Raw genomic sequence first — 72,089 nt, 5'->3', positions numbered from 1 at the left:
AGGCAGGAAAATAGGCTGAGCAAACGATGGGGCCCGACTAACTAGAAAGGACAGGAAAGGAAAGCCACTGTCTGCAATCTGCCAAAAAACCCTACCAAAATAATGTCCAACACCTCTGATAGCAAAATTAACCCTGAAGTCACTAGACTTCTCACACTATATCAACACTCTGAAATATTCTGAAACAGAGCAAAAAGAGGCCAATCTAATAAGGGACAAAAAGGCAAATTGGCAAACACAGATAAATAGGAGTGGAAGTTCAGCATAGCCCCAGCAGGGGCAAGCTGACCACACAAGAAACTGAATTGACCAACAAGCGCAAGTGTGAAAATTAGCAAAAAACAAACTTAACTTGAAAAGACTGGAAGAGAGCTGAAGTCCAAGACCTGAGAAGCAGACTGAATCACCAGCACCAGGATAGGGCGTCGGCTGTCTTATATCCAGTCTGATACTCCAGAGAGCCAGTCGTTATCCTCCTCATCAGGTGGCAGATCACTACCACTTAAACCAGCCTCACTACCTCCTGTCACCACTAGAGGGAGAGCGGAAGGAGAACTCTCAACTGGTGGAGCAGAAAATGAGCTCATAACAGCATGCCTACAATGCCCTAGACGCCTCAGCACAGCCTGAGAACTAACTAAGCTTAAAGCAAGAAAGGTGAAATCTAAACTTCCCCGGAGTGGAACCCCAAAGAAATAGATAGCCCCCAAACATATATTGTCGGTGAGACAAGATGAGGCACAAACACAGACAGAAAATAGACTGAGCAAATGATGGGGCCCAAACTGTCTAGATAGGATAGGAAAGGAAAGACACTGTCTGCAATCAAGCAAAAACCCTAAAAAATCCAACACGTCTGATGTACAAAAAACACTGAGGTCTCACAACCTCTCCCCCACCATATCAGCATTCTGGTGTGAACTGGCAGCAAAGCAAAATAGACTAATATAACAAGGGACTGAACAAACTGACACAAGCTGTAACATATGGAGCGGGGTCCAGCACTGCCCCAGCAGGGAGCACCCTGAACCCTAACAGCAAAGTAGAAAGAGGCAAAACCAGATCAGATGCAAAGGATTAGCAAATGAACAACTTAACTGAAAAATGCAGGATCAGGCAGGAGACAGCAGACCTCAAAATACACAGGAAGAAAGCAATCACCAGCAGCAACTGAGGGAAGCCTGCTCACTTATATCCTCCCAGTCAGTAACCCCTGACTTCCAATCATCGTCGTCAGGTGGCAGACTTCTGTCAACCCGGCCAGCTCTACTACCCGCAGTAACCACCAGAGGGAGCCCCGACTCCGAAGTCAGATCAAGAGAATTCACAACACATTTGTTTGTGTAAATATGTAAATAAAAAGAACAATAAAAGTACACATATTTGGTATTGCCACGTCTGTAACAACCTGCTCTATAAAACTGTCTCACTAGTTAACACCTTCAGTGCACACCATTAAAAAAAATAAATAACACACGAGGCAAAAAACAATGCTTTATCATCATACTGCTGAACAAAAAGTGAAATAAAACGTGATCAAAAAGATGGATGTAAATGAAAATAGTACCCTGAAAATGTCATCTTATACCACAAAAAAGCCACTATACAGCTCCATCAGCAGAAAAATAAAAAAGTCATAGCTCTCAATATAAGGTGATGCAAAATATTTTTTCCTATAAAATAGTTTTTATGTTGTAAAAGTGCCAAAACAAAAAATTATATAGACGAGGTATCGCTGTAACCGTACTGACCGGAAGAATAAAATTGTCTTACCAATTTTACCACACGTGGAATGGTATAAGAAGCAAAAAGCAATTCCTGAATTTATGATTTTTGTTCATTCTGTCTCCCAAAGCTCAGAATAGAAAGTGATCAAAAAATGTCATGTGGCCAAAAGTGGTACCAATAAAAACTTCAGCTTGTCCTGCAAAAACCAAGGCTTCACATGACTCTGTGGGCCAAAATATGGAAAAATTGTAGCTCTCAAAATATGGTGATGCAAAAACTAGTTTTCACAATAAAAAAGTGTCTTTTAGTGTGTGACAGCTGGCAAACATAAGAACCCGATATAAATCTGGTATCGCTGTAATAGCACTGACCCGAAGAATAAAGTCGCCTAATCACTTATACTGCATGAGTAACGGCGTAAAAAATAAATAAAACCAATTCCTCACATGCTGTTGATTTTTTTTCACTCCGCCTCCCACAGGATACAGTAAGACTTGGCACACATTTATCCTGTGCTCTGCACTGAGCACTTACATCGGGAGTTCCATGTAAATATCTGAAGTACGTGATTCAAACAGAATCCCCAGGAGAAAATTCACTATAATGAGGCAGATGGAGGCACTGTGGACGCCATAGAACCTGTGATCCGGCAGTGTCCGTCTTTTTAAGATTGCAAAAAAATGTGTTGTCGGCTGAACAGAGGCCAGATGGAGTCCAGAGTAACTCTGCTGCCTCATTATAGTGAATGGATCCCTCGGGGGTTTCATCTGTCACGTCACTCAGAGATTTAGATGGAAACCTCAAAGTAAGTGGTCACTGTAGAGCACCAGATAAATGTGATACCAAATATTATGTAAAATGTTCCCAATAAAGGCTTCAACTCAATCCACAAAAAAAGCAAGTCCCCATTCAGGTCTGTCATCTGTTAATGGAAATATAGGGGGTTTCCATGTTACTGGTAGTGCAAAGGCTCTGGAAAAGCTAAATGGCTCCTCGCTCCTCAAAAGAAATTCAGCAAATTCTCTGCTCGCAAATCTAAATGCCACTCTCCCTTCTGAGCCCCAGTGTGCCTAAAGAACATTTAGCGCCCATATTTTTGGCATTTCTGTAGTGATGAGAGCCCGCCTAATTTACAGGAGCATATCTCCAGAAGCATGAGCTGGGCATAATGTACGACATACCAGTCACTACAATGGCAGTTTGCAATTTTCACTCAGCAACATCCACTGCTGCTTGTTTCTGGAAAACACCCATGGAGTCAAAACCGTCACTACATCTGTAGATAAATTCCCATAGGTTATAATTTCCAAAATGTCATCACTTGAGGGGGATTCTCCTTTTCTAGCACTCAAGGGCTCTTTATATGGAATCCACAAACTAGTGTAGGAAATTCTGCGCTCCAGGAGGCAAATAGCGCTCCGTCCCTCCCAAGTCTCTCCGTATAGCAAAGTAGTACTGTAAAGCCACATATGGGGTATTTCTACATTCAGCAGAAATTGTGGGACAAATTCTGGTGCCGTTTTTACCCATTTCCCATTGTGAAAATGTAAAACTTTGGGCTAACACACAATCTTGGTGGTAAAAATGTAAATTATTTTTTCTTCCCTGCCCAATGGTATAAAAGTCTGTGACACACCTGTGGTGTCAATACAGTGAAGGAAATAATTATTTGATTCCTTGCTGATTTTGTAAGTTTGCCCACTGACAATGATATGAACAGTCTATAATTTTAAGGGTATGTTAATTTTAACAGTGAGAGAAAGAATATCAATAATAAAATCCAGAAAATCACATTTTATTAATTATACTGTATAAATTTATTTGCATTTTGCAGTGAGAAATAAGTATTTCATCCCTCTGGCAAACAAGACTTAATACTTGGTGGCAAAACCCTTGTTGGCAAACACAGCAGTCAGACTTTTTTTGTAGTTGATGATGAGGTTAGCGCACGTCAAGCGTCATCTCTAAATCATTAAGATTTTGAGGCTGTCACTTAGCAACTCGGAGCCTCAACTCCCTCTTTAATAATAATAATAATAATAATAATAATAATAATAATAATAATAAAACTCCCCCCATAAGTTTTCTATGGGATTAAGGGCTGGAGACTGGCTAGGCCACAAGTCATAATTAACCATAGGATTCTATTTTTCACACGACCACATGCACCAATTCCAAACATTGCAAACACGCCAATCAATAAAACTCACACCCGCTAACTCCTTACATAACCCACCTACACACTTCCACACACTGCACGCGTAATCACAGTCCCACATAGTATGCCACACAGTCTCACATCCACCACATCCTTCCCTCGGGCACACATACGTTCTGGTCAGACCTCATCTCTTCTGAACCTGTCGCACAGGCAAAATATTGTGCAAGGACATCCATACAATATCCTTTTGTCTATTAGACATCCCGTGCATTCCCAAACTCTTCCATGCAACCGAAACTTCATTCACTCTCAACCCAACAATATTACATTCCACATCATTCTTACGTATTATTTTCATCACATTCTTAGCCATTCTAAAATCATTCATCGGCACACTCAGTAAATCATGCTTCCTCACAAACTTCTCAATCACCTCATACCAGACCGGACACTGGAAAGCAACAGGCACTCTAGCATCCCTCTTTCTCCAACATAAGCCATATAACATCCAACCAGCAGAATAACTTGCCATATACGCTCCCTTATTTCCTTTATTCAGCAAAATAACAACAGTTTTGATATACTGAAGCCCCAGAAAAATCTCAATGTTTGGAAAGGCCATGCCACCATGGTGACACGCCTTGAAAAGACTCTCTCTCTTAAGTTTCTCTATTTTACTGCTCCAGAAAAAAGTAAAAACTAACTTTTCCACTCTTTATTTTCCTACATGATGGTGGAAACACTGTTGCAATAAAAAGCAAAATCGGAAGAATCACCGCTTTTATGACCAAAATCTTACCACTCAAGGTCAAGTCTCTCAGTCGCCAAAAATTTAACTTACGCTCTATGCACAATCCACACTCCTCCCAGCTCTCCTTACCTTCCAAGTCCTTATTAAATAATACTCCCAGCACTTTGATAGCACCCTCCTCACACTTTACCCCCTCCATTTTAACCCTGTCATCCCCAAAACATTTAAAACTGCATTTATTCCAATTCACTCTAAAGCCAGATGCACCACAGAAAAACTCCAGAAGCAACTTAACCCTACTCATAGATGCAACACTTTCACTCACAGCCACAACATCATCCATATATCCAAGAACTTTCACATGCTTCCCACCACTCCCAGGTACCAGCAAACCTCGCATCATTTTATCACGTCTCACCAAGCACAACAGAGGTTCAATCACACATACAAACAAGACAGGGGACATGGGACACCCCTGCCTTACACCAGACTTAATATTCACTTTCTCACACAACCACCCATTAACAAGAAACTCACTTGACACACAATCATACAAAGACATTATCCCATTCACAAATTTTTGAGGAAAACCCATTCTCTCCAGAACTTTAAACAAAAACACATGCGAGACCCTATCAAACGCTTTCTCAAAATCAATTGACAGAACCATACACTTCCGTTTCCTTCTCATGCAGTCTCCAATCAAATCCCTTAATAACAATAAGTTATCACTCATACTTCTTCCAGGCACAGCACACACTTGATCCTCATCCACAACACTACCAATCACCTCACGCATACGATTCGCCAACAATTTGCTATAGATTTTGTAATCTGCGTTCAGCAATGTTATAGGTCTCCAATTCTCTAAACACTTTCTCTTACCTTTCTTATGCACAAGCACAACCACCCCCTCTTTCATTGATTCACACAACTTACCACTCTCCCACATATACTTACATATCTCAGTCAAATCAGCACCCAGAAAATCCCACGCCTTCACATAGAATTCTACCGGCAATCCGTCTTTACCCAGAGTCTTATTCTTTTTAGCACTCTTCATCACATTTTCTACTTCTTCCATAATTATGTCCTCATTCAAAATATCACATTCTCCACTATCCAACTTGTTCTCTAACCCATTCAGCACTTCTGAAACAAGACCAGAATCAATCCATTTTTTATCATATAACTTACTATAGAACCTATTCACCTCTTTTACCACATTCTCACCTGACACACACAAACCGTTCCTATCCAGGATTTTATCGATATCAACCTTTCTCCCATTCATTTTCTTAAAAAAGAACCGCGTGCACTTTTCATCTTTCTCAAGATGTTCTATTTTGGTGCAATAGATTATTTCTTTCCCTTTTTCATCCATAACACGCTTTAATTCACTCTTTGTCTCAGCCAGCAGATCAGACACATCCATCCCACTTTCTCCACACTTCCTTAACCAGTCTAAGCGCCTGTTTAAATCATTAAATCTACTCCGATAAATAGCAGCTTTTTTATAGCCCCACTTTTTGAAGAATTTTTTGCAACACACCTTAACCCAATCCCACCACTCCAGTACACACGCAGAATCTCTCTTACATACTCTCCACTCTTTATACTTTATTTTTAATTCATTCATCACATCCTCATCTTCTAACAATCTTACATTCAGCTTCCAAACCCCACCCCCATACACACGGTCATCAATCGCACTAAACACACCTCTCAAACACTCATGATCAGAAAAAGGTCCAGCATTTTGTTAAAAATTCATACACAACATATTTTTGGAAAACAACGTTTTATCTATCCTGGATGCAATACCACCCCTATCAGCATGGTACGTTGGCGGTGGTGGGATGCCAAATTTCAGAGTAGCAGCATCTAGAAGGGAAAAATCAGAAATAAGATTGGATAACTTTTTACCAGTTATGTTACAATTCCCTTCTGTGGTGCAATTAAAGTCTCCAACTAAAACTGCAGGCATTTTGCCCAGAAGAAACAAACTTAATTTTTCCAAAAGAGCCAGACTCTCCTTTTTCCTGTCGTGTCCTGATGGACAGTACACATTAATAATTCTAGCCCGCCACCCCCTATAACTAACATGTGCAATTATACATCTACCCACCTCTACCACCGTGTAGCTATCTAAACTAATCTCCCTGTTACCCATTAATATCCCTACACCATCATTCCTAGTAACACATGAACCAGACCATACATGCTGCCCGTAAGGCCAGTCCTTATCGCTTGGCGCCTCCACAATCCCACATTCCTGAAGACAAAAGATGTGAGCATTCATCTGTTTAATATAATCTAGAACGATTGCCCTCCTGAATTTGGATCTAATTTGCCTGACATTCAGGTTCGCAATGTCCCAACCAGCTTGGGGAGCCATAACATGACTGTGTTATTTACATGACGACAAACACGCCACTTCCTCTTCAGCCGTTTTCGTCTTCCATTTGGAACTGCAACTCCTTGAATCTGTTTACGTCTGCGGGAATGCCTAAAAAAGCATTGGTGTCAGGAGAGAAGACATTCTGAGGGTAACTACGTTCACTTACCGGACTTAAACTAACTTCACCGGGGTCTGCCCAATCCGTTCTGGGCTTCTTACAGGAAGTTCCAGACTCCTCGCCCTCAGAGGACCTCACAAGAGTGAAGTCACCTTGATCTCCACAACTGGCCAACTCCTCCTCAGTAGTAAACCAAGATACACTGGGGGTATTGCCAAGAGTACCTTCCAACTCCACCTCCCCACAGACATCAGACTGATGAGGGAGCTCACATTCAACATCAGTAGCTTCCAAAACTGCCACCTCTGGGCTGGGAGACTCCGTTTGGGGCAGGGCCTCCTCATGTGCATCCATGATTTCAGGTTCCTCAATAAGTTCCGGGTCTGAAACCTGTGGAATGTCAACAACAGCAGCAGGGGGTGCAGCTGCCCCACCTGAGACCTCAGCGTAAGACCTAGGACTGATCCTGGCCTTACAGTCCCGATACTTATGGCCCTCCTCACCACAAGCATTACACATAACAGGATTTGTGCAGTCTTTTGCCATATGGCCAGAAGCATTGCAATTCCTGCAAGTTGGCATCTCCTTGCAACTATCCTGGGTATGCCCGAAATTTTTACACCTCCTGCAATACATCAGTGCATCTGAAAAGAACAAAAAAACAGTATTTTTCCCAATTGAAAAATTAAGAGGGGGTAATGGATGTCTCCCGGGCCTTGGGGATCCATCCGAAATCTCACAAAAAATTTGTACTTCCCGGTCCAGAGCCCTTCTCCATTCAAGACCCTGTGGAAGTACTGAACATAAATGCAATGTCTTTTCAAAAATAAAGCAATGTCCTCCAGGGAAACAAAAGGGTTGTGCATGAAAACTACATGTGGGATATCTCCCTTAGAGTACAGCACAGTAAAGGTAAGACCTTCCAGCAAAGGATTTGCCACTCCATTTTTCAGGGCAGTAAACAAATTCTGGCAAGCTGCCATAGAAGATAGCACCAGTACATACCTGCCTTCTCTCCTAAACTCCTGCAGGCATATTATATCGGACTTCCGAATCTTCAGGATGTCATAAAACACCATGTTGACCAAATATCCCAGGGAAAAATGTAACTTCTTATCTTCAGCGATGTCAATCCTGAATCCATTTTTGACCCGGCTATCACCGGTCCCAGAGAACTGAAGTCAGACTCCCATCGTCCACAACTCCAAGGATTTCCTCCCCGAAACCTCCTGGCTATCTCCCAAAAGCAGCAACCGGCTTAAGCCACCGAAGTGGCGATCCCGGAAGGCCAAGAGACAGCACTCAAGGTATTCAGGAAACTCCGCACTTCATCAGTGTGGAGTAGGATTCTGGCTAGGTGGGAGCAATGCCTAGTAGACCAACATCACAAAACAATCACTGACCTCAGGGAGACCAGTCAAAGAAAACACTGCGGCAGCCGGCAAAGGCGCTCAATTAGTGAAATCCTAATAAATAAAGTCCGTGGAGCCTCATTTAAGAGTCTCAAACCTGGGACTTCCCTGGAGGAAGATCTAGCTAGTCCCGTGTTTGAGACTCTTAAATGAAGCTCCATGGACTTTATTTGCATATTCGTATTTCCCAGGGAGCATTGCACCTAGGATTTCACTGATTGAGCGCCTTTGCCCTGAGGTCAGTGATTGTTTCGTGATGTTGGTCTACTAGGCATTGCTCCCACCTAGCCAGAAGACTACTCCACACTGATGAGGGGCAACACCCCGAAACAGCTGTCTGTGGATGGATACCTGGCCTTGGTATTTCCCTTGTCATATCTGTAAACTCGAAAAGAGCTGGATATTGACTTAAAGGGCCACTTAATATGGTGGTAATGGTGGTTTCCGAAAGGAGACACCCCTTGGCTGGGTCCTTCCCTGGAGGAAGATCTGGCTAGTCCCATGTTTGAGACTCTTAAATGAGGCTCCACGGACTTTATTTGCATATTCGTATTTCCCAGGGAGCATTGCACCTAGGATTTCACTGATTGAGCGCTTTTGCCGGCTGCCGCAGTGTTTTCTTTGAGTGGTCTCCCTGAGGTCAGTGATTGTTTCGTGATGTTGGCCTCCTCATGATCAAGGATACCCCACGAGGTGAGATTTTGCATGGTGCCCCAGATCGATGTCAACTGACAGTCATTTTGTATTTCTTCCATTTTCTTACTATTGCACCAACAGTTGTCTCCTTATCACCCAGCATCTTACGTAAGGTTTTGTAGCCCATTCCAGCTTTGTGAAGGTCTATGGTGTTGTCCCTGACATTCTTAGAAGGTTCTTTGGTCTTGCCCATGTTGTAGAGGTTAGATTCTGACTGATTAATTGAGTCTGTGGACAGGAGTCTTTTATAAAGGTGACTATGAAAGAAAGCTGTCTTTAATGCAGGTATTGAGTTGATTAAGAGCATCTAACTGGTCTGTAGGAGCCAGAACTCTTAATGGTTGGTAGGGGATCAAATACTTATTTCTCACTGCAAAATGCACATAAATTTATATAATTTATACAATGTGATTTTCTAGATTTTATTTTTCATATTCTATCTCTCAATGTTAAAATTAACCTACCCTAAAAATTATAGACTATTAGGCTATGTTCAGACGTAGTGGAACTCTCGCGGAAATTACCGCGAGAATTCCGAATTCCATTCCGCGGGAAAATCGCATTTTAAATTCCCGCGATTTTCCTGCGGAAAAACTAGCATTTTGCAAGCGTTATTAGCTTGCAGAATTGCTAGCGTTTTCCAAGCGATCTGTAGCATCGCTTGGAGAACTGATTGACAGGTTGGTCACACTCGTCATACATAGTGTTTGACGAGTGTGACCAACTTTTTACTATTGAGGCTGCCTATGCGGCATCAATAGTAAAAGATAGGATGTAAAAAATAATAATAAAAAAAAATATTGTTATTCTTACATTCCAGCGTCCCGCGCAGCCTTCCCGCCTCTCTCCACGCTCCCGGTCCCAGTAATCCTTTGCGAGAATTACTGCGATGACGTCCGTTCTCGCGGGATCGCGACGTCTCGTGGTCATTCGCGATGACGTCGCACGAATGACCGCGAGACTTCGCGATCCCGCAAGAATGGACGTCATCGCTCGCAAAGGATTACTGGGACCGGGAGCGTGGAGAGAGGCGGGAAGGCAGCGCGGGACGTCGGAAGGTGAGAATAACAATATTTTTTATTTTAAATTCTATTTTTTACAGGGACATGGTACCCAAAGCCCGGAGGACAGTCTCCTCTCCTCCGGACTGTGGGTACCATCCGCAAATGTTCTGCTTACTTTTCGCGTGGCGCGTACAGCCACATGTGGAAAGTAAGCAGAACAATGGATTCCTATGGGTGCGGGATTGCCGCGATTCCGCTAAATTAATGAGCATGCTGCGTTTTTTACTGCAAAGCGATTCCGCCGCGGTAAAAACTGCAGCATTAGCACAGCATTGCGGAATCCCATAGGAATGCATGGGATGCTTATTTTTCACGTTTTCACAGCAAAATCGCGCAGTTAAAACCGCCGCGAAAACGTGAAAAAAACGCCACGTGTGAACATAGCCTTATATGTGTTTGTCAGTGGGCAAACTTACAAAATCAGCAAGGGATCAAATAATTACTTCCTTCACTGTATAATCACTGCACCCCTAGATAGAATTATAGAATCTTAGAGTTGGAAGGGACCTCCTGGGCCATCTGGTCCAACCCCCTGCTCAAAAGCAGGATTCGCTAAATCATCCCAGACAGATGTCTGTCCAGCCTTTGTTTGAAGACTTCTATTGAAGGAGAACTCACCACCTCTCGTGGCAGCCTGTTCCAATCATTGATCACTCTAGCTGTCAAAAAGTTTTTTCTAATATCTAATCTGTGTCTCCTCCCATTCAGTTTCATCCCATTGCTTCTAGTCTTTCCTTGTGCAAATGAGAATAAAGATGATCCTTCTACAATGTGCCAGCCCTTGAGATATTTGTAGACAGCTATTATGTCTCCTCTCAGTCTCCTCTTCTGCAAGCTATACATTCCCAAATCCTGCAACCTTTCCTCATAAGACAGGGTTTGCAGAACGGTCACCATTCTGGTCGCTCTTTTCTGAACTTGCTCCAGTTTGTTGATGTCTTTTTTAAAATGTGGTAGTATTCCAGATGAGGTCTGACCAAAGAGGTGTAGAGGGGAATAATGACTTCACGTGATCTAGACTGTATGTTTCTGTTAATACATCCTAGAATTGCATTTGCCTTTTTTGCTGCTGCATCACACTGTTGACTCATATTCAGTCTGTGATCTATTAGTATACCCAAGTCTTTTTCACATGTGCTGTTCCTTAGCCTTATTCCTTCCATTCTGTATATGCTTTTTTTTCCTGCCCAGATGTAGAACTTTTCATTTTTCCCTGTTAAAAACCATTCTGTTAGTTGCTGCCCACTGCTCCAGTTTATTTATATATTTTTGAATCCTCTCTCTTCTCTAGCATTAGCTATCTCTCCTAGCTTTGTGTCATCAGCAAATTTAATCAGTTTATCCTCAATTCCTTCATCCAAATTGTTGATAAAGATGTTGAACAATGCAGGGCCAAGGACAGAGCCCTGTGGTACCCCACTTGAGACATTCTTCCAACTGGATGTGCAGCCATTTACGACCACTCTTTGGGTCCGATCACTAAGCCAGTTATGAATCCACCTAACAGTTGCCTTGTCCATTCCATAAATTGAGAAAATAGATATCCGGCACCGTTGTGTGGAAAAATACCCTGAATGTCTGCACATATATTTTTCACATTAATAAAAAAACACCTTAATCCCACTTGGAACGGGTGCTCAATCCCATGTTGAAAAAACAGAACATTTCATTGTGAAGAGAAAGAAAAAATAGGATGGCACTCACCGTTCATGTGAATCAAATCACTTTATTTCACATACACAAGGCATCGGCATAGGCACGGGAGCAATGTGCTGGAAGACGGACAACAGCAGTTTCGCACTAAATATTCTTCAACAGTTCCTGTTGAAGCGTATTGAGCACGAAACGGCTGTTGTCCGTCTTCCGGCACATTGCTCCCGTGCCTATGCCGATGCCTTGTGTATGTGAAATAAAGTGATTTGATTCACATGAACGGTGAGTGCCATCCTATTTGTCCATTCCATACTTAGCCATTTTTTCAATAAGGATTGTGTGAGATACTTTGTCAAATGCTTTGCTGAAGTCAAGATATACTATATCTACAGCATTCCCCTGATCCACCCAATCAGTGATTCTGTCATAGAAGGAAATTAAGTTAGTCTGACATGACTTATTAGTTACAAACCCATGCTGACTCTGTTTAATCACTTCATTCTTATCCAGGTACTTACATACATGTTGTTTAATAATTTGTTCAAAGATCTTTCCTGGTATAGAAGTCAGACTCACTGGCCTATAGTTGCCTGGGTCCACATTCTTCCCCTTTTTGAAGATAGGAACAACATTTGCTCTTCTCCAGTCTTCTGGGACTTCTCCTGTTCTCCAAGAATTTTCAAAGATTATGGAGAGGGGTTCAAAAATTTCTTCTGCTATCTCCTTCAGTACTCTGGGGTGTAATTCATCTGGACCTGGAGTCTTGAATTCATTTAGGTTAGCTAAGTGTTTCCTCACTATATTTCTGTTTATAGATATCCTGGATTCTTCTATTCCCTTAATAGGACAGTGAAGAACAGTTGATGTTACATTTCCTTTCTGAGAGAAAACAGATGCAAAATAGGAATTTAAAAGTTCTGCTGTCTCAACATCCTGTCTTACCATTTCATCATTTTCATCCTGTAAAAATCCTATAGCATCTTTGACTTTTCTTTTACTTTTGACATATCCCCAAAATCCTTTATTATTGCTTTTGACGTCTCTTGCAAGCCTCAATTCGTTGTCAGCTTTAGATAATCTGAGTTGTGACCTGCAAGTTCTGCAGACAGCATTATATTCTTCTTTAGATATGCCTCCCTCTTTCCATTTCATAAACATTTCTTTCTTCCTTTTTAGTATGTGCTTAAGTTCTGTGTTCATCCATCCTGGTTTCCTTAAATGCTTCCTATTCTTCCCTCTTTTTGGAATTGTTAACAATTGTGCTTTGAGAATTTCATTTTGCCAGATTTCCCATCCTTCCTGGACATTCTTGTCCTTAAGGATATCAAGCCTTTGGATCCCTACAATTCTCTTTCTGAATCCCTTAAAATCTGCCTTTCTGAAATCAAACCTTTACATCTGAGTCTTCACAGCTCTTCCTCCTCTAGTTATCCAAAATTCTAAAATAGCATGGTCGATACCTCCTAGGGTCCCAGCCACTTTTACCTCCTCAACCATTTCCTCCCTGTTTATAAGGATTAGATCCAAGGTAGCAGTTCCCCTTGTTTTCTCCCCTACCTTTTGGAAGATAAAGTTGTCAGCAAGAAAGGATAAGAATTTCCTTGACCTGTTAGTTTTTCCTGAGAGAGATTCCCAACAAATGTCAGGATAGTTGAAATCTCCCATTACAACTATGTCATATTTTTTGGAGAACTTGGCTATTTGATGCATAAAGAGTTCATCCATATCTGCAGCTTGTACAGGCGGCCTGTAGTAAATGCCTGCAATGGTATCCTTTCCATTGTTCTGTCCTTGTATTCTTACCCAAACAGTTTCCACAGAACTCCCAGTCTCTGAAGCTTCAATCTCTGTGCAGATAAACGCGTTTCTAACATACAATGCGACACCTCCTCCTCGTTTATCAAGTCTGTTTCTAGAAAACAAGTTGTATCCTTCTAGCCTTGTATTCCAATCATGTGTATTGTCCCAACAAGTTTCAGTGATTCCAATGACATCATATTTCTTTTCCTGCGTTAGTAGTTCCAAATCTTCTTGTTTGTTGCCCATGTTGTTGCCCTTGCTGTTGCCCATGTTGTTGCCCTTGTTTGTTGCCCATGTTGCCCGTGCATTAGTATAGAAACATTTTAGTTTGTGATTGGTTTCTCTTTCTCCAATATTTTTGTTATTTAGATTCTTTTGTCTTTGTTCTTCCTTTCCACTTCTAATAGCAGAGTTCTCAATAGCATTTGTCAGGTGTATGGCTTTTTCTGGCCTTTTGCTTCCCTTCACACATTGTTCTAGTTTAAAGCTCTCCTGATGAGTGTAGCAAGGCGACTTCCAAATACATGTTTTCCAGTCTTCGTAAGGTGTACCCCATCTCTAGCAAGTAGTCCATCATATAGGTAATTCACTCCGTGATCCAGAAATCCAAATCCTTGCTGACGGCACCATCGATGTAGCCAGTTGTTCATCTGCAGAATCTTACTCCACCTCCTTGTTTCATGGCTATCCACTGGGAGGATGGAAGAGAAGACCACCTGCGCTCCCAGTTCTTTCACTTTCTTACCTAAGTTTTCAAAGTCACTGCAGATGGTTTCCAGGTCGTTTCTTGCTGTGTCATTTGTCCCCACATGTATTAGCTGGAATGGGTAGTCATCTGTAGGTCTGAAGAGTCCTGATATCCTGTCAGACACATCTTTAATTTTTGCACCTGGAAGACAGCACATTTCTCTTGAGGTTATATCCGGTCTGCAGATAGGGCCTCTGTTCCTCTCAACAGGGAATCCCCCATGACCACAACTCTCCATTTCTTCTTCACAACATTTTTCTTTCTCCATCTAGGAGGACTCTAAGTCCATACAAGGTTGTTCTTTGTGGGTAAAGTCTAATCTTGATGTATTTCTTCATCATTCTCCTGTGTAGGAGCCTGCTACTGGTTCCTGAGCAGTATGGGTGCTGACTGCCTCCTGATCCTCCTGCTGCAACGGCCAAAATCCAGTGATCGTTGAGCTCGCGGAGACTCTTCACTTATCCCAGAAGGCACTGGGAATTTGCAAAATCTCTCCTCAGGACTCTTCCCCTGGTTTACCGATTTCCTCTTTTCAGCTGCAACGGCCAAAATCCAGTGATCGCTGAGCTCGCGGAGACTCTTCACTTATCTTAGAAGGCACTGGGAATATGCAAATTCTCTCCTCAGGACTCTTCCCCGGTTGAACTCAGAAGAAATTGCACAACAAACTTTGGGGTCCATTTTCTCTTTTTGTCTTTGTGAAAATACAAAATTTGTAGCTAAAAAAGATTTTTTGGGAAAAATGTGATTTTTTTTATTTTCACGGCTTAATGTTATAAACTTCTGTGAAGCACCTGGGGGTTCAAGGTGTTCAATACACATCTAGATAAGGTCCCAAAGGGGTTTAATTTCCAAAATGGTGTCATTTGATGGGGGGGGTTTCCACTGTTTAGGCACATCAGGGGCTCTTAAAATGCGACCTGGCATCCGCTAATTATTCCATCAAATTTTGCATTCAAAAAGTCAAATGGCGCGCCTTCCCTTCCAAGCCCTGCCGTGCTCCCAAACAGTAGTATTCCCCCACATATGGGTATCGGCATACTCAAGAAAAATGCACAAAAAAATGTATGGAGCAATTTCTTCTATTACCCTTATGAAAAAGCAAAATTTGGAGCTAAAAAAGATTTATCTGGGAAAAATGTGATTTTTTTTTCATGCCTCTACGTTATAAACTTCTGTGAATTACCTGTGGGTTCAAGGTGCTCAATACACATAAGATAAGTTCCCTAGTGGGTCTAGTTTTCAAAATCGTGTCACTTTTTGAGTCAGTCAAATATGCAGCAAAAATGCAGATGCAAAAATGTTTGCGGATTTGCTGAGTTTTTGCTTATGTTTTTATGGACTTGCTATGGTGTTTCCTATACTGTTATCTGTGTGACAGCGTGAGAAACACCAGTGTGGCAGTTCTGATTGGCATTAGATCGTTATTGTCAATCAGAGTGCTGCAGGGTCATGCTGTTATATCAGAAGCTAGCATGAACCAGCATATGTGCCTGTGACCCACAGTAAAAACCTTATCACAGGTCACTGACTTCAGCTGATGAACTACTCCCAATAGCCAACACCTGCTGTCACTGATTACATAGTGAGCAAACAGCGGCTGTTGAGTGTAGTCATCAGCTGGCGCCTGTGCTCAAATTAAAAAAAGAAATTAACCCCTTTGTGACATTTGACAAACGATACCATCCATGTGCCCTGGGACTTAATGCCCATGGACGGTATAGTACGTCATGTGCGATCATCCGTGTTCACGGGGGGGAGCGCAGATGATCGCAGCCGGATGTCAGCTGATTCTCACAGCTGAAACCTGGCACTAAGTGCCAGGAGTGGTCACGGACTGCTCCCGGAACTTTAACCCTCAGGACACTGTGAACAAGCATGATCGCAGCGTTCCTGCGCCGTCAGAGGGACTGACAGCCTCATGACGCGGGGTCCCGATCGCTGCCATGGAGACCCGATGTCGTCATGATGACATCCGGGTCTCCAGAGCTGAGAGACTTCCTGTCATGTGCAGTGCATGTCAGGAAGTCTCTCAGGTTAGTGTTATAGAAGCTGCAGCGCTGACCACTGAATTCAGAGAGGATGACAAAGAAGTGCTGCTTGAAAATTTATTATAATTTTAATGAGCCTGTGCATAATAGAACATTATACAGGCATAAGAAAATGTCAAATAAGCAAATTATGCTAGGCATGATGAGTAAATAAAGATATCTTGCTGGTTAGATTTAAGCGCCAAAATATATGACCCGATGCATATGGCCATGCATATTTCCACTGGGCCCGCAAAGCTCACAAAAGTATCGGAAAGAGAGGCCAAACCTGCCTTGGCCATGCACTACAAGTAAACCAGAGAAAATATGTATAAATAAAAAAGAAAAATAGTAAAAGATAAAGTCACTAATAAATGAACTTGTATGATGCAAGAGACAGAAGTCCACAGCAGGGTGAAATTCAATTATTGCAAAGGCAATAATTGCAATAATTTTGCAATAGTTTCTTAAGGTTGCCACCCCTGGCATTAAGGTGGATCCTCTGTAAACCAAAGAATCGAATATTAGTAATGGAACCACCGTGTCAGAAAATGGGAGGCCACCGGAGTTAAGGCCTTACCTTTCCTGGCATCAGAGGGTGCCAGGTGTATTGTGGACAGATGCCAACATAGACCCTATTACAAGGGCAAATAATAGCGTAAATGATGTTAGTTGTCTTACAGTTAATGTATGACATTAAACAATATGTTTTAGAGTCCAAGGGGTTGGTGAAAAAGTCTTTGGTTACAGGAGCATAAGGACATACACTACAGTCCCCACAGGGAAAAGACCCCCTCAAAACTATGCCCCGATTCAGTCTAATTGAGGGGTGTGTGAGTCAAGATATCCCCTAAATTAGGGGCCCTCTTAGCTGTCATAAGTGGACACAGGGTAATAAGAGGGGAAGTTTGGGTATCCAAGATTAGGATGTCCCAATGAGACAAAAGAATGTTTCTCACCTGATTCCATTGGACATTGTAGTCTGTGATAAACCAGACATTTTTATCCTTAGGACGATTGTTAGAGGAGAATAGTGAGACCTGGCTATGTCCCTTGGCTCTTTGGAAAGCAGACTAAATAAATTTCTTGGGATAGCCACGCTATGGGAACCTAGTAGAAAGGGCCCTAGATTGCAGAAATAAGTCCTCATCCAGAGTGCAATTACGGCAAGTTCTCAGAAATTGGCCGACAGGAATGCCCCTTTTAGTATGGAGAGAGTGAAAACTGTCGTACCTGAGTAAGCTGTTGGTCGCTGTAGATTTACGGAAGAGGTCCGTAGCAAGGTCATCTTCCCGGGTAGAAACCTTCAAATCCAAGAAGGTGACTGAAGTGAGGGAAAAAGTATGTGTCAGAACAATGTTAAGATTGTTATGATTCAATTCTTGGAGAAATTCAAGACACTCCTGCTCTGTACCGGTCCATGTGAAGAAAACATCGTCGATGAAACAATGCCAATGTTGGACATGTCTTTTGAAGTAGTCAGAGTTGTAGACGATGGTATCCTCCCACCAACCCAAAAAGATGTTGGCATAGGCTGGCGCGCATCGCCACTCCTGATGCCTGCCAGAAGAAAGATCGATCAAATAAAAAGTAATTATGGTGTAGAATAAACTTGAGAAAATCGATCAGAAAAGAATTATGTAGGAGGTCCAGAGTACTTTGTCTGCTTAAGTAATAACTAACTGCCTCTAAACCATCATGATGACTAATACTTGAATAGAGGGACTCGACATCGCAAGTGACTAGTAGGGTCTGCTCCCTAAAGGAAATGTTGCGGCAAACACGAATGAAATGAGCCGAGTACCTAATATAGGATTGCAAGGCAGTGGCAAGTGGCTGGAGAACGAAATCGATATAGATGTTAGCTTTATCGCAAAGACTGCCTATGCTAGAACCTATGGGACATCCAGGAGGCGTGGTCAGACTTTTATGGACTTTAAGAAGCAGATAAAAGGTGGGAATAACCAGGAAATCAACCCAAAGGTACTTTTTTATATTGTTGTTCATAATGCCATAATCAAAAGCTCAGCATATTAGGCAATCAAATTTGTCTGCAAAGACTTGCGTTGGATCAGAAGGTAATTTGGCATAGAATTTCTTGGTGTTTAACCCCTTCATGACCCAGCCTATTTTGACCTTAATGATCCTGGCGTTTTTTTATGCAGTTTTGACCAGTGTCCCTTTATGAGGTAATAACTCAGAAATGCTTCAACGGAACTTAGCGATTCTGAGATTGTTTTTTCGTGACATATTGGGCTTCATGTTAGTGGTAAATTTAGGTCAATAATTTTTGCTATTATTTGTGAAAAAAACGGATATTTGGAGAAAATTTTGAAAATTTCGCAATTTTCAAATTTTGAGTTTTTATTCTGTTAAACCAGAGTTATGTGACACAAATTAGTTAATAATTTTTTTGTTAGGAAGTTATAAGGATTAAAAGTTGACCAGCAATTTCTCATTTTTACTACAAAATTTACAAAACCATTGTTTTTAGGGACCACCTCACATTTGAAGTCAGTTTGAGGGGTCTATATGGCTGAAAATACCCAAAAGTGACACCATTCTAAAAACTGCACCCCTCATGCTGATCAAAACCACATTCAAGAAGTTTATTAACCCTTCAGGTGTTTCACAGCAGCAGAAGCAACATGGAAGGAAAAAATGAACATTTAACTTTTTAGCCACAAAAATGATCTTTTAGCAAAAATTTTTTTCCCAAGGGTAAAAGGAGAAAGTGGACCCCCAAAGCTGTTGTCCAATTTGTCCTGAGTACGCTGAAACCCCATATGTGGGGGGGAACCACTGTTTGGGCGCACGGCAGGACTCGGAATGAAAGGAGCATCATTTGACTTTTTGAATGGAAAATTAGCTTCAATCGTTAGCGGACACCATGTCGTGTTTGGAGAGCCCCTGTGTGCCTAAACTTTGGAGCTCCCCCACAACTGACCCCATTTTGGATACTAGACCCCCTAAGGAACTTATCTATCTGCATCGTGAGCACTTTGAACCCCCAGGTGCTTCACAAATTGATCCGTAAAAATGAAAAAGTACTTTTTTTTTCCCAAAAATTTTCTTTTAGCCTCAATTTTTTCATTTTCACATGGGCAACAGGATAAAATGGATCCTAAAATTTGTTGGGCAATTTCTCCTGAGTACAGCAATACCTCATATGTAGTAATAAACCACTGTTTGGGCGCCATTTGACTTTTTGAATGGAAAATTAGCTCCAATCGTTCGAGGACACCATGCCGCGTATGGAGAGCCCCTGTGTGCCTAAACATTGGAGCTCCCTCACAAGTGACCCCATTTTGGAAACTAGACCCCCCAAGGAACTTATTTAGATGTGTGCTGAGCACTCTGAATCCCCAAGTGCTTCACAGAAGTTTATAACGCAGAGCCGTGAAAATAAAAAATCATTTTTTTTCCTCAAAAGATGATATTTTAGCCCACAATTTTTTTATTTTCACAAGGGTAACAGAAGAAATTGCACCCCAAAAGTTGTTGTCCAGTTTGTCCTGAGTACGCTGGTACCCCATATGTGGGGGGGAACCACTGTTTGGGCACACATCGTGGTTCGGAAGGGAAGTAGTGACGTTTTGAAATGCTGACTTGATGGAGTGGTCTGCGGGCGTCATGTTACGTTTGCAGAGCCCCTGATGTGCCTAAATAGTAGAAACCCCCCACAAGTGACCCCATTTTGGAAACTAGACCCCCAAGGAGCTTATCTAGATGTGTGGTGAGCACTTTGAACCCCCAAGTGCTTCGCAGATGTTTATAACGCAGAGCCATGAAAATAAAAAATCTTTTTTTTCTCAAAAAATGATTATTTTAGCCTGCAATTTTTTATTTTCACAAGGGTAACAGGAGAAATTGGACCTCAAAAGTTGTTGTCCAGTTTGTCCTGAGTATGCTGGTACCCCATATGTTGGGGTGAACCACTGTTTGGGTGCACGGCAAGGATCAGAAGGGAAGGAGCGTCGTTTGACTTTTTGAACGCATAATTGACTGGAATCAATGGTGGCGCCATGTCACGTTTGGAGACCCCCTGATGTGCCTAAATAGTGGAAACCCCTCAATTCTAACTCAACCCTAACCCCAACACACCCCTAACTCTAACCACAACCCTAATTCCAACCCTAACCACAAGCCTAACCACAATGCCAACCCCAACACACCCCTAACCCTAATCTTAACCCTAATTCCAACCCTAAACCTAATTCCAACCCCAACCCTAATTCCAACCCTAACCCTAATTCCAACCCTAACCCTAACTCCAACCCCAACCCTAATTCTAACCCTAATTCTAACCCTAATTCTAACCCTAACCCTAATTCTAACCCTAACCCTAATGCCAACCCTAACCCTAGCCCTAATTCTAACCCTAACCCTAGCCCTACTGGAAAAAAAAAATCTTTATTTTATTATTTGTCCCTACCTAAGGGGGTGATAAACAGGGGATTAATTTACTTTTTTATTTTGATCACTATGATAGGGTCTATCATAGTGATCAAAATGTCCCTGAATGAAGGAATGAATGAATAATTGAATCTGCAGCCGGCAGATTCGACGGGCGCAATGCGCATGCGCCCGCCATTTTGGAAGATGGCGGAGCCCATGAAGGATCCAGCAGGGACACCGGGAGGGACGCCAGGACTCAGGAGATACCGGGAGGGTGGAGGGGGGATCAAAAGATGGGGTGGACGGAGGGAAGAGGAGGGGAAGAACATGCTGATGACGGCGACCAATTGCTGCCGTCAGTCGTGGGGGGGTCATCTCTCAGTCTCCAGCCATGGCCAATGATATTAGCAAACAAGATTTCAAGGGCAGTGAACATATAATTATAGGTGGCCCTGACCCATGGTGACCACCCCATAACATGCACTAGCTGTGGAAAAACTCCCAATACTTTGTATACAAAAACACATGGAGTAAAGACATCCACCAAGAAAAATATAAAAAAAAAAAAATAAAAAAAATTTATTTTATTCTGAAAAATAATACTATAGACAATGAAGTACATAAAGACGGGTCACATAATAAAAGAGCTCCATATGATAAGGAATTCAGGTACAGAAAAAACAAACATGTAGCAATACTAACAGCAATGGAATGTGTATAATGGATATGCAAAGATAAGTAAAGTGCCAGTGCTTAAAATCTTACTTTCAGATATCCAGAGAATCCCACAAAGTGACCCCCTCATAGTAATAAACCATCCCAGCATAATAGCTCAAAATCTTAGTCTGGAGGCCACCTAATGAAAAACCTATTCAAAACCGCTTACCCATAGCTAATTAGTATGCCACACGTGTAGCCCCTACGCGCGTTTCGCGTGGGCTTCATCAGGGGGCTGTGATGGCATGTTCTGTCCCACTCTCCCTTAAATCACCCCATCACAGCTGTGGAGAATCATCATAGATGGCGCATGTCATCACAACGGGACCCGGAGTTCGCGTCAACACACGGCGCCAAAATGGCGGTGCGGCTCACCCAGAACAACTGGTGACGTCACTGAACCGCACACGTCATCAAACGGCGCCGGAAGTGGCGCGCCGGTTATCTCAGTGTGTAGGACATGCGCACTGATGATCTCCCAAGGCTGAGCACCAGAACAAGAGATGAAGTCATCGGACCGCCCACACAATACAGCGGCACCCAAAGACGACGCATCCATCGTCTCAGGACATGCGCTCCACCCATCCAGCGGTACAATCTAGTAACTGGAATCCAAAAACGCATCTCCAACAACAGTAAAGGAGATCTATAGATTATGAATCAATGCAATATTATCTGCACCGCTGAACAAGATATAAAGGGTGACAGGACAAATGTGTACAAGATAATTGTGTACGGACTATTGTGTACAGACAATTGTGTACAGGCCAATTGTGTACAATGACAATTGTGTACAAGGCAATTGTGTACAAGGCGATTGCCCTGTACACAATTGTCCTTGTACACAATTGTCCTTGGACACAATTGGCCTGTACACAATTTTCTGTACACAATTGTCCGTACACAATTATCTTGTACACAATTGTCATGGAACCGATATAAAGTATAATATTCACAAGACAGTAACGCATCAGTGCACAATTAGCCCAAACCAGACCATTATAGACACAAAAGATACAAAATATATATGAAAAATAAAAAATAAAAAATATAAAATAATATGAAAGAATATAAAATATATAGAATGTAAGTGTTATATGCATAAGTGTATGATACCATATACACTAGAGACACGAGGTGAGATAAACCTCAATATCTATGAATACAGCTTTTTACAAAACTATCCCACAAGATTATACAATAACATTATATATATATAATGTAAAAAGAATTCATTTAAAGTATAAATAAACACCAAAAGTGAAGTGAAAACGTAAAAAGTGAAATACAAATATATATTCAGACCACTATAAAGTGGAAACTCTACCAAATAGTGAGGAAAAAAAAAACAAAAAAAAACAAAAAAAAAACAGTTGTGCATATATATATAGAAAGGTCGTGAATATATGGTCCAGGCGCTCCAACATGTATAAAAGACTTCTTCCCGAAACCGTTGCTCGATGTCAGGGGTCCAGGAGGGAGGATGCTCACAAATGCTCATTCTCATATGGCAATAAACTAAAAAAGATACAGAACATACAAAATAAAAATAAATCCAAAAACACAAATGTTATAAAAAGGAGGAAAAACTAATTTGCTCGTTTAAGCCTTTCGGTGTAACAGTGTCCAAAACTGCAATCCACTTGCATTCTCTCTGGGTAAGGAATCGCACCGCATCACCACCTCTAATACCCAATTGGATACAGTCAATCCCATATATCTGCAAGTCATTTGGATTACAGTTATGTCTCAGTTTGAAGTGCCGGGGAAGCGACTTAAGTCCACCAACATCATCCACATCACGGGCGGCCATAATGTCCCTAACATGTTCACGTGTCCTTACTCGTAACTCACGTGATGTCAATCCTACATATATTAGGTTACACTTGCACTTTGCGTAGTAAACAACATGTGTAGTTGTACATGTAATGAACATGTTGATGTTAAAGGTTTTAGAGCCGTCCGAAGATGTGAATGATGTGGCCCGTACATGGTTTTTACATGCCAGACAGTTTTTACATGGAAAAAACCCCTTCCTCCTATCTGTATTTCCAAATAAGGATGGGGACCTAGTCACATAGTGACTATTCACTAGCATGTCTTTGAGATTTCGACTACGACGGGCCGTCATTTGAGGCACCACTGATAAATTTTTACTGAGAGTTTGGTCTGTCATAAGTATCGGCCAATGCTTTTTAAGGATCATCCGCATTGTTTCCCACTGTTGGTTTAATGTAGAAATAAACCTTAACTCAGCATCACATTTCTTTTTCTTATTCCGTGGGACTAAAAGATTCCTTCTCTCAGATTTCCTCGCTCTAGTATAGCCTCTCTTGATACTCCGCCTGCTGTACCCACGCTCTTGAAATCTGTCTCCCAGGTCAATGGCCTGCCGTTCAAAAAGGCTGTCCGATGAACAAATCCTCCGGGCCCGGAGAAATTGGCCTACTGGGATAGCCTTAATAGTTGAGCCCAGGTGTGCAGACGAGGCATGTAGTAATGCATTAACTGCAGTTTCCTTACGAAACATGTCTGTATGAACAGAACCATCAGAATGCACCCTGAGCTCAATATCTAAAAAGGATATCTTCTCATGATGAAAATTATAGGTAAGCCTGATGTTGGAGTCGTTGCGATTCAGACCCCCCATAAATGAGTGTAGTTCATCAATGGTACCCTGCCAAATAAACAATATGTAGTCTATAAAGCGGAACCATCCAAGTATATTGGGAGAAGCATGTGCGCCATCGCACAACAAACCCCTCTCCCAGAAACCGAGAAAGAGGTTTGCATACGAGGGCGCACATGCCGCTCCCATTGCGGTACCACGCGTTTGTAAGTAATATCTATCCTTGAATGTGAAGAAATTATGGGTAAGAATGAACCGCAACAACTCCAACACCAGTCCCCTCAGATCAGCATCCAAATTACTTGCCTCAAGATAAAATTGAGCAGCTCGTATACCATCTTCATGAGAAATGCTCGTATACAGAGACTCTACATATGCTACCACAAATAGCATATCAGGTTCGAGAAACAATCCATCAACACGTTTCAGGACGTCCATAGTGTCTCTGACATAGGAGGGCAAAGTCTCCACCTGTGGTTTAAGATAATATTCAATAAATTTACATATTGGGTCACACAGCCCTCCTATGCCAGAGACAATAGGACGCCCAGGAGGTGAGATAGAGTCTTTGTGGACCTTGGGTAACAGATAGAACGTGGGCACAACAGGGAACCTTACAGACAGTCCATCAAGGATTTTCTTAGAGATGATTCCTCTCTCATATGCAATCTCCAAAATATTAAACAAAGCACCCTTAAAGGTGACAAGTGGATTTGTTGTGAGTTGGGCATATGTATCCCTATCTTTGAGCTGTCTGAATGCTTCCCTCTCATATTTCTCTACTGGCCAGACCACCACATTCCCCCCCTTGTCCGCTGGTTTAATGACCACATCAGACAGTTTTCTCAGGTCATTAAGAGCCTTTCTTTGTTGGTGAGATAAATTATCTCTAGCTCTATTGTATCTTTCCCACGCAGCAATGGCATAAAGTGAGACTAGGGACTTTTTTTTTTTTTTTTAAGTGGCGGAGGAATACAGTGCGGAAGGATACCTACCTTCCGTCATTGGATTCCTGCAGCCCGTAGAGAACGGCGGCATCAGCTGATGCTGCAGTTCTCTACCCAAGATCGTCGTGGGACACACTCGTGGACTGCTTCGGATCGTGGGTGAGTATTTTTGTGGTTTGTTATGTTAATATTTATTCCTTTAAAAGACAATGGCTTCGGGGAACAATGTGACAAGTATTGGTAAGTATGTTACTCTATGTTATATGTACTGTATGTCTATGTATGTATTGTATGAATGTATTGTATGTAGTATGTATGTAGTATATATGTGGTATGTATGTAGCATGTAGTATGTATGTAGTATGTATGTAGCATGCATGTAGCATGCAGTATGTATGTAGCATGCATGTAGTATATATGTAGTATGTATGTGGTATGTATGTAGCATGTAGTATGTATGTAGCATGCATGTAGTATGTATGTAGCATGCATGTAGTATGTATGTAGCATGTAGTATATATGTAGCATGTATGTAGCATGCATGTAGTATATATGTAGCATGTATGTAGCATGTATGTAGTATGTATGTAGCATGCATGTAGTATGTATGTAGCATGTAGTATATATGTAGCATGTAGTATATATGTAGCATGTAGTATGTATGTGGCATGCATGTAGTATATATGTAGTATGTATGTAGCATGTAGTATGTATGTAGCATGCATGTAGTATGTATGTAGTATGTATGTAGCATGCATGTAGTATATATGTAGTATGTATGTAGCATGCAGTATGTATGTAGCATGCATGTAGTATATATGTAGCATATATGTAGTATGTATGTAGCATGTAGTATATATGTAGTATGCATGTTGCATGCATGTAGTATATATGTAGTATGCATGTTGCATGCATGTAGTATATATGTAGTATGTATGTAGCATGCAGTATGTATGTAGCATGCATGTAGTATATATGTAGCATATATGTAGTATGTATGTAGCATGTAGTATATATGTAGTATGCATGTTGCATGCATGTAGTATATATGTAGTATGCATGTTGCATGCATGTAGTATATATGTAGTATGTATGTTGCATGTAGTATATATGTAGTATGAATGTAGCATGTATGTAGCATGAATGTAGCATGTAATTTTTTTTTTTTTTTTTTTTTTACATTCAACACATTAGCTGGATGATGGGACTACTACTGTCCCATCATTGGCTAATGTGTCAATCACTGTCATGGTAGCAGGCATCGCCCGATGGGACTTGTAGTCCCATCGGACGATGCCTGCACAGCCCCCCGGCAGGCCGGCACAGCCCACCGGAGCCGGCACAGGCCCACCGGCAGGCCGGCACAGCCCCCCCGGCAGGCCGGCACAGACCCCCCGGCAGGCCGGCACAGACCCCCGAAAGGCCCGTACAAACCCCAGAGAGGCTGTACAAGGGAAAAACAGGGTTTTTCTTATTCCGATACCGGAAGTCCCATAGACTTGAATGGGACTTCCTGTATCGGAATCGGCGATACCGATACTTTTTTTTTTTTTTTTTTTTTTTTTTTTTTTAAGATCGGCCGATCCATTCCGATCCGATACTTTGAAGTATCGGACGGTATCGCTCAACTCTAGTGATGGGGCAGCAGCAGATGGTCCTGGTGGTGTGGTTTGTTGGGCAGCCAATGGGTTCTCCTGTGATGACTCATCTTCACCCATGCTTCTTGTAGGGGGAGAAGATGGGCCAGCCACCTCATCCCCTACAGGATCAATTATGGGCTCTGTCTCTGAGCCCGTTCCTCGATCCATAAGGTTGGATTGAGTTCTGTTATGAAATAGAACAGAGGCAAAAAGACATCAATATTTTTGGCCATGTAAAGTATCGGTGTAATGTGGTGTGAGGCATGTACTTACGGTCTCAGATCCAGAATTGGGGCGAGGAAGGAGAGGCGGTCATGATACACATATTTGCGTTTCACGTAGCCCGCATCCCCACTCCTGGACCGCTGCTGACGTTCCCGGCGGTATTGGTCCCGGATGCTTCGCCAGCGTTTCATCACATCTTCCACTGCAATGTGACAGGAAATATTATCAATTTCACATATTTGATCGGTCACATTTGCTACCAGTAGTCTAGGCATGTGGTCTTCTGGGGTCTGCTTTCTAGCCAGGCTGGCATATCTAATTGGCCCATCCAGGCCAGATACACAGGGTCAGAATAGTTTATATCTCAAGTAACTACACTTAATAACTCGGTTGGCTAAGAGGAAGAGTAGCTTGTGGCCTGGGCAAGATTATGGCAGTGTGAAACTATCTACCCGCCTCATGAGGCAAAAAAGGAGAGGGACAGGAAGAAGAGGGGGCAGAATCTGTAATCATTTTTGTTTGTGAGGTAATTTAAATAATGTTTGGGACTTGTACTTACTCAGTTTCTGCTGCTCCTCATGTGGCCGATCACCAAAGTCATGGAACATCTGGCGACATATGCGCCTCCATGACATCTCCTTTCTTGCGCGGTTGGCATAATCGGCATCCCTTTGGTCCCACAGTTCTGGCCGCTCCTGCACTAATACTATAAGCATCTCCACATTAAGGAAATATGGCGCCATGACGCTGTTGTACTCTGTGGAGGATGACTTCCTGGATGTCTGGAGCGCTTTTTGAGCCCATTTGCATGTCTAGGCTTCCTGATGATGGATTGGCCCATTTCCTGTCACCAGTAAAAAGACCTGCGTATTTCTCGCAAGTCACACGTGTGGTCAGTGTGTAATCCGCATTTTTTGCGCACCCATAGACTTGCATTGGCGTATTACAGGCATAGTACGCTGACAATTGCAGCATGCTGCGATTGGCACGGACCGTAGAATACGGACGAGAAATATACGGCTGTTGGGAGCAAACCCATAGAGAATCATTTGTCTGCGTGTAATGCGTGATTTTAGCGCCTCACTCGTCCGTATTCCTCGCTAGTGTGACTCCGGCCTTAGATGCTCATGAATAGAAGATTGTTTTGCCTTTATACAAATCGCTAGTACATTCACACTTCGAAGACTGTGTATAAATTTTGGCCACTGGTGTATAAGTAGTACTGTATTTTTCAGACTATAAACTGCACCTAGGTTTTAGAGGAGGAAATTGGAGAAAAAAAAGACAATTGAAGCAAAAAATCCCCAACCTGGTAGGCGTAGCCCCATTAGAAAAATTTACATAAAATGGTTGTGATTTTTTTTAATCTACCTGCGCTCCCTTGCAGCATCTGGTTTTGATGCCAGCAGCCACGTTATGCACCAGCTATAAGTAGAGAACAGTTGCCAGAATACTCACTGCTCCCCTCTATAGGTGTGAGGAGCAGTGAATATTCATTCACTTTAATATCAAGTGTAAGGGGTGTAGAAGGACTGTTTGTGTAGACCAGCAGCCCGCTGGTACATCATCTGGCCATTGTGCCCCCTCCGGTCAGCGCAGCTCTGCCCATCTTGTGGGTATGGCTCCTTCCGTGAGGTGGGCACAGATGACAAAATGTATGTAATGCCAGTTCCATAACTGAGAGACCCCTGAAGGAATGAGACTGGGTCTTTTAATAAAGAGGATGGACCTTGGGAGTATTCCGCTGTGGCCATCAGTTTGTGCCCAAATGATGACCTGGGGATATATGCAGACCTGCAACAGGCACAGTCAGTCCCCTGTTCATTGGCTACTTAACGGCCAAGTCCTGACCCTCCCCTGTTACTGCGGCTGGGGAACATGACACCTGCGGCTGCAGAGTTGCCATCTACTGGAGCATGGGTGCGGAGCCTGATGTGGGACAGTGACATGGGACACATGGTGCTGAAAAAGCAAATGACATTTAGAGGCAAAGAGGTGCTTGTTGCACCAGAGTGGAAATGGGACTGTTCTATATTCCCGTGGGCAGAGTAGTCCTGTAGCACCGGAGTCGGGTGCAGTGTGGCCAGTATGGGCCACGATTGAAAGTTGTCACCGTTTTCCCTCCCTATCCCAGTTCTGTTGTGCTTTCCATGCTGGATTGCAGGACTTTGACCCTGTGGGGTATGTGACCTGGGACTGAAAAAAAACAGACTGACTGCCGAGCGTGCAACACAGATGTCTTTAAAAGGGCTGTATTCTATGCAAAGGAAGGAGGGGGAAGATCCCAAGGACTGAGGATCTGATGAGCAGGTCATAAAGATTTAATATGAACTGTAGCTGGATTGATGATCAATAAAAAAAAAAAAAAAAAAAAAAAAAAAAAAGCTTAATAATGGACTGTGTACGTGCTCAGGTCCTGGAAGTAGAAGGAACTGGAGTCCAATTGGACTTGAGGTGCTAGCTGACGGAGTGTAACCAGGCACCTATCCCAGGCTAATGAATAAACAGACTCTTACGTGGAGCTAAAAGAGTTTGTCCGGCTGTAAAAAGTTTTACAAGAATTAAAATGTGTGTTTTATGGACTCACGTTGAGCCAAAAGACTACCTCATTTAACTATTCACATTCCTACATGGAGTATTCCCATCATAAAATCAAAATTGTGTTTTGCCAGCTTTGCATGGTCAGTGACAACCATATTTAAAAGGGGTAGGTGTGTAAGTGGTGTACAAGGACTGGTTTGAGCCCCATTTCCCTTGCTTGTGTTTCTACGTCCCCGAGAAGCTGGTACTTTTAATATGTCCTATAATGCTGCTATATTGTGTATGTCTGATATATTGTGTGTTATAATATTGCCATGCTGTGTAATGTATTGCAAATACATATTCCTTGTTTTGTATAAATGTAGGGCAAGTATAGGATATGGATTAGCCCACTAGAGGGGGCACAAGAGAAAAGAGGTAGTGAGGAATTAGACCATTAGGAGGGGCCTACTGGTTGTATTTTAGGGAGCTTCTCAAGTTTTGTAGTTGAGGCTGGGAGCCAGGACAGTTGTGTCCCGCAATGTTTAAGCTGGGGAACCCTGCCTTCCAGGGCCTATGGGCTGACAGTCACATGGTAGGGGCAGAATAAAGGGCAGCATCAAAATGGTAGCAGCCAACTTTGTGGGAACAATCCTAGACCTCTGGGGCAAAGAGGACAGGGAATTCCTGAAGTGGGTTGGTCTGGCCAGTCACGAAGCTGCGGTACAAAAGGCGATGGTACGACCCTGCAACATTCCTGGAGGAGTGAGGGACAGTACAGGGAAAGGTTATGCTCTGAAGAATCTTGTGCCATTTGTGACAAAATTGGATGCACTGTGTAAAGAACTGAATAAAATTGTTTTGTTAGAACTGGTTTTGGACTCTGACAGTCATTGCGTGGTATTCAAAGGAAGAAGGCCCCAGCAGACTGGAGTGGACTGATGTGCAAAGTAAGTGAATCACCAACTGCACAACAGAAGGGACAATGTGTTTATGTGACTGTAGGCCAGGGTGCAACAGAGCAGCCACTACTAGCCATGACTACCCCCCTGGCCCCTGTTACACAAGCACGCATAATCGACCAGTGGCAGCTGCTCCTGTGCCCGCTATTAAAGACTAATGAATATTCACTTGTCTCCATGCATGGGGGGGGTGGAGAGCAGTTATTTAAGGAATTTGGTTTACAATTTTTTTTCCCCTCAGACTCAGGGGTGATCTTATTCTTATGTATAAACATATGAGGGGACTGTGTAGAGATTTTTCTAATGATTTTGACATCTAGGCCTGCAATTCAGACAAGGATTCATCCTCTATGGCAGGGGTCCCCAACATGTAGCTCGGGAGCCACATGTGGCTTGCAATCTCATGAATTGTGGCTTGCGACTGTCTGCTGGCTTGGTGCATTAGCTCCAGGTGTAGCAAAAAGCCATGAAAAGCACATCTCAAAATGGTGAATTTTGTGAGTAGTCAGGCACAGAAGAGTAGATCTGGATGCACATATACTGGTCTTAGGGTTTTAGAGATAATTTAAGGATGGTGTACTAGAGACAGGATGATACTACCAGTCAGAGGAGGTGCTTGAAGCTGGATACAACAGTGTGGTGGGAATGCTTGATGGAAGAATACTGATGGGAGCGATTGGGGGAACCATTGAATCTTGGTATAATGTTTCTGTGGAAAAGCTTTGTTTGTCATTATACCCATAATAGGGGCTTTGGTTGCCACTAATGTGTGGGAGCCAAATGTGTCTCTCAACCCTCTGAGCTGGATATGCTCGCGACCCTCTGAGCTGGATGTGGCTCTCAAGGTCAGAAAGGTTGGGGACCACTGCTCTATGGTTAGGGGAAAAGCAGATTTAATCATACAGACCCAGAATCTGCCACAACATAGTAATTATCGATCCATACAAGAACATTTTATTCTTACAGATTATGAGCACTAGATTGCTGTGATGGAACGTTGATGCAGGGATCTAGTCTATTTACCCCATGTGGAGTCAGGAATACATTTTTTCCTATTCAATATGAGACAATTCTGCCTCATGGGGTTTTTATACTTCCTGTACTTTAGATCAACATTAAGTCCAGTGTTCAACTCAACCATATAGTATCTTAATTTTCTCATTTTGCCCAGATTGAGCCTTCGTGCAAATTACGTGTTTTATCTGCCCATGACAGTGCTAGTTCAGGTCACAAGGTCATGCAGCCATCTTATGCACAAGAAAATATGGTTACTACAAGGTTGCATGAAGTAGCTGTGTCCCAGCTAAGGAAGGGTGGTGTCCATCGGTTAATATATTTGCAACACCAATACAAGTCATTGGCTCAATAGAGGATTTGCTAATGTATTTAATTAGCAAAAACAGATGCGAGTTCCCCACTTTGCCAGACTATAAGTGATTAGTATGAGCCATCCCAATAGAAACCATATGGAGGTGGCACTAGCAGCCTCTATTGTGCAGGTCGAGTATCTGTTATTCCATCTATAGACCAGAGGAGCATGCCTGTGTATTGTCACCCTCTTCTGCACATGAAGTCATTGCAGAACATTTTTCAGAATGATATTCCTTTAATTTTTTTTTTAAAAATGGAAGCCACAACTCATGCACGTTTATGCAATTTTATTAGCCTTTATTTGATGAGTTTGTGATTAGTGCTATTTACATTAAGTGTTTTAAGTTTCGTGCCACTTTTTTCAATACATTTAAGTATTCATAACTTTTTGCTGTGCCTGTCAGATTCTTAGCCTCATTTTCCCTTTCTGTGCGCAATAAACCACAAGGTTACAAAAACAATTAGTGGACTAGTAGGTAGGACTCCGTTATCGGAGAAAAAGGTTTCATGCAAAACTCACTCACACAGATTAAGAAATAAATAAATACACATAATAAGCAGTTGTGTTACTTCTTGGTGCCACTTTTTCTTAAGCTGCGACCTAGAAAAATAGAAGTGAGACAGTTAGCGTTAACAACTTAGGCCGGTTTCACATTTGCGTTAAAGGCCGCAGCTAAGCCTCGCCCCCTGCCACATGCGTCCCCTATCTTTATCACTGAGGACGCAGGCTGTGCGCAGTATGCGTTTGGCGGCGCCTGCGTTTTTTTTGATGGTGCGCCGAGCGCAACCAAATTGCAACAGGTTGCATTTGGCGCTGGTCGGCGCACCGTCAAAAGGACGCAGGCGCTGCCAAAACGCATACTGCGCACGGCCTGCGTCCTCAGTGATAAAGATAGGGGACGCATGACGTGTCATGCGCCCAGAGGCGGAGCCACCGGCGGAGGCATGGCAGGGGGTGGGGCTTAGTGGCGGCCGTGCGCAGGCCGATGCTGCGGCCTTTAACGCAAATGTGAAACCGGCCTTATTCCATGTGAATCACCAAGTTAGAAAGGATTTGCGTCTCCAGAAGCCTTTACATATTCAAAACAATAGTTGTGAAAGCTGGAAATGCAGTGACTGCTCAGTCTTAAAGGCACATTGGGGGTGAGCCTTCATGACATCCCCCTGCTTGAGCTTTGAAATGCTGCAAATTTTCTGTACAACCCTCCTCCCCTAAGGTATATGGCCAGGAGCAACATTTAGGCTACATGGAAATGTGGTCTTAAGGGGAAACTCACCCTTTCATCCCCCCCCCCCCCCCCCATGAGCTGGGGCTTTTCTACAGCATTCTGTAATGCCTGCGCACTGCAGTACTCTGCACTGCCCTCAACAGGGCAGGCAGTGCGCCTGCGCAGGAGCCACTACAGGAAGGAAAGAAGAGGACAGCATCGTATGAAGATGGGAGGCGCCAGACGGTGATACCCATTGGACCATACGCCAAGGTGAGTATAATCGAATTCATTTTTCAGGCTACATCGGAGGCTCATCTACAGCATTACAGAATGCTGTAGATAAGCCCTTGATGTTGGTGCCAGCAGCTCATAGTCAAGAAGAGAAGAAGAAAAAAAAAAAAAAAGACAGGATTTCCTAAGCTTTTTCTTGGTACCAAGTTGCAAAGTGGATTCAAAGACTTTATGTAAAGTTGTATACCTCTGTACAAAAAGGACTTGGGTATCTCCCACGCTTCTACTTCTTCTGTATCCGTTCTATTTTGTTTTCTTTTAAAAGACTTGAGCGTTCCCTTCTTTTTTGGAGGCTTGTCTATAACAATAGAAATTAAATATTAGCATTCTCTACATTGTTCTTGGAAACGGTTTTCATAGTCTTCACCAAGCAATGTTTTCCTACAAGCCATTTAATAAGCAATACAAGCTATGACAGGAGTGCTTATTTTAGTGCTACAATTGATCACTGGTGGTGTAGAAAAAAAAAACTAAAGTTTACACTATATATTGCAGTCATTATATAATTTTTGCATGAAGGCTGCATCAAAATACTGCAAGTGATGCATGCATTTACAATGCAGTGAACTAATGTAGTTCATTTTTCAAATGGGGATGGCCTTAGAAGAAAAAAAAATAAAAAGGTTATCCATTTATTAACAGCCAGATTATGCCTCCCATTGTGCCTCAGGTAGAAATGATATTTTGGTGCATTGTGCTGCAGTACTGGTATTCTCTACAGCACACCGTTATTCCATATGACCATGAAAAGAACACAATTTGAAGTGATCCAAAAATGTTGCCATTATAGTGATAATGTGCAGTGTCCTCCCTGACACAATCCCAACTTTGATAGTCCATATAGCATTCGACCAGCAGTTGAACCCTTCAGCAGAAAATTTGCTGATGTGTACAACTCCCAAAAGGGACAGAGGAATCTCTGGTTCATTTCAAAGAGGAAGGCCAAAATTCCAACAATACTTACCCAGTAAGAGGGCCAGGAATTAAACTGTACAAGTTGTGCGAGAGTTCCTCAGGGTACACCAACAGATTTAGGGTCTGAAGGGAAGGACACCCAGACTGACCCTGCTGAATGCCTCCCTGTCCTGGGGGTGAATGGGAATTGCTGCACCTACTGCTGGATAATAGTTATCACATCTACATTGATACTTTTACACCAGCATCCCACTCGTCAAGACCCTCCGTCAGAGGTACAGTTGCGTGCAGCACCAAGCGGGGATAAAAAAAAAAAAAAAAAAAAAAAAAAGTCCTCCCTAAGCCACTAATTGGGAAACTGCTGGGAAAAAGGTGAAAGCAGAGCCCAATGCAGAGGCAACATGCTGGTGGTCAAGTATAAAGACAAGAGGGATGTCCTCATCTTTCCACCATACAGTGACAACAGCTCCCTTGTAAATGTCCGAGATACCATAACACAAGTCCCAAAGCCAGATTGTAATTATTTTAATCCAGGATTCATGGAGGCAGGGCTGGCATTAGGGGGCAGGCAGGCCAAGCAGCTGCCTAGTGCCCCTCCAGGGGCCCCCAGCCAGTTGCCACTATGGGGTCTGTGAGTAAGAGAGACCCGGAACCACCCCCCACATTCAACATATCAGCTTCATAGATGTTGATGCAATGAGAGGAGAGCACGTCAAATGACGCACCTGCGCCCATCAATCCCCCGCAAAAATACACCAGGGCACCAATGTTTGATAAACAAAAGGCCATGATGTTAAGAGTAACTTATTAAATCTTTATATTCATTTATGGTTAGTTATCATAAGACCAAGTCCACCCAGCCAGGCTGGGCGATTTTCCCCCCCTCTATTTTGTTACGATGCTAATTAAAGTTGAAAGAGGGAGGGTGGGCGGGTGTGGCTCTTTTGCAGGTTTAATGAGCAGCTGACAGAAAACTGGGATATTTAAAGACCAAAATCATCCTGCACTTTCAAGTTAAACCAATCAGATAAAAAAAAAGCGCTGTTTTTAACAGGAAGAATAACCTGCTTGTAAATTCACAGCTGCCGAGTTGAACTTTTGACTTCAAAGAAAACCATAATACAATTAAATACACAAAAAAGGTGGGTGGGAGTGAGGGTTTGTGTTATGAGACCCCCATTATATTTGTTATGGGGAGGCTTTGTTATACTCCAAAGAATGGTCAGTGCATTATACTATATCGAGGACTGCCGGTACCCATCTGTCAGGAAATATGAAGTATTTCCTATTCTAGTTACACATACAGATCCGCCTGTTGCTCCTACCTCAAGTTAGTTCAAGTATTCTAACACTGAGCATCTCAAGCTGCAGCCCCCTCTTTCCCATCCCTCTTTCTCCCTGTTGGAATGGCACATACCCACAGGCAGAGACTGCAGATAATTCGATCCCACTTTCTCCCCTCCCTCGGGAATGTGATTTATGACCAGCTTAGGCTAGCTTCACACTAGCGTATGGAGGAGCTGCAGACTGCTGCAGGCTTCCTCAGCGAAGCTCCGCCCCCACCTCCTCCAGACAGCTCCGCCTCTAGAGGCCTGCGTACCCCATCTTTAGCATTAGGTACACAGGCCATGCCGATGAATGTGGATGCCTCCGCATGCATAGTTTTGTCGGTGTGGCAACCTGCACCAAATACAGCATGTAGCATTTTGGTGCAGTCACTGCACCGTGAAAAAGATGCTTGCGCAGGCATCCACATTCATCAGCATGGCCTGCATACCCAATGCTAAAAATAGGGTACGCAGGCCGCATGCCGACTGAGGCAGAGCTGACTGGAGAAGGTGTGGCTGGGGCGGAGCTTCACGGAGGAAGTCCGCAGCTCCTCCATACGCTAATATGAAACTAGCCTAAATCAGGCTGTGTTTAAAGTACATGTCTCATTTGTGCATTTCAACGCGACTATAATAACAGAGTAACCATAGAGGCAGGAAACTCATTTTTGGAATCTACGCATAGTTAAAGCTATTCACAGTGGCATTTATGGGCTTCTGAGCCCACCAGAAATCAAGAAGAGGTTATATGCTTCCCAGTAACAGATATACAATGTTTGGTATCAAAATAAAGGTAATGTCATAAGAAAAAGGATACCCCTGTTGTCTCATTGTGAGGTTTATGACAAACAGTAGTTTCTTAACTTTCTAAAGGGGTCATCCAGGGCAAAGACCCTTAGTTTTGGGCAAAGGTATAAAGCTCAGAGGCCCAGGTAAAGGCCCCCCCCCCACTCCACATGGCTTGCCATGGACTGATAAGTGTAAGTTCTTATTTTAATACACTTTATTTTGTAATTGTCTGTATATACTGTATCTTGTCTCTTTGTTAGTTTCCATATTTTTCTAAACACTGCCTATCCTTTCTGGAGTAAATCAATAAATTTACTAGTTTTGTTTCTCCTTCTCTATAATGTACCGCCACGACCTCCATGCTAATTACGCTACCATGTGGTTTGGCTCCTGACCAGATATTGATTTTAAATGTAGAATGAGGAGCTGGTGGCAGCACAGTGCTCTGGGAATTTGGGAGACTGGCAGTGATGGAACAGATTTTATGTGCATCACCTGCTCTGGGTCTGTGAACATCCATACCACCTTCACAGCAGAGTGCCCAATAGCCAGTACACAGCAAGGCAGCCTTTCTGACTACTTATACTAGGTGTAGTTCTGTAGTTCCCTGACTGACCTGAGGGTAAGGGGGGGGTGCCAGAGAGCTGCAAGTTCCAAAACAGGAATTGAAGGTGGTTATATGACCCACAACCACTAATAGTAAATCTGTGACAATTGGTGGGATATAATAAATCCCTGACAACTGGGGGCAACCTCACACCAACAATTCATTACACCATCATTCTTCCTCAGCCGGAGTAAAGAGGCCAGGAAATGAGCGTCCAATGACTTCAATATTGTTGATCATGCTAGTTTATCCCAGCACATGTAAATACAACTGAAAGGTTTGTGTGATGGTGCAATATGTGACCATTTGGGCCCCCCCCCCCCCCTTTGTCTAAAACCAGCCCTGCATGGGGAGAGGGTAGATCTCAGATCAGTTCCTCCAACCATACAGTGCCATGCAAAAAGCTAAAGTATTCCACAAAATAATGGGCGTGCACAGTACAATGCTTTTGTGCCATTGCGATCTGCAGGCATTACGGGGACCTTCCTTAGGTTTCAGGAGGTAGTCATAAAGGCCCTAATGTTTGGCACTCAGGAAGGTGAGGGTCCCAGTACTTTGAAGCTGATGGCACCAGTATTGTAACAGGTCAATATTTTTCAGTAGAGGTTTCCAAACAGTGAAGGGAAGAACACAAAGTACAGAGTATGCTACAAGAGAGAAATATGAAAAGATCATTTACCATTGTGAAAACTGCACTGGGAAACCTGGCCTTTGCATTAAGAATTGCTTCAAAGCATACCATATGGTCATAAAATACCATTTTTGCTTTTACTGTTGACACAACTGATGTACTCGGCACAATTTACAACACTACATAAGTTCACACACCAGTTAAACCAAAGTATTAGAATCATTAATATAAAACTGCCTCTAGATTAGACCCCCTCAAGGAATTAGTTTCCAAAATGGGGGTCACTTTGTGAGGGATTTCCTCTGTTTAAGTACATCAGTGGTTCTCCAAATGCAACATGGCATCCGTAATGATTCCAGCCAATTTTACAAATAGTTAAAATTGTACTCATCCCCTTCCGAGCCCTGCAGTGTGCCCAAACTGTGAATTTTTCTCATATGGGGAAATCTGCATTCAAGAGAAATTTCACAAGGGTAACAGGATGACATGAACCACAACTTATTGTGCAAAAAAAAAAAAAAAATTGAGGCATCTGCTAATGAATGCAGTAAATTTCATTCAAAGAGTCAAATGGCGCTACTTCACTTCCAAGCTCTGCTGTGTGCTTAAACAGTGGTTTTCCCCCACATATGGGATATCAGCATGCTTAGGAGAAATTAAACAAATGTTGGGGGTTGTTTTTTCCTGTTATCTTTGCAAAAAAACAAGATGGGGGTCCAAGTAAAATTTCTTATGAAGTTTAATTTATTTTTTCCATACACATTCCATTAATTCCTGTGAAGCACCTGAAGGGTTAAACTTCTTGAATGTGGTTTTGGACACCTTGATGGGTGCAATTTGTTTTTATAATGGTATCACTTATTTTCTACCTGCCGGCACCGCCATCAGGGGCTTATCAACAGCATTCTGTAATGCTGTAGATAAAGCCCCCCCCCCCCCCCCCCGATGTAACCTGAAAGATAAGAAAACTAGTTAGATTATACTCACCCAGGGGCGGTCGGGATTCTCCCATCTTCTAACAGTGACATCCTCTTTGCTGCCTGACATGGCTCCTGCACAGGTTGAGGGCAGAGCAGAGTCCTGCAGTGTGCAGGTGCCGGGAGAGGTCCAGCACCTGCACACTGCAGTATTCTGCTCTGCCCTCAACAGGGCAGAGCAGTGCACCTGTGCAGGAGTCACGACAGGCAGCAAAGAGGACGTCACCATTAGAAGATGGAAGGCACTGGACTGACACCCATCGGACCGCCCCCTGGGTGATTATAACATAACTCATTTTTCTTATCTACTAGGTTACATTGGGGACTTATCTACAGCATTACAGAATGCTGTAGATAAGCCCCTGATGGCGGTGCCAGAAGCGGATAGGTGAAACATGGGGTGACAAATGGGCTGACAGATTACCTTTAAAGTGACTTAAAATATGACATGGTTCTAAGGAAAAAAGTTTTAAAAGTTAGGGTAATGTAAAGTAGACATGTGGAAAATACTATTAACTATTGTGTGACAAACGGCATAAAAATGAAAAGTTTGAAAATTGTATGATTTTCACCAAATTTTCCATATTTTCACTAATTAATGCAAGTCGTATCAAACAAAGTTTACAACCATCATGAAGTACAATATATCATGAGAAAAAAAGTCTTAGAAGTGTTCCAGAGTTATTACCTCAATGTGACAGTGGTCAGGAAAGTGGAAACAGGCTTCAGGGTGAAGGGGTTAAGAGTCAATCACATGACTTAATTACCTTGCTCTTTGACTTTGGGTGGATCTTGCAGATAATATGTAGGTTGGGAGAATTTGGGCTTAGCACCTCTTCCAACCCAGTACTCTTCAACAGTTGCCCCAGAGGTTTTCTTTTGATGGTGTTTTCCTGATGGAAGCAGAAGATACTGAACCATATAAATTATATAAATTTCTAAACATAGAAATGTGTCACTAAAATATAGTAATGTGTACATAAAACCTAATTCTTGATTTGTGCGACCAATTCAGGCATGGATTACGCATGAACACTGAGCATTTTGGTGCACACTCTTGAAGGAACAAAACACTTCAAAACCATTTCAGGAAACTAAGCTTTCCCCCCCCCCCCACCCCCCCAAGAGAGGTGTGATAACACCCTAATACAATCACAACCCTCAGACATCAATGTATTGGTTTTAGTGACCCAAACTTGCATAGAGCCCTATGGTGAACCATGACCATGTTCTGTTCCATTGACCCACAGGAGGTCTAGGCATTGCAACCACAATATAGAGTATGAGTATATATACCGTAATTTTATTTTTTTTTTTCTTTACAGCCATGTGAATGCAGTTAAATGCTGTGCAGAGAAAGTTTAAAGTGGAGGGACTGCATCTTTGAATACCACATTTTCATGACTTATGAAGCATACAACCAATTAACAGTACTACATGCAAGGTAGGTTGATCGCAACAAACCAGACAGATCAGAGAAATTCTCTAATTTGTGTATTTAAGAGTTAGTCCCATTAACATTCATGCATTTGCATCTTTGATTAATCTTGGAGAACTTAAGAATCTTTAGTTTGTACAAGGCAAGAAAATGATGAAAGAGCTTTGTACAAGAATATTGATTTTTCCAATAGTCATTCTCCATGAAAATGAGCTGTGAAAGGAGAAGACCAAATGCTCTTCATTATTACACTTACCACCCATTGGCTTTTGCAGAGACTTCTTCTGTTCAGTCACCCCTTTGTAAACCTTCTCCGGTTTTTCATAGGCGACATAATCACTCTGTTTTGGTCGGTGAATCTGCCCTAAAGCTTCACTTGCTCCTTTTTTCTTCACATGTAGCTTTTCTCTGACAGGAAATCCAACAAGCTGGGTTGGAAATACACCTTTTGGAGGCTTCCACAAAATTCTTTTTTGAGCAATCTGCTTAAAGTAGTTACCTTTTCCAAGCTGCAGCTGATCATTTGGAAAGTTTTCTTGAAAGTAGTATTCTTCATTGTCACTCTGATCAAGATTATCCAATTTCTCTTCTTCTAATACCCAATATTCTTCAGAATCCTCAGGTTCGGACAGGGATTGACTCTTCCTTGGTTTCTTCTTTATGGAATAGAGCTTCCTTTTGCTTAAACCCCTTACAGGTACACCAATTTTGCGATTTCTGCTTGAAACATCCCTAACCTTTAATCCAGAAGAGCCATAGCTCTTCTCATATTGACTACTGGCATTCTTCAGAGGCACTTCATCCTCTTTTAAAGAGCCGCTGCTTTGGATTTTTTCCCTTTCACTACTCTCTGCATGCTTTCGGAAAGCATATAAGCCTTTCCTAAGCATGTAATCTGGGACAAAATAGGAAACTGAGGCATTATCCATGGATGAACCTTCATCCCTGGAAGAAAGCTCCTCAGAGGTTATACTTAATATGCTTGGCCGCTTTTGTTTTCTCTGAGACATATACAAGTCATAATCATAGTTTGTTTCCAAATTATCAAAATAAGCCATCCATGTTGGTGAAGGCAATATAGTCTTTACAGAGTCTTCTGCCCACACACTAGCATTTGTTGACTTCACCTCACCATTACATGCAGATTGGTTTGAAATTAAGTTTTCAGAACCAACTTTTGGCCCAATTAACAGTTCTTCGTTGTCCGTTTCTTCAGATGCCTCACTTCCCTCAGAGTTTACTTGGTCATCACCTTGTTGGACATTATAAACAGGATGGACCACTTCAATCTGTTCCACTAAAACAGATGGAGGTTCATAGTCTTGAGAGGCCTTTACTTTTATATTTGGTATGGCTTGTTTACTTGACTCCCTGGACTGTAAAAGGAAGGTCTGGGTTTCTGATTCATGCACATCATCTACGCTGAGGAGTTTAGGAGATGCAGACTGCTTATTCTCATCTTTGTTTGAGAAGGACAGACTTTGTACAGCAATCTCTTCTCCTTCTGCATGAGGGCCGTATAGTACACCCTCACAAAATAGATCACGCTGAACTACATTTTCAGGTATGTCTTTAACAACTGCCACATCATATATTGGAATGGTTTCTTTATAAGACTTCCACATCTGTATGGCAGCAGGAGAACCACTTCCATACTCTATTCTTACCTCCTCTTTCTCAAATGCATAACTTCCTGGAGGCATGTTGCCGAACTGTGATGGATTGCAAGAACTTTTGTGAAAGTCCCTTTCAGACATTACAGGAGCTGGCAACATTGTCATTTCAACATTCTCCAAATTGTTTTCATTTTCTCTGCCCATACCAGATGAATGGGATACCAAATTTCCTGCATCACAGTCCTTACTGTCTGTACCCAGGTGCTTTTTGGTTACATACTCTGGCTGTCTTGGGTCTGTTTGAGTTTCTTTAGTTTCAGTTCTTCTTCCTGGACTGCTGTAATGCCTAAATCGTGTGGCATGGTAAAACATGGGGGAAGGAGGATGGGCATTAAAATGAGGTCTTCTACTCATTCTCATGTTCATTTGATGCTGGGGAACATAAAATCCAGGGTACTCATGAAGTGCAACAGAGTAGTATGGGAAATAAGGATTCCCTCCTCTGAAGCCTGAAAAATATAAAAAGAAAATAAATATGGTAGGAAGGGTGATTGATATTGTCACATTTAAATCACATGTATGGAGTTAAATCTATTTGGCTACCTTCACACGTACTTCTACTTATTCCCCTCTTTAAATTAGGCCGTAAAGAGAAAAGCCTAAGTTTTAACATGCCTTTTGGCCTTTGTGTTCCTTGTATTTTAGTCCCTGCATTTTTTTGCATTACAATTCATGCAACTTCGAAAAAATAATCACATAATGACTAACTACAGTAAATTAACACCAAAAAGTCAGAAAAAGTCCTGTGTATACATTGAGATGAATGCTTCTGTATCGATTCTCAGTTTGGGTTGCAGCATTTTGTAAAATCCACTAGAAAAAAAAAAAAAAAAAAAGCCTACCTGGTCCAGGAATGCAGTATGGATTGTACAGTTGACTTAAATACCAAGGATTTGGGAAAGGTAGTTGTGCTGTTGGTTGTGCATAGAAGAAGGGTCTCTGTTGGGATGCAGAATACTGCCCATTTTCCGAAGGAGGTGCTGCAGTGTTCATTTTTTCAAACTACAAAAAAAAAAAAAAAAAAAAAAAAAAAATCTACAGTTAATATACACAGGAGTAAGCGATGACCTGCTGTTTTCATAGGAAAACAGTATTTGAGTCCATCACCCCTGAGAAGACAATTAAACCACTTAACGTTAGTAGTGTACTTAGCAAAATTATATATATATATATATACACATATATACACACACATACACACACACACACACACGATTGTCAGTTTTTTTTACAAAAGATTTTGCATGCAAATGCAACAACTTTTGAGTACCCTGAAGAGGGCCAAGGGCTCAGTGAACAGTTCCACCCCACCAAAATTTGCAAACTGAAAACTCATTTCAACTGACAATAAGCAGCTCTACACGTCCGCAGTGATACGGATCATGGTTGGGCTCCTGCAGTGACAGTGTGCACGCTCATCACTGACTTAATCTACAGTACCAAGCAGAGGTCGCATACAGGCGCCGGTGAAGAGTGCACACAGAGTGTGGCTGGGCTCTCAGTATCACTGCAAAGGTAGAATCATGTAGAATTCAGGCAGCGCTTGCTTGAGAACCGTCAGCCTACTTTTGACAAAGTGCTCAGCATGCAAAATTAAAGGGGGCAGAACATTGAACCAAACCCTTGTTCACTCATTTGCATACAAAAATAATTTGTCTGGCAATGAAACCACTAAATTCTATACCAAGTGTATGATTTTGTATACTAGTTTATGGTGGCAAGTCCCTTACATCCATGTGCAAGTGGTTCCATAAGGCCTCTTTCACACATCAGGTTTTCGCCGTCAGGCGTGATCCGGCGCTTTTGACAGAAACCGGATCCAGCGAAATGCAATGCCGGATCCGGTTTCCCCCCCCATTAACTTGCATTTGCGCCGGATGGCCATGCGTTTCATCTGGTTTTCGCCGGATCCGGCAATGTGTCGCGATCCGGCGTCTGGAAAAAACGGCTACTGTAACGTTTTTTTGTCTCCGGCGAAAAAGCCGGACCCGCCGGATCCGGCGCGTCCGGCTTTTTCACACAATGAAAGCCTATGAGCGCCGCAATGCGCCTGATCCGGCGAAAGCCGGATCCGGTGGCCGGATCCGGTTTTTTTGGTCTGAGCATGCTCAGTAGCTCTGCCCACAAGACATATATAAAAGCAAGACAGTGGGACCCACAGCCACACCCAACATGCCACCCAAGAAAGCAACCAAGCGCAGCAGGAGAAGGCAGGAGACCACTGCAGCACCATCAGCACCACCACCACCCCAAATGGAGCAGCAAATGGAACATGCTGAGGAGGGGAGTCCAGCAGCAGATGAGAGACGGTAATTATCAAATCCCCCATTCCTCCAAACTAGGGCCATGGAATATCAAGATATTCATTGGCCCTTTGTTTCTCTTTATTCAACAGCCGCCCAAGAGATGCAGCAGCAGCAGCAGAAATGGCATCACTGGCAGCAGCAGCAATACCCACAGCCATGGAGTCTGGCCATCAACAGGACAGCACATCTTCTGGGAGCCCTCCCTCGCATCGTCAGCGTTTGACGGTAAGTTTTTATTTCCAAAATCCATCATCTCTGTAATATATGTCTATTCATTGCCTTTTATTTCAAAACAGGAATCACAAGATGAAGAGGAGCTCCCAGAAGAAGAAGGAAGGGGTGGACAGACACCTGGAGTGGGCTCACAATTGGTAAGTTTTTTGCATCAAACGCAGAAACACAACATCACACTACACACAACACATAGAAAACAATGTTCTGCAGACCACACACAGCAAGCAAATGCCTACATCCAAAGACATAACATTTTTTGTTTTCTTCTCTAGTCTTCCCAATCTGGTGCTCGGCCAAGAGATCCTCGCAGTGCCTCCCAGGGTCGTCGGCGACAGCAACGCGGCGGTCACCAGCGTGTAAGTATAAATATTTTTGCTTTGTTTTTTTTGCACTTTATTTCATTTCTTTTGTGGAGGCTAATTATGTTATTTTTGTCTTTTTCTTTAACAGCCTTCACAGCGTGCTCCCGACTGACAGTGAGGATGAGGACTCGATGTGGACCACCTCATCGATCTCGTCAGAGAAAGGGAGCCGCTCTGGAATATGGCTGCCCGCCGCCACGCTGACCTTATCGTTACCTGACGACTCTGGGAGGAAATCTGTTTGCTCCTTGTGGGCCGCTGGGAGGACCTCGATGTTCGGGCCCAGATTAAAGAGCGTAAGTATATACAGTACCGGTTGCTTGATGTAAACCAGTGTTTCCCGAACTCCAGTCCTCGTGGTCCCCACGGATCATGTGTTCAGGATTTCTATTTACTATGGAAATCCTGAAAACATGACCCCTGGGGACCATGAGGACTGGAGTTTGTGAAACACTGATGTTGTATACTAACCACTCCTTTCTCGTTTCAGGGAACAGAATTGTGAATCGGTGGCGGTCTGTGAGGGATCGTTTCAAGAGGGAGTACAATAAAGAGATGCGGGCCCTGAGTGGATCTGGAGGACACAGGAGCAAGTACAAGTACGCACAAGCCCTGTCGTTCCTCCGGGAAACAATGCTCACCAGAAGGTAAATATTACACACCACATGTGAAAAAAAATGTTAGATGTAACTTTTTTTTCAGCCAGGGCCATACCATGTCAGTATTTTAATTGTTTTTTTTTCTCTTTATTCCACAGCACGGTGAGCAGCACTCGGGAGCCTGAACGATTGGACCCTTCTGAGGCGATCCCTGAGGAGACCGGCACCGAGGGACACTTCGACCGCCCCGGTACATCTGCACCTTCCCAGCCTTCCCACACATTTGACCCATCTGTCCCATCCACCAGCACAGGAGCATCGTGGCCGCCTACATTACATGAAGCTGCTGGTGAGGAGATCGCTTTCCCTTTACCCCACCCTTCTGCCCCTGCCACCTCTAGTACACCTGCGGGTACTGGGCGGCAGCGGCAGAGGGGTCAGGAAAAGAGTTATGCGCCAGAGTTCTTGCATCTGAATGCATCTTTCCAGAACTGTCTAAAAGTCTTGTCAGAGCAAATCTCCGCAGGCTTTCAGCAGATCAACTCCAGCATTCTGGAGGTGAAGACACTTCTGCAAACCATGCATTCAGAAGCAAGATCTTCGCCAAACCACACCTTTTTCAGGTCTGTTGTGGAGCGCATGGCAACACTATCTCCTACCCAGCAGATGCATGTAATGCATTCGTGCCACGGTGCTCTACAGCAGGTTACCTCCCAACCTCCACCTCCCACCACTGTAGTTCCTCCACCTGCACCCGCTCCAGCCACTTTCCATCCTCCCCCTCCTATTACATCTGCACCCCCTCCAGCCACTTTCCATCCTCCCCCTCCTATTACATCTGCACCCCCTCCAGCCACTTTCCATCCTCCCCCTCCTATTACATACCAGCAACCTCCCCAGTACCAGACATCTCCCCACTTCCAGCAACCTGCCCCGTACCAAACTCCTTCCCCATACAACTTTCCATCAACATCATCTGCTCCTACAGTCCCTGCCCAACCCTCCACTCCACCGCCCACCACCTCTTCTGCCTCCCACATGTCCACCCATTCTGTAGCTTTTTCCACACCTTCACCTCTAACTGTTCCTTCCCCACCACGATCCCAGTCCTCTCTCCACACACCCAGTGTCGAAGTGTCCCGCAGCCCCTCCAGCAGTATTTCCACCCCACACTACACAGATTTGTAATGTGTTTTTTAATAAAAAATGCCCATTGGGTTTAAAACCTTTGTTAAAAAAGTTTTTTGCACTTTAAAAACATTTTACAAAAAAAAAAAAATTTAAATGAAAGTTAAATTATCGTTTCACAATGGTTGCCTGTCATTTCTTTCTGCGGCGAACTATGTTTAAAAAAAAAAAAGGTTAAATACAGGGTATTTCAAAGGTAAAAAAGGTATTCAAAACCAGGTATATAACTGTGGGTAAATTTTAGCTTTTTGCCACAGTTGTGTTCCTGGTTGTGTTTGAAGCAAAGTATTTCACCTAAAAAGTTGTGTTTATTGTTGGTGATTTCCTAACAATGTACACAACTTTTGTTAAAAGGTGAAATACTTTGCATAAAACACAACCAGGTACACACCTGTGGCCTAAAGCTAAAAATAGTAAGACCATGACAAGATAGCCAACTTTGGTTGGCAAAGGTATATACTGTTGGTCCAGAAGGTACACAAGTTTGGTTAGGGCACAAATCTTTCACACTGTCATCCTGCCTGTGTACTCTGCCTTGAGGTGACATAAAGTATAGTGCAAAATTGTCCCTCATTACTGAAACCGTCACAGAACTTCTAGTGGTAATATTTCCAATGACAACATCCATCTTCGCCAGTAACTTGCTCTTCTCTCCAACCTGCACTTTCTTCTCTACAACCTGTCAAAGAAGGGCTGTAGGAACATGCTATATATAGTTTTCCAGTAGCCAATCCCGTTCGGAAGGCCACAAGGGTCAATTTTAAAAACCGGATCCGGCGTAATCCGTCGAAAAACGGATAGAAAAACGGATGAACCGGATGAGACGGATCCGGTTTTGTCTGTCAAGAACAAGACGGATCCGGCAGAAAACCGGATCCGGCACATCAGGTTTTACAAAACATTTGCCGGATCCGGCATTCCAGCACGACGCCGGATCGCTCCTGACGCCGAAAACCTGATGTGTGAAAGTAGCCTTAGTGTTTTGTGGTGACAAAACATTTACAGCACATGGGAAAACTTTAATAAACCCAATACTTTTGTGACCAACTGATATAGGAACAGTGCGGTGTGAGGAGGAGCAGTGAGGTTAACCCGGCCTGTGCACAGTTCTAGCATAATTTCTTACAACTTTTTGTGCGCAAACATTTTTTTTCTGCAAAATTGCAGCTTTTCAGTGTTATGCAGCCACTTTTCAAAAGTCTTGGTGAATGGGATGCAGCCAATCAAGGCTGGATATAGACAGTTTACACTAGCACAGGTTTATAGCCCAAATGTATGCCAGCTTGTAACTGGTTGAGACTTCAGGTCAAGATAGAACAAATATGTTTAGTGAATCTTACTAGAGAGTCCTTAGCAGCATTTAACATGCTAGCAGGGGGCGCTCTGTTTAATTGCCATAACAGCCAGGGGTCTGCTCAAAACCCCTGTTTGTCATCACAGTATTCTTGTGGAAATCAACCTGTGGCTGGCTGTTGGAATATGTTTGGTGCAACATCCCCATTCCGGTCTGTAAATGTTCAGTTGCTAGGTTTGTATGCTGTTCATAAAGTTAAAAAAAAAATAAAAATTCCAGAGGCTCACACAGGGAGAGAGCATGTGACTATTTCCTGTTTTCCCTGTGTCTGTATGAGAGAAGCAGCCTGCTGTAGATGATGCATAGATAGACACAAATGATTTAGTCCTGATCTATTATGATCATATATTGTTCCTGAACAAACAAGTTCTGCTGTCACACGCTTGGAGAGTATCCTGAATAATCTGCTGCCAAAAGGTTATGGGCCCTGAGTGACTCAGAACCGCAGAGCAAAAGCAGCACACACCAACAGAAAAGATGTCCACTAGCAGCAATCATGTCAAGTTCCCAGTGCCAAGCCTCACTAACCAGAGCTACCAGTCCTGGAAATTCAAGGTGAAGATGCTGCTCATAAGAGAAGGTATGTGGAAATATACTCAGGAACAAGTGCCTCATCCATTATCAGATGATTGGCTAGAGAAGGATCAGAAAGCACAATCTCCCTCAGTGTAGATGATAATCAGCATGTGCATGTATGCAAGTGTGCAACTGCAAAGGAGATGTGGGATGAGTTACAGAAAGTGCATGAAAGATCAAGTCTCAGCAATAAGCTTTATCTCATGAGAAAGCTGTATCAGTCTAAGCTAAGTGATGAACAGAATATGCAGGACTATATAACACCCTAGAGATTGTGGAGCATCTCAGGGGTATTGTAGAAGAAATTAAAGATTTTCATGTTGCTGCATTTCTATTAAGTGGTCTTCCAGAGAGTTATGACACTTGTGACTGCACTAGATGCACAGCCAGATGAGCTGACACTAGAGTATGTTAAAGGCAAATCTGTGAATGAATTCAGAGCAGAAACAGCATTAAAGACACAGGATTTCCCTAAAGGTAAGATCAATCTAAGAGAAACTCATGAATGTTTCAGCTGCAAGAAGCTCGGCCACCTTAAAGCAGACTGCAGAATTTGGAAGCAAGAATGAGTCAGCTTAAAGAGCAGAACAGTCAATGGGTTAAAACAGCTGTAAAAGGTTCTGCATGTGTTGAAGCTGCATTTAATGCCAGTACAGGCCTATCTGCAAAGCATATATGGTATATATTCTGTTATGAATGGGTCACCGAGGAGGATGGCAGGAATAGGCTAGGCCACCAGGAAACCAGAAAGGTTGGGAACTTAGCAGATTGCAGACCCCTAATCCTTAACACCACAACTAGCAGTCGTGGGGCGTACCTACGATGCCCTAGATGCCTCGGCACAGCCAGAGAACTAATTAAGCCTAAAGCAAGAAAGGTGAAATCTAAACTGCCCCGGAGTAGAACCCCAAAGAAATAGATAGCCCCCAAACATATATTGTCCGTGAGACAAGATGAGGCACAAACACAGGCAGAAAATAGACTGAGCAAATGATGGGGCCCAAACTGTCTAGATAGGATAGGAAAGGAAAGACACTGTCTGCAATCATGCAAAACCCTAAAAAATCCAACACGTCTGATGTACAAAAACACTGAGGTCTCATGACCTCTCCCCCACTATATCAGCATCCTGGTGTGAACTGGCAGCAAAGCAAAAAAAGAGACTAATAACAGGACTAAAACTGACACAAGCTGTAACAAATGGAGCGGGGTCCAGCACTGCCCCAGCAGAGAGCACACTAAACCTTCACAGCAAAGCAGAAAGGCAAAACCAGATCAGATGCAAAGGATTATCAAATGAACAACTTAGCTGAAAAATGCAAGATCAGGCAGGAGACAGCAGACCTCAAAATGCACAGGAAGAAAGCAATCTCAAGCAGCAACTGAGGGAAGCCTGCTCACTTATATCCTCCCAGTCAGTAACCCTTGACTTTCCAATCATTGTCAGGTGGCAGACTTCTGTCAACCCAGCCAGCTCCACTACCCGCAATAACCACCAGAGGGAGCCCTGACTCAGAAGTCAGATCAAGAGAATTCACAAAAATATTCGTTTTGGAGCAAGCAGTCATTTGACAAGTGAGAATTTCTTCACTGACCTTAATGAAAGTCAGAAAAGGTCATCTTAGCTAGTGGTCACTATATGACTTCAGAAGGAGTAGGAGACTGCTTCTTCCACTGTCCCATTTCTTCAGCACAAAGCAGAAAGATCCCAATAAAGGATGTTCTGTGTTCCCAGTCTTGAAAGCAATCTTGTCAGTAAAGAAGCTCAAGCAAAAGGAAAAATCCTTTATCAGCTAAAATACAAAGTGTACAGTGCTAGACAAGATCTACCTAAGAACTGTATCCACGTATGGCACAGACCCAGAAGCAGTAAGGAAGCCAGCTCAACTTGCAAATGGTATTGAAATCAACCAGTGTAGTCAAATGATGAAGTGCGCTAGCTGTCATAAAGGGAAGATAGCCAGAAAATCCTTTCATAAAATAAGCACGACTAGATCTGCACAGCCACTTGATCTGATACATACAGATGCATGTAGTCCAATGAATGCTCAAACTCCCTAGCAAAGAGGAGATATTTTATCACATTTATTCATGACTACCCCGGATATACAGTCACCTACCTGCTTCACAGTAAAGGCCCCTTTACATTTAGCGATGCACCAGTGATTCTGACCACAATATGACCCGGTCAGGATCGCTGGTGCATTGCTAAATGGTCGCTAGTGAGCTGCCAAACAGGCAGATCTCACTAGCGATGCAGCAGCAGTCACTCTTACCTTTCAGACACGGCGAGGGTGTCAGACTTCCGCCTGTGCCCATGGCTCGCTCGTCAGCAGGAAGCAGACGAGAAATGGACCAGGCCGATCTCGCGCGATCAGCGATAGCCAGCAGGGGAGCCGGTCGGAGGCAAGTATCACACGTAACGATATCGCTAGTGATATCCCTGCTGTGTCACAAAATCAGTGACGCGATATCGTTATGTGTAAAGCCCCCTTTAGGGTGAAGTTCCACAGAGACTTGAATATCTTGCTGTAGTGTTTAACAAATTTGGAAGAATGCCAAAAGCCCTGCATGCAGATAACAGAACCAAATATATAAGTGGTAAGGTGCAAACCATTTTGAAAAAGGATGGAATCATGTTCGAGACAACCATTCCATACAACCCAGAACAAAACGGCATTGCAGAGAGAAAGAACCGTACTCTGTAAAAGTGGAAGTAGTATGTTGTTTGATGCAAATATACCTACAACATATTGGGGAGAAGCCATCAAGACAGCTTGCCATCTTCAAAACACAGTGCCAGGTAAAGCCACAAATAAAAACTCCATATGAGCTATGGAACCACGAGAAGCCTAACCTGAAGCACCTCAGGCTATTTGGAAGCAAGACATTTATACATGTTCCAAAAGACAAACTTTCCAAGTGGGGATCGCATGCAAAGCAAGGAGTCCTGGAGTCCTACAGCAACTCTAGGTATACAGTATCCTGCACCCACAGACCAACACAGTAACAATCAGCAGAGATGTGATTGATAAAAACTCTATCGATCAAATTCCATGACGTTTCCCCTTATTATTTAATCTAAGAAGCAAGAACGTCAATCACCAAACCCAGACACCAGAAAGAAAAAAAAAAAAAAACAAAAAAAAAAAAAATCACTGAAGTGTGGATAAGCTCTGAAGCCTCCAAGGAAGATAAAGAACAAAGTCAACCTCCAGTCAGGAGATCAGAAAGGCCAAACAAAAAGGTATCCCAGCTAGACACCTTTCTTACATGGTCAGAACACTTCTTGAACCAGAGCCACAGTCATGGCAAGAGATGCAAAATCTGCCTGGCCATGGGAAACAGAAGTGGATAAATGCTGCTAATGAAGAGATGGAGTCCTTTCACCAACACCAGACATGAGACATGAGAGCTAACTGAGCTACCACAAAGAAAAAGAGCTATTGAAAGTAAGTGGGTCTTTAAAAACAAATGACTCAGAAGGTAAAGTTCACTGGTTTAAGGCAAGATTGGTCGCAAGAGGATACTCACAGAAGTATGGTGAAGTTTATGATGCTACATTTTCTTCAGTTGCGAAGCAAACAACATTCAGAACTTTAATGTCCGTAACTGCAGTTCAATAGATGACAGTGAGATTTTGACATCAAAACAACCTTCCTACATGGTGACATTGAAGAGTTGAACATGAGCCAACCCGAGGGATATATTCAAAAGGGTGAAGAGCACCTTGTTTGTAAAATGCAAAAATATCTCTATGGACTTAAGCAGTCGGCAAGAGCTTGGCACTTAAAAATGAACAAAGTTTTAATGGAAATGATTTAAGAAAATCTCAAGCTGATCCATGTTTGTATACAAAAAACGTAGCGAAGGAGTGGATGCATGTTCCCCTATATGTAGACGATGTGATCATGTCTCAAGATGAAAAGGAAATTGCAAAGCTAGGTGAAAATCTCAACAGTCACTTTGAGACCAAGGACCTTGGAAATGTGCCATTATTTGTGAATCCAAATCCAGAGGGAGGAAGATGGGAGTTTTCTTCTCAAAGTTCTAAAATTTCAGCAATACTAAACTAGTTTGGAATGTCAGAAGCCAAAGCTGTATCAACACCAATGGATCCATCATAAAAGTTGGAAGGAAAAGATCTGCTACCCAGCAATGAGAGAGTTAGAGAAGCAGTGGGGGCACTTCTATACATAGCAACCACAACTCGTTCAGATATCACAGCCACAGTTGGAATACTCTGCAGACATGTAAGCAAACCACGCCAAATAGACTGGAATGCAATTAAGAGAATTCTTCAGTATCTTAAAGAAACTCATAGGCTAAATCTTAATATATCTGCATCAGGAGATCTCACTCTCAGATGTTATGTGGATGCATGCAGATTGGGCTGGAGATTCAAGTGATTGGAAATCAACAAGTGGTTATATGTTCAAGTTAAGAGAAAATTCAATTTCTTAGCCCAGCAGAAAAAGTCAGTCGCCTTAGCTTCTACAGAAGCAGAATATATGTCTGCTGCTTATGCAAGTCAAGATATACGGTAATTTGGCGAAAACAACTTTTGGAAGATTTTGGTAAGCCATTAGCTCAACCAAAGATGCATTAAACTTGCCAAAAATGAGAAGATTAGTGCAAGGACTAAGCACATTGATGTAAAACATCACCACTTACGTGACTGAGTGGAACGTGGTGTACTTGAATTTGTTTATCACGAGTCTGACAAGATGATAGCTGATTGTATGACAAACGCATTATTAAAAGCCAAGTTTGTGGACCTCAGAAGTGCAATGGGGACTAACAAGATAAGTAGTTGATGAGTCGGGGTGTTGGAATAAGTTTGGTGCAACAACTCCATTCCTGTCTGAGTGTTCAGTTGCTAGATTTGTATGCAAAGTATATAAAGAGTAAATAAAAAAACCCTCCCAGAAGCTCACACAGGGAGAGCATGTGACTATTTCCTGTATTTCGTGTATGAGAGAAGCAGCCTGCTGTAGATGCTCCACATATGGAGACAAATGATTTATTCCTGATCTATTACGCTTACTATTGATCCAGATTATTCAGGAATCTGGAACAAAGAAGCTCTGTTGTCACACGCCTGGAGAGTATCCTGAATAATCTGCTTCCAACACTGGCATTTATAGGGGTCTGGTTTAGCCTTACTCAGTGCTAATGCAATTCTGTGTATAGCACAAGTGTTTGCAGCTTCAAGTCTCCTAAGGGTACTGACAAATCAAATTTATTTTTGACCACATTAAAAGTTACGAAAGGAGTTAAAATACACAATTTTGATATTGCTGCGATCATAAGAGTCCAATCAAAATGTAAAGTAATGTGATTGGTAAATGGTGTAGCAAGAAAAAGAATTTAAATGCCACAACAAAAAATAAATGGCCATACATCAGCTTGGGGCAAAACACACACACGATGGAAAATGCTAAGGGTAGGTGCACACGGTCAGTAAACGCTGCAGGTTGGACGCTGGGTCCTTGTGCAGTGTCCAACCTGCAGCAGCCAGATGTTACAGCATAGTGGATGGGATTCCAAGAAATACCATGCCCACTTTCCGTGCACAGATGTCTGCGGCACATCTTTCCAGACCACAGCATGTCCATCTTGCGGAGACATGAGCCTCCGCAAGATAAATTTCACCCATGCAATGTATTGGATGCGGTGCACGGTTCAGTGAACACACATGGAATCACCTGCATTCAAAAGCCGGCAGCGTTTTGGACGGAGCGGACTCGTGCCAAGTCCAAAGCGCTGCCAATTATTGACCGTGTGCACATACCTTTCTGGTTCTCAGAAGATGGCACAGCAAGGATTTTTTTTCTTTAACCACACAAATTCAAAACTATCCATGTTTGGTATTCGGGTAATCAGACTGACCTGGAGAATCCTATTGCCAGGTCATTTCTACAGCAAAATGGACACTAAATAAACCTAAAAGGCAACTGTAAAAAAAAAAAAAAAAAAAAAAAAAAAAAATGTAGGCAGAGATGCTTACCTGTCTAGGCCTCAAGACAAATGTACTATCAGGGTGAAGCGGACCCAAGTAAAGAAGGTGGCTACAGTTGGGCCCAGATGGCTCTGTAAACTGGCCTCTGCTCACAGGATGCATTCTAGTTAGCACTGGGAAGCCCGCCATAGGGCGTCATTAATAGGCTTTAAGCCAGATGCTCTGCATCCTGTGTGTGAACAGTGCCGTATACAGATTGTATTTGTTTGCACTGGTGTACCAAAAGGCCAATCCCTGATTGTAGGCTGGCTATCTCATCAGTATTATTGCACCTGTGTAGCCGCCATCTTCGGGTCCACTGCACCCTGATAATGCGTTTGTCTTGAGGTCTAGTCAGATAAGCATCTCTGCCTGTTTTTTTTTTTTTTTTTTTTTTTAGATTGGAGGATTTTCAAGTCCTCCTTTTGTGGTTTTATTTTTTTCTTTTTGCCAATTTCACCACACTTGGGAGTTTTTTTCCCCCCTACATCATATTAAAAAATTACAACTTGTCTGGCAAACAAAAAAAAAAAAAAAAAAACTGGAGTCTTGAGCCACTAATTTGTGTTGTCATTTTCTGGAAATTAATTACTAGAACTAACGTGTGAGATTTAGTAGTGAAACACGGTACAAATGCCAAACTCTGCTACAGAAGATCAATGGTTTTCTCATATTAAAAAAGACTGGTGAATATTTTTATAGTTGGAGTCACCTGCATATGTATAAAGCCATGTGAACATTGTTTATTTTTCAGGCATTGTTTCAGCAGCAAAAAAATAAATAGAAGTCACAAATAGTTGGGTTGTCAAGAGGCCATCTTTCGCTAACCCCTTCAGACATCAAAAAATACAAAGTGTTTAATGTGACCTGGCTATTCTGCTGGAGGTTTCTGCTTGCACGATGCCACAAACTAAAGTTTACAGGGAAACCCAAAAAGACAGACATGCATGGCATTTTCTCTGCAGCATTTTAAACCAAAAGCACCATTTCCTGAAGAGGATTGTATACAAACTTGTCAGGCTCAACTGAGTCTAAGATTGTGTGATCAAATACTTCGCCAAATTCAACAATGGACTGGCAATAAAAGGCATTGCATTCAACATTCACACAGAGGATGCCAACTCTGAGTCCACATTTGGGGGGGGGGGGAGGGAGGAATATTATATATATATATATATATATATATTTCTAAACACAAAAAAAAAAACCCACGAACAACACACACACACACACAATCAGTGAGTAAGGCTCTCCAAAACATTGAGTCGAGACCCGATGTAAAAGAACCTGCTCAGTTGTGTAATAAGGTAAGCCTGTCACGTTTTTACCAAACCAGAACAGCTGCAGGGGGGGGGGGGGGTATATGTCAAAGATTTGGGGGACTAAACTTCTTGTGGAGCCAGTGTTTGACCTTGTTGATTAAGTTTTTATTCATGTCAGACAATTGAGCCAGTTATTTTAATTAGACATTACTTTGGGAAAATCTGAGAAATAGAAAGCCATACAGATGTTTTAGGCCAGGATCACACATGCAAGAAACACGGCCAAGTCTCGCAAGTTAATACCCGGCACTGCGGAGCGGAGCGTGTGGCCGCATAGCAATACATGCAGTTGAACGCTCCGCTCCCGAGTGCCAGCGGCAGTGCTGGGTACTAACTTGCGAGACTTAACCATATTTTTCACATGTGTGATTCCGGCCTTACACACAAAATGGCTGAGGAAATATCACATCACCATACAGAGAACACTCGTGCGACTCTCAGTAGGGATAATAGGAACAATTTTTCTTACATTTAGTGTGACTCCAGCCTTAGGCCAGGACTATTCAGCAACTTCTAACCATCACAATGTGAAACCATGTTGTATGTTCTAGCCACTTTAGTTCACTTAATAGCCACAACAATAATAGGTCAGCATGTACCTGCTGGTTAGTGGGGCCTGAATCCATTAGCATTATCAAAGCTCACAAGAATTCCCATAAGGATACATGTGAGTGGGTATAGGGTGCAAGCACTTGTCTATTTACACAACACCATTCAATACTGAAAATCCATGAAACAGTTTTGTGTGAATTAAAAGCACCTCACAACATCTGCTAGTCAGGCTGAATGGCCTACTACACATAGACATGCACCTAAAAGCAAACCAGTTTCCCAGTAACTTCAGTGAGGACAGCACCATACCATCTACTAGGATGGCACCTCTTACCTGGTTACATCCAAAAGCACAACTAACTTTCCACCATTACCCCCTCACCTGCTACACATTTATAAATTACCTCACTCTTCCTGACCACCAATTAGTTGGCAGATGAGGATAATGGAGTTTACAGACAAGTCTCCACATTCAGGTTTTCGGTGCAATTTTTAAAGCCAAAACTGGGAGTGGATTAAAAAGGAGATCTGTCTCTGTATTTTCCTTACAGGTGTCTTCAGTTTATGCTCCTCTCCTGGCTATGGCTTCAAAAGCTGTGTCACAAAATCTGAATGTGGGACTATACCCTGAGGCCATGGTCCCATCCTGAGTATTTGGTGAGTTTTTGATGTTGCAACTATTAGGAAAATTAGAATACTTGTGGTTTTGAGAGTTTTTCTACACATGTATTGAACTCAGCCATTTTTGTCTATTTTTGGTATGTCATGTTTTAAATAACGCTGCTTTGTTTTGGATGCTTCCTGGTATTTGGCTTTAACAAAAGCTTTTAAATATAGTCATGTGCGGATTACATTTGTTTTATGTGTGTTTCCACAGCAGAAACACACTAAGGCCAGGTTCAGATTGCGTTAGGGCAGTCCATTCAACTTATGCGTTAAACGGACTGCGCTATCACAACTGCCTTTTTTGGATCGCATTTTCCGATCACGCTAGCGCAGCTGCTCCATCTGCGCTAGCAGTGACAGACCCTCGAACGCTGTAGACCGCATCTGAGGGTCCGTCACAGCATGACGGCACATGGCTAACGCGTGCCGATTAGGACATGCGTTAGTGATGCGCCGCGTTATGGCAGTCTTTGCTGTAACTGTAAGATGCCATGTTTTTGATCCCGCCAAAAAAAGCACAGCCTTGAAAACTTCCCAATAACTCATCATGGGCACACAGCCTAATTCATCATTTGTGTCTTGTGGAATTTGATGTTGTTTTTTGTACCAAAAAAATTTCAAAGTGGACTGGTGAATTTTAAAAAACCTCAAAGATGTTTTTTTTCTTGTCTAACTTTTTTGCACGTTTCAGAGAAATACACATAATCCTTTTAAAAAGTCCCCAAAATAAAATGATACAGATCTTTTACTCTATTAGGGTTTTGGAGTACAACTGTGCAAACATTTTTTACATTTCTAAAAGTCACAAGTGATGAATATGCAAAAATAAGTAGACAAGGAAATCAATTCCCACAATGTCAAACAAAATAAAGCAAAATCAAATAATGTTTACTAAAAAAAAACATTGCAGATAAAATAATGAATAACCTAAATGTCGCCTGGGCCTCATTCAGACATCCATGACCTTTCTCATATGAACATTGCTCATTAATGTTTTTGATCTGCGTTTCATCAGTGTTTGGTCCATGTGTCAATTTTTGCCATCAGTATTTCATCAGTCATTTTCACGTGAAAAAATAAATTGCTAACTTTCTCCTGTACACTAGTGTTAATCAGTGACCGCACAATAACGCTATCCGTGTGCTGTCCCTGCTTTTTCACGGAACCATATGAGTGATTTAGATCTGTGACACATGTCTCTTGTGATTTATTTTTTGGAGATCCACGGACCACAGACACATGAACAGCTCCATAGATTATTATGGATACATGTTCTATGGCTGGGGTCACACTAACCGACGAGAAATACGGTCCGTACTTTCCATGCATAATACGGAGAAATGTCCCCTAAATAGTGATCCGTATGTCATCCGTAATCAAGGTGTGGTCGCGTATTTTGTGCATGTAAGCATCCGTATGCAATCCGCATGTCATCTGTATTGCATCCGTATGGCAAGATTTTCTCGCCACCTTGCAAAATGGACGTTTAATGGTTTTAAGGCCTGCAAATTATTTAAATCATCAGCCTACACCCTATTTATTGGCTCAGTAACAGGTGCCTGCATCCAGTCTGGCCATTTTTTACCTTGTCTTGTGGTTGTGTGTCCAACATGACAGAAACACTTAGTTTCAACCCTACTGAGCAGGTTCTCTTCAACTGGCTTTTGTCACGCCGCTTTGGGCATCCATACCCTGTGATTGTGGATCCGAGGAGGAGGAGACAAATGTGGGTCCATTTTGAGGCAATGCCTCACAAAAGGTCATTTCCACTGGCTCTATTCTTCTCTGTGGACTCATCCGGAAAAAAATTCTTCCAATATTGTCGCGTGAGCCTGGACACCTTTGATCTATTGTTAGAGACTGTGTGCCCTGCGATCACCTTTCAGGACACCAGGATGCGCAAAGCTATATCTGCTGAGGAGCGGCTTCTACTTACATTACGGTATGTATTCCTCAACCACATTCTCTATGTTCATGATGTATAGGTCAAAGTATGTTTCTTCTCTTCTTTGTTTTACATTGTTGCCCTCATCTTTGGCCAGATATCTTGTACATTTCATACCCGATTAATATGTGTAGTATTAAATGTCTGGCAAATAGGCCTTATTATTCAAAAAAAGTGTGTGTTTTAACAGATTTAAAGTAATACTGTGTTCTATTGATGCAGTATATCTCTTATGTATCTTTTTTTTTTTTTTAATTAATTTTGTTCACCTTTTGTGGTTACCCAGCTTCCTGTCCACTGGCCTGTCGTATGCTGCATTCCATCATGAGTTTCTCATTGGAAGATCAACCATTTCGGGCATAGTGAGGTCTACATGTAGTGAAATATGGTCAAAACTCCATCAAGTCGTCATGCCCGAGCCCAGGATAGAAGACTGGTTGAGGATCTCAAGGGACTTTGAGGAGCAATGCCAGATTCCAAATTGTATTGGGGCCCTGGATGGGAAACATATCCGGGTGCGTAAGCCGCCAAACTCAGGCTCACAATTCTACAATTATAAGCAATACTTTTCTGTTGTTTTGTTGGCTCTGGCCAACAGTTAATACAAGTTTCTTATTGTAGACATTGGGGCCTATGGAAGGACAGGAGACTCTAGGGTCTTCAATACTTCCATTATGGGTCGGCGGCTACGCACCAACCAGATGGATCTACCCCCACCACGGCAGCTACCTGGCTCAAATCAACAATCTGTCCCTTATGTCCTTGTGGCTGATGAGGCCTTTCAATAAACACGCCATGTAATGAGGCCATATCCCCGGGGCCACCTGGACCACCGGCGCAGGATATTTTACTTGCGTCTCTCACGTGCCCGGCGACTGGCGGAGTGTGCTTTGGCATTCTTTGTGCCAAATGGCGTGTGGTCCTACATAATTTCACCAGGATCCATGATTGCTCTGCCTCTGATGGTGTGGTGCGTGTGATGGACAATGTGCGCAGGGCGAGCCCACATGTCAACCCTACTCGTCATCCACTCTCTGGTATCAAAGTGCGTGATATTTACACAAATTATTTTATGTCATCTGAGGGGGAAACTTCATGGCAAGAGAATGCTGTTTCTATGTTGTAAATTTTTCTTTTTTGCCTTTGCGAAAATATATATATTACAACCCGTTATGTCTTTTCTCTGTTTCTAAATCACTGTGTAAGCATATGGCAGCATGTCATGATGTAAGTGCACCATTGATAAAGACAACAACTATTGAAAGTTTAACCCCTTCACCCCCAAGGGTGGTTTGCACGTTCATGACCGGGCCAATTTTTACAATTCTGACCACTGTACCTTTATGAGGTAATAACTCTGGAACGCTTCCATGGATCCCGGTGATTCTGACACTGTTTTCTCGTGACATATTGTACTTCATGATAGTGGTAAAATTTCATTCAAATAACTTGCATTTATTTGTGAAAAAAACAGAAATTTGGCAAAAATTTTGAAAATTTCGCAATTTTCCAACTTTGAATTTTTATGCCCTTAAATCACAGAGATACGGCACACAAAAAACTTGATAACTAACATTTCCCACATGTTTACTTTACATCAGCACAATTTTGGAACCAAAATTTTTTTTTTGTTAGGAAGTTATAAGAGTTAAAAGTTGACCAGCGATTTCTCATTTTTACAACACCATTTTATTTTTAGGACCACATCACATTTGAAGCCACTTTGAGGGGTCTATATGATAGAAAATACCCAAAAGTGACACCATTCTAAAAACTGCACCCCTTAAGGTGCTCAAAACCACATTCAAGAAGTTTATTAACCCTTTAGGTGCGTCACAGGAATTTTTTTGAATATTTTAAAAAAAAAATGAACATCTAACTTTTTTTCACAAAAAAAATACTTCAGGTTCAATTTTTTTTATGTTACCAAGGGTAACAGGAGAAATTGGACTGCAAAAGTTATTGTGCAATTTGTCCTGAGTACGCTGATACCTGACTTGTGGGGGGGAACGACTGTTTCGGCGCATGGCAGAGCTCAGAATGGAAGGAGCGCCCTTTGACTTTTTCAATGCAAAATTGGCTGGAATTCAGATCGGACGCCATGTCACGTTTGGAGAGTCCCTGATGTACCTAAACAGTGGAAACCCCCCACAGATGACACCATTTTGGAAACTAGACCCCCCAGGAACTTATCTAGATGTGTGGTGAGAACTTTGAACCCACAAGGGCTTTACAGAAGTTTATAACATACAGCGGTACAATTAAAAAATCATATTTTTTCCACAAAAATGATCTTTTCACCCTCAATTCTTATTTTTCCAAGGGTAACAGCACCCTAAAAGTTATTGTGCAATTTGTCCTGAGTACGCTGATACCCCACATGTGGGGGTAAATCACTATTTGGGCGCATGGCAGAGCTCGGAATGGAAGCAGCGCCATTTGACGTTTTTGGCTGGAATTGAGATCGGACACCATGTCGCGATTGGAAAACCCCTGATGTACCAAAACAGTGGAAACCCCCCACAAATGACACCATTTTAGAAACTAGACCCCCCAAGGAACTTATCTAGATGTGTGGTGAGCACTTTGAACCCCCCAGTGCTTCACAGAAGTTTATAACGCCCGGGCGTGAAAATGAAAAATTCGTATTTTTTCCACAAACATGATCTTTTAGTCACCATTTTTTTTTTTATTTTCCCAAGGGTAACAGGAGAAATTGGACCCCAAAAGTTGTTGTCCAATTTGTCCTGAGTATGCTGATGCCCCATATGTGGGAGAAAACTACTGTATGGGCACACGTCGGGGATCGGAAGGGAAGTAGTGACGTTTTGGAATGCAGACTTTGATGGAATGGTCTGCGGGTGTCATGTTGCCTTTGGAGAGCCCCTAATGTACCTAAACAGTGGAAACACCCACAAATGACCCCATTTTGGAAACGAGAACCCCTAAGGAACTTATCTAGATGTGTGGTGAGCACTTTGAACCCCCAAGTGCTTCACAGAAGTTTATAATGCTCGGACGTGAAAATAAAAAAATCATTTTTTTTCCACAAAAATGATATTTTTGCCCCCAATTTTTTATTTTCCTAAGGGTAACAGGAGAAATTGGACCCCAAAAATTGTTTTGCAATTTGTCCTGAGTAGGCTGATACCCTACATGTGGGGGTAAAACACTGTTTGGGCGCATGGCAGAGCTTGGAAGGGAAGGAGCACCATATGACTTTTTCAACTCAGAATTGGCTGGAATTGAGATCAGACGTAATGTTGCATTTGGAGAGCCCCTGATGTGCCCAAACAGTGGAAACCCCCAATTCTAACTCCAACCCGAACCCCATCACACCCCTAACCCTAATCTCAGCCCTAGCCCTAACCCTAACCCTAGCCCTAACCCTAACCCTAGCCCTAACCCTAACCCTAATGGAAAAATGGAAATAAATACATTTTTTTTAATTTTATTATTTTTCCCTAACTAAGGGGGTGATAACGGGGGGTTTGATTTACTATTTATGGCGGTTTTTATTTTTGGCAGCTGTCGCACGCTAAAAGACGCTTTTTATTGGAAAAATAGTTTTTGCATCACCACATATTGAGAGCTATAATTTTTCCGTATTTTGACCTACCGAGTCATGTGAGGTCTTATTTTTTGCGGGACGAGTTGACGTTTTTATTGGTACCATTTTCGGGCACGTGACATTTTTTGATTGCTTTTTACTCCGATTTTTGGGACGCAGAATGAACAAAAACCAGCGTTTCATGAATTTCTTTTGGGGGAGTGCGTTTACACCGTTCCGCGTGCGGTAAAATTGATAAAGCGGTTTTATTCTTCGGGTCAGTACGGTTACAGCGATACCTCATTTAGGTCGTTTTTTTATGTTTTGTCAGTTTTATGCAATGAAAACTATTTTATATAAAAAATAATTATTTTTGCATCGCTTTATTCTGCGAGCTATAACTTTTTTATTTTTTTCGCTGATGATGCTGTGTGGCAGCTCGTTTTTTGCGGAACAAGATGACGTTTTCAGCGGTACCATGAATATTTATATGTGTCTTTTTGATCGCGCGTTATTACACTTTTTGTTTGGCGGTATGATAATAAATCATTATTTTTTGCTTCGTTTTTTATTTTTATTTTTTAAGGGGTTCGCTAAAGGGGTTAAATAATGGGACAGTTTTATAGGGCGGGTCGTTACGGACGCGGCGATACCTAATATGTGTACTTTTATTGTCTTGGGGTTTTTTTATTTTCAAAAAATGAATTTATTGGGGAATATTTTTTTTTTTTTTACTAATTTATTTGGCGATTTTTTTTTTAAATTATTGTTGCACTTTTTTTTTTTTTTTTTACTTTATTACATAGTCCCAGGTGGGACATCACTGTCCTGTGACAGATCGCTGATCTGTCACATCACAGATCACTGTGACAGATCAGCAATCTGTCACAGGCATTGAAGAAGACTTCCTCTTGCCTGCGCTTTGCAGGCACTGAGGAAGCCAGCTTCCTCCAGGCCCCTGAAGGCCCCCGTCGCCATCTTGGATTCGGGGGCCTGGAGGAAAGGAGCCCCCGCAGGAGCGCTGCACATTGCGCTGCCGTGGGGGGCTCAGGGAAGCACGGAGGGAGCCCCCTCCCTGCCGATGCTTCCCTTTAACTCCCGGTACACCGCGATCATGTTTGATCGCGGTGTGCAAGGGGTTAACGTGTCGGGGGCGGTCCGTGACCGCCCCTGACACATTGTGCCGGGTGTCAGCTGTGATAATCAGCTGACACCCGGCCGCGATAAGCGGCGCTCGCCACGTGGGCGCCGCTGATCGCGGTAGACGTACTATCCCGTCCATGGGCATAGGTGCCCGGGTCACATGGACGGGATAGTACGTCGGATGTCAGGAAGGAGTTAAACTTTTTATGTATACTTTTTTTAAGGCCTTGTGATACCATATTCTAGCCATATGGTATTTTGCAAAATGGCCTTAATTGGCCTTTGAACACCAAAAAAATGGTAAACTGTTACATTACAGCATTAACCACCAAAAAAACACACAAACTTACAAATTGTGGTGTTGGGGGGGGGGGGGGGGAGGAGAAGCCGGCAGCCCAGCCTGTGTTGCCTGTTGGCTAGTTTGGCCAACTTGTCCCTCAGCCTGTGTGGGGGCATACTCTTGCCCATGATGGAGGTAGTGGGCCGGCTCATGGGATTGAGGTGGATATTGGGCACTATGATGTTGGAGGCAATTCTCCTGTTGGGGCTGGTAGGGCCGTGACTCTAAATCACCAAAATGGCCATGTCGTCCACAACCAGATAGGGATCAGCCTCCAACACTGGCTGGGAACAAGTGGCCATATTGGTGTGCTGGGTTATACCCTGACATTTGGGAATGATGTTGCCAATGTTGGGTGGGGGGGAGGGGGTGAGGTGTAGGCCCACGTGTAGGAGGATCCTCAGACCCTGATTGAGCAAGCACTTGGGGTTGGGGGTGAGATTCCTGAGTGACAGCTGCCACCTCTCCAGAAACTCAAACACCTCATATTGGGTATTGGGGGTGTGTGCTTGCATCAATTAGGATTTGAATGGATCCTTGCACACGTAGCCACACCTCATGGGGAAGGGAACGAAGATAACGGGCAAAACTGCGTAAGTACGCCTCCTCCCCATCATCAGTGGCAACTCTGGAAAGATAATTTAGGACCCCTGTGTCCACATTGGTCCTGGTATCAGTGGCAGGGATATGGCACCTTCGTCTTCCTCGCCGGGATGCCACAGCAGGCTGGGGGGAGCCCTCTAGCCGAACAGTTGGGCTGCTGCTGTTGCCCTGTTCATCCTGGATGTTGGGTGGTGCTGCAGCTGACAGTCCTTGTAGCGGCTCTGTTCGTGGTGGTGGGCCAGGTTCTAGGACAGGCTCAGGTTGAGCAGGAGAAGTCACTTGGGCCTGGCTCCTTGGAGGGTCACAAGATGGGCCAGACACCTCAACACCTCCACCCCCAGGATCGAGGATGGCCTCTGTATCAGACCCTGTCTCCCTTTCAGTGAGGTTAGACTGAGTTCTGTTATTAAATATAAAATGGAGAAAAAGGAAAATTTGGATCGGGCCCTATAAAGCATTTGTATCATGTGGTGTTTTTGGTATACTTACGGTCTGAGATCCATAATTGGAGCGAGGAAATAGAGGTGGTGGAAATAAACATATTTCCGCTTTGTGGGGGCTGCAGAACCACTTTTTGCCCGGTGCTGGCACTCATGGCGATATTGGTCACGGATGTTGCGCCAGCGTCTCATCACATCTTCGACTGCAATGTAACATAAAAGATTTAAAAATTGAAATTTTGCTAAAACAAGTTTTTGAACTATTAGGGTATGTGCACACGGTGCGGATTCTGCTGCGGATCCGCAGCGTTTCTGCAGCTGCGGGTCCGCAGCAGATTTAGGTGCGTTGTACAGTACCATTGCTTTCAATGGTAAACTGGAAAACGCTGTGCACATGCTGTGGATTTTTCCACGCGGTTTTGCTGCGGTTTACAATCCGCAGTATGTCAATTCTTTAGTGCAGAAATGCTGCAGTTTCACACCTCATCCATTATGAGGTGTAAAACCGCAGGACTTTAGTCCTGCGGATTTATCTGCGGTTTTCACTACAAAATCCGCAGAGCCAAAAAACTCCGTGTGCACATAGCCTTATCAGTCATGTGGCCTACTAGGGTGTGAGTTCTAACCAGGGTGGCATATAGCATTGGGGCAACCAGGCCAGATGCACAGGGTCACAGTAGCTCAGGGGGCATGTAGCAACTCTTTAAACTGGTTTTGCTAGGCATTATGAGGAGCTTGGGGAGCGGGTAAAATTCTCTCAGGGTCAAACAGTGGGTTAAAACATAACATACAGGCCACAAGAGCCCAATATCACATGCACAGGATGTGGTGGGCCTACTTGTAAAATAAGTTTTTGATGGCAGGTAATTTAACATACACATTTTACGGTCACTTACTCATGTTCTGCTGCTCCTCACGTGGCCGATCGCCAAAATCATGGAACATTTGACAACATATGCGCCTCCATGCAGCCTCCTTTCTGGCCCGGTCTGCATAATGTGCATCCCGTTGGTCCCATAATTCCGGGCGATCCTGCACAAGAACAACTAGCATCTCCACATTCAGATTCAGGTAGGGTGCCATGTTGCTGTACTCTGTGGAGGCGTACTTCCTGAATGTCTGGAGCGCTTTTTGAGCTAATTAGCATGTCTAAGCTTCCTGATAATTGCTTGGACCATTTCCTGTCACCTTCCAAAGTCGTGCGTATTTCTCGCAAGTCACACGTGTGGCCCGTGTGTAATGCGTTGTTTTTGCGCACCCATAGACTTGCATTGGCGTATTGCGGCCGGAATTCGCTGACATACACAGCATGCTGCGATTGGCACGGACTGTAAAATACGCGCGAGAAATATATGGCTGATGGGAGCTACCCCACAGAGAATCATTGGTCCGTGTGCAATGCATATTTTTTACGCCTCTCACTCGTCCGTATTTCTTTCTAGTGTGACCCCAGCCTTTCCGTGTAAATCAGACGTCTGAAAGAGGCCTTAGAATAAGTTTGCAAGACCATATAAAAAAAATCATCTGATTTTTCGAAAATCCAGAAAAAAATAGACAATTTTTCATCTGTATTGTAATATAAACCGTTTGTTTTTATAAACCAGTGCTTAATAAAATTTACAAGACCAAATTTATTGTCCTATGTTAAGATTTCAATGTATCCATAAAACTCAGAAAATCAGATGCTATCGGCAAAATAAGGAAAAAAAGTAACTAGTGCATGCTTTAATTTTTTTCACCATAAAACATGGTTATCTGAACAGGCCAATTGAATAAAATTGGTCTGAGTGATATCAGTTTTTTACATGGACAGAAAATACAGTCGTGTGAATGTGAACGTATCGTTAGAACCATTTTTACTTAAAGAAAAAATGCAGGGACAATGATGAATAAGGCCCCTTTCACATATCAGTTTTTTGCCATCCATGACAATCCGTCAAATTTTGAAAAAAAAAAAAAAACGGATCCGGCGACTGATGCCGCCAGATCCGTTTTTTTTCTCATAGACTTGTATTAGCGATGGATTTCGACTGATGGCCACACGTTTCATCCGTCATTCACCGGATCCATCAGAAATTCTTTGTCCGTCGGCCGGAGACAACGGACATACAGTGCCGTGCGAAAGTATTCGGCCCCCTGGAACTTTTAAACCTTTTCCCACATATCATGCTCCACACATAAAGATACCAAATGTAAATTTTTGGTGAAGAATCAACAAGTGGGACACAATTGTGAAGATGAACGAAATTTATTGGTTATTTTAAATTTTTGTGGAAAGTCAAAAACTAAAAAGTGGGGCGTGCAATATTATTCCGCCACTTTACTTTCAATGCAGCAAACTCACTCCAGAAGTTCATTGTGGATCTCTGAATGATCCAATGTTGTCCTAAATGACTAATGATGATAAATATAATCCACCTGTGTGTAATCAAGTCTCTGTATAAATGCACCTGCTCTGTGATAGTCTCAGGGTTCTGTTGGAAGCACAGAAAGCATCATGAAGACCAAGGAACACAACAGGCAGGTCCGTGATACTCTTGTAGAGAAGTTTAAAGCCGGATTTGGATACAAAATGATTTTCAAAACTTTAAACATCCCAAGGAGCACTGTGCAAGCGATCATATTGAAATAGAAGTATCATACCACTGCAAATCTACCAAGACCCGGCCGTACCTCTAAGCTTTCATCTTAAACAAGGAGAAGACTGATCAGAGATAATAATAATAATAATACATTTTATTTTTATAGCGCCGACATATTCCGCAGCACTTTACATTTCAGAGGGGATTTGTACAGACAATAGACATTACAGCATAACAATAATCACATACAGTAGATTATAACAAATACCAAGAGGAAAGAGGGCCCTGCTCGCAAGCTTACAGTCTATGAGGAAAGAGGTAGACACGAAAGGTGGGTGGTAACAGTTGCCCTGATTGTATGGACCAGCCATAATGTTAGGTGTGTGACAGTACGGACACAGAGGGCTACTGGATGCATAAAGCATGTGGGAGAATGATGCGGGGAACCTGGTTATGGTAAAACTTTTGGCTCTGCCACACAGGGATTGATTAGGTTAATGTGTTGAGGTGGTAGGCCAGTCTGAATAAATGCGTTTTCAGGACACGCTTAAAATTGTGGGGATTGGGGACTAATCGTATTGACCTGGGAAGTGCATTCCAAAGAATTGGCGCGGCACGTGTAAAGTCTTGGAGACGGGAGTGGGAGGTTCTGACTATTGAGGATGCTAACCTCAGGTCATCAGCAGAACGGAGGGTGCGGGTAGGGTGGTATACTGAAACAAGGGAGGAGATGTAGGGTGGTGCTGAGCCATGGAGGGCTTTGTGAGTGAGGGTAATAAGTTTATACTGAATTCTGGAGTGGATGGGTAGCCAGTGTAATGACTGGCACAAGGTAGAGGCATCGGTGTAACGATTGGTGAGGAATATGATCCTGGCTGCAGCATTCAAGACAGATTGGAGAGGGGAGAGTTTGGTAAGAGGGAGACCGATTAGAAGAGAGTTACAATAGTCGAGACAAGAATGAATAAGAGAAACAGTAAGAGTTTTTGCAGAGTCAAAGGTAAGAAAAGGTCGAATTCTAGAAATGTTTTTGAGGTGAAGATGACAAGAGCGAGCCAGTGATCGAATGTGGGGGGCAAAGGAAAGCTCGGAATCAAGTATGACCCCAAGACAGCGGGCCTGTTGCTTGGGAGTAATAGTGGAACCACACACAGAAATGGCAATGTCGGGTATAGGTACATTAGTAGAGGGAGGGAACACCAGGAGTTCAGTCTTTGACAGGTTCAGTTTCAGATATAGTGAGGACATGATATTAGACACAGCATTTAGACAATCGCCGGTGTTTTCTAGAAAGGCTGGCGTGATGTCAGGAGAAGAAGCGTATAATTGGGTGTCATCAGCATAGAGATGGTACTGGAAACCAAATCTACTGATTGTTTGACCAATAGGGGCAGTGTACAAGGAGAAGAGGAGGGGGCCTAGAACCGATCCTTGGGGGACCCCAACAGTAAGGGGAAGATGAGAGGAGGAGGAACTGGCAAAAGATACAGTAAAGGAGCGGTCGGAGAGATAGGAGGAGAACCAGGAGAGAACGGTATCCTTGAGGCCAATGGAACGGAGCATAGTGAGGAGGAGCTGATGATCCACAGTGTCGAATGCTGCAGAGAGATCCAAGAGAATTAGCATGGAGTAGTGACCATTTGATTTAGCTGTTAGCAGATCATTAGAGACTTTAGTGAGGGCAGTTTCAGTGGAGTGTAAAGAGCGGAAACCGGATTGGAGAGGGTCGAGAACAGAGTTTTCTGAGAGATAGCGGATAAGACGGGAGTGGACCAGGCGTTCCAGGAGTTTAGAGATGAAGGGAAGATTAGAGACAGGTCTATAGTTAGCGGCACAGTTTTGGTCGAGGGATGGTTTTTTAAGTAGTGGATGTATGATGGCATGCTTAAATGAGGAGGGAAAAATACCAGAAGAGAGAGAGAGGTTAAATATTTTAGATAGGTGAGGGGTGACAGCAGGGGAAAGGGACTGGAGGAGCTGTGACGGAAATGGGTCACTGGTGCAAGTAGTTGGGCGAGAAGATGCAAGGAGCCTGCTTACTTCTTCTTCTGTGACTGGTTCAAAATCAGAGAGTGCGTTAGATGCAGTGGGGGAGGGAGGACAGTGCATGGTATGAGGTGATTGGGAGATAATTTCCTGTCGGATCTGGTCAATTTTTTTCTTTGAAGTAATTGGCCAGATCGTCAGCTCGGAGCTCCGTGGTTGGGGCCTGTACTCTTGGATTGAGTAGAGAATGAAAAGTGTCAAAGAGACATTTCGGGTTATTGGACAGTGAGGTGATGAGGGTGTTGAAATAGGTTTGTTTGGAGAGGTGAAGGGCAGTGTTGTATGTTCTAAGCATAAACTTAAAATGGATGAAATCTTCGGGTAGATTGGATTTTCTCCACAGACGTTCGGCGCACCTGGAGCACCGCTTCAGGAAACGTGTTTGCACTGTGTGCCAGGGTTGTCGCCGTCTGCGTTGTGGTGTTCTATTTATAGGGGGTGCAAATTCATCCAGGGAACTTTGAAGTGTTTCATTGTAATGCTTCAATGCAGAATCAGGACATGAGAGGGAGGAGATAGGGGCCAATGAAGATTGCAAGTTCTTCATAAGTTTCTGGGTGTTAATGGCCTGTATGTTTCTATAAGTCTGGACAGTGGGGGTGACCTGAGCAGCCTGGCAGTTCTTGATAGAGAATGAAAGAAGATTGTGGTCAGAGAGCGGGAGAGGGGAGTTTGCAAAATCATCCACTGCACAAAGCCGAGAGAAGACCAAGTCAAGGGAGTTTCCAGAGATGCAGCCAAGAGGACCATGAACAATCTGAATGATCCCAAACATAAAGCAAAATCTACAATGGAATGGTTCACAAATAATCGTATCCAGGTGTTAGAATGGCCAAGTCAAAGTCCAGACCTGAATACAATCGAGAATCTGTGGAAAGAGCTGAAAACTGCTGTTCACAAACGGTCTCCATCAAACCTCACTGAGCTCGAGCTGTTTGCCAAGGAAGAATGGGCAAGAATTTGTCTCTCGATGTTTAAAACTGATAGAGACATACCCCAAGCGACTTGCAGCTGTAATCGCAGCAAAAGGTGGCGCAACAAAGTATTAATTTAAAGGGGCCGAATAATATTGCACGCCCCACTTTTCAGTTTTTGAATTTCTGCAAAAAGTAAAATAACCAATAAATTTCGTTCAACTTCACAATTGTGTCCCACTTGTTGATTCTTCACCAAAAATGTACATTTGGTACCTTTATGTTTGAAGCATGATATGTGGGAAAAGGTTGAAAAGTTCCAGCCATCATGTATATGGGTAAAAGTGCAAGTGCATAAATGTTTGTATACTAAATGGCAAAAAGTCCAAAATGAAGAAAATATCCTATCTATCTATCTATCTATCTATCTATCTATCTATCTATCTATCTATCTATCTATCTATCTATCTATCGTAATAGTTAACCCTAATCAAACACTAAGTAACTGCGCCCCAACGCACATTTTGCTTCCATATTCTACCTTATTCACTTAACTTGATTATATTCGCCTTACAAATAATCTCAATTTAAAGGGAAGGAGTTGCGATTTTTAATTTTGTATTATAATTGTTGCTTACATAATAAATTATTATTAACAAAATTAAATGCACAACTTTGATAGTTTTTAATTTACTTATTAACTAGCTGAAGAGCCCGGCGTTGCCCGGACATAGTAACTAACTAAGGTTTAGCTATAACAAATTATAATGATTATATATATATATATATGTGAGTATAGCCCCGCCCACTCCACATAGCCACATTTACTATAATATCTCACATCATTCCGTCAGAGCCACCGGACTACTAGCCCTAATATCCCACATGATCCCATCAGCCAGAGCAACCGGACTACTACCCCTAATATCCCAGATCATACAGTCAGCCTTGGGTCAGAACCAGAGCACTTAGTGGAATTGCCCTAACTTCCATACTGGGAATCCCTTTAAGAGAGTCTAGGGTCAGATCCAGAGTGCTGAAGGATTTGCCCTAACTTCCATACCCATGATCCCTTTAATAGAAGCATGGAGTCAGAATCAGAGCGCTGAAGGATTTGCCTTAAATTCCATACTGGAGATCCCTTTAAGAGAGCCTGGGGTCAGTACCAGAGCATTTGAAGGCAATTGCCCTGACTTCCATACTGGGGATCCCTTTAAGAGAGGCCTGGGGTCAGAACCAAAGCACTGAGTGGATTTGCCCTGACTTCCATACCAGGGATCCTTTTAAAGGGAATCTGTCACCCCATTTTCGGCCTATTAGCTGTGGCCACCGCCATCAGGGGCTTATATACAGCATTCTGTAATGCTGTAGATAAGCCCCCCGATGTAACCTGAAAGATAAGAAAAACAAGTTAGATTATACTTACCCGGGGGCGGGTGTCGCGGTCCGATCCGGCACCTCCCATCTTCTAGAGATGACATCCTCCTCCTTGCTTCATGCTGCGCTCCTGCACAGGCGTACTTTCTCTGCCC

The 72,089-nt window shown here is 42.8% G+C and overlaps 1 protein-coding gene across 3 annotated transcripts; it reads right to left on the bottom strand.

Annotated features, from left to right (window-relative positions):
* Positions 1–32,243: 32,243 nt before the first annotated feature.
* Positions 32,244–56,849, bottom strand: LOC141052690 (uncharacterized). Of its 3 annotated transcripts, none has more exons than XM_073549946.1 (6): positions 56,733–56,849; positions 42,677–42,836; positions 40,415–42,283; positions 39,488–39,613; positions 33,661–33,771; positions 32,244–32,572 (listed from the first exon to the last, which is right to left on the bottom strand). In XM_073549946.1, exons 2-6 carry the CDS (start codon positions 42,825–42,827, stop codon positions 32,538–32,540), a joined length of 2,292 nt encoding a protein of 763 aa, XP_073406047.1. In that variant the 5' UTR covers positions 42,828–42,836; positions 56,733–56,849; the 3' UTR covers positions 32,244–32,537. The 3 variants fall into 3 exon arrangements, with proteins under 3 accessions (XP_073406047.1, XP_073406046.1, XP_073406045.1); XM_073549945.1 differs by lacking the exon at positions 56,733–56,849 and adding an exon at positions 56,663–56,713; XM_073549944.1 differs by lacking the exon at positions 56,733–56,849 and adding an exon at positions 54,464–54,619.
* Between the last annotated feature and the right edge of the window lie 15,240 nt (positions 56,850–72,089).

Source organism: Dendrobates tinctorius, unplaced genomic scaffold, assembly GCF_039654945.1.
Source record: "Dendrobates tinctorius isolate UK_male_01 unplaced genomic scaffold, ASM3965494v1 ptg000162l, whole genome shotgun sequence".
Classification (NCBI taxonomy): Eukaryota; Metazoa; Chordata; class Amphibia; order Anura; family Dendrobatidae; genus Dendrobates; species Dendrobates tinctorius.
Note: the sequence above shows the minus strand (reverse complement) of the source record. Positions and strands in the feature narration are given on the sequence as shown.

Coding starts and splice junctions, on each gene's coding strand:
- LOC141052690 (XM_073549944.1), bottom strand. CDS start 54,604: ATGGCGGGCTTCCCAGTGCTAACTAGAATGCATCCTGTGAGCAGAGGC. Junction 42,837..54,463: donor TTGTCTTGAGGCCTAGACAG/GTAAGCATCTCT, acceptor TTTTTTTTGTAG/TTTGAAAAAATGAACACTGC. Junction 32,573..33,660: donor CAAGTCCTTTTTGTACAGAG/GTATACAACTTT, acceptor CTATTTTTCTAG/GTCGCAGCTTAAGAAAAAGT.